The sequence below is a fragment of the Vipera berus genome (assembly GCF_964194415.1).
Source record: "Vipera berus genome assembly, chromosome: 9".
Taxonomy (NCBI): Eukaryota; Metazoa; Chordata; class Lepidosauria; order Squamata; family Viperidae; genus Vipera; species Vipera berus.
In genome coordinates this window covers 1,985,414-2,052,098 of record NC_138212.1, presented here as the reverse complement: position 1 = coordinate 2,052,098, position 66,685 = coordinate 1,985,414, and the positions used below count along the sequence as shown (strand labels likewise).

The 66,685-nt window shown below is 48.4% G+C and overlaps 5 protein-coding genes across 6 annotated transcripts; 4 read left to right on the top strand and 1 right to left on the bottom strand.

Moving 5' to 3' along the window:
* Positions 1 to 9,913: 9,913 nt before the first annotated feature.
* Positions 9,914 to 23,077, top strand: GIPR (gastric inhibitory polypeptide receptor; the record flags this gene model as incomplete). The annotated part of the gene is made up of 13 exons (XM_081334323.1): positions 9,914 to 9,970; positions 11,214 to 11,313; positions 12,846 to 12,953; positions 14,531 to 14,652; positions 15,373 to 15,476; positions 16,119 to 16,269; positions 16,648 to 16,807; positions 17,256 to 17,316; positions 19,479 to 19,548; positions 20,766 to 20,854; positions 21,418 to 21,556; positions 22,064 to 22,105; positions 22,814 to 23,077. 13 exons carry the CDS (start codon positions 9,914 to 9,916, stop codon positions 23,075 to 23,077), a joined length of 1,467 nt encoding a protein of 488 aa, XP_081190449.1.
* A 3,969-nt stretch (positions 23,078 to 27,046) lies between these two features.
* Positions 27,047 to 39,451, top strand: FBXO46 (F-box protein 46). The gene is given in 5 exon segments (XM_081335144.1): positions 27,047 to 27,136; positions 32,225 to 32,300; positions 34,643 to 36,731; positions 39,206 to 39,209; positions 39,211 to 39,451. Coding segments are annotated over 3 exon segments (2,064 nt in total). The 5' UTR covers positions 27,047 to 27,136; positions 32,225 to 32,300; positions 34,643 to 34,737; the 3' UTR covers positions 39,277 to 39,451.
* A 1,621-nt stretch (positions 39,452 to 41,072) lies between these two features.
* On the top strand, positions 41,073 to 46,330 carry QPCTL (glutaminyl-peptide cyclotransferase like; the record flags this gene model as incomplete). Its single annotated transcript, XM_081334781.1, has 7 exons — positions 41,073 to 41,300; positions 42,199 to 42,345; positions 42,822 to 43,109; positions 43,695 to 43,847; positions 44,099 to 44,198; positions 44,831 to 44,947; positions 45,717 to 46,330. The coding sequence occupies 7 exons, from the start codon at positions 41,073 to 41,075 to the stop codon at positions 45,860 to 45,862; spliced, it is 1,179 nt and encodes a 392-aa protein (XP_081190907.1). The 3' UTR covers positions 45,863 to 46,330.
* Positions 46,331 to 47,055: 725 nt separating this feature from the next.
* On the bottom strand, positions 47,056 to 61,122 carry CCDC61 (coiled-coil domain containing 61). 2 transcript variants are annotated; one of them, XM_081334779.1, is made up of 14 exons: positions 61,070 to 61,122; positions 59,622 to 59,821; positions 58,595 to 58,677; positions 57,354 to 57,514; positions 56,401 to 56,553; positions 55,404 to 55,623; positions 54,254 to 54,336; positions 53,107 to 53,279; positions 52,260 to 52,338; positions 51,343 to 51,473; positions 49,804 to 49,882; positions 49,166 to 49,232; positions 48,935 to 49,049; positions 47,056 to 48,064 (listed from the first exon to the last, which is right to left on the bottom strand). In XM_081334779.1, exons 2-14 carry the CDS (start codon positions 59,773 to 59,775, stop codon positions 47,967 to 47,969), a joined length of 1,596 nt encoding a protein of 531 aa, XP_081190905.1. In that variant the 5' UTR covers positions 59,776 to 59,821; positions 61,070 to 61,122; the 3' UTR covers positions 47,056 to 47,966. The 2 variants fall into 2 exon arrangements, with proteins under 2 accessions (XP_081190905.1, XP_081190906.1); XM_081334780.1 differs by having other exon boundaries at positions 48,977 to 49,049.
* Positions 61,123 to 65,819: 4,697 nt separating this feature from the next.
* On the top strand, positions 65,820 to 66,341 carry NANOS2 (nanos C2HC-type zinc finger 2; the record flags this gene model as incomplete). Its single annotated transcript, XM_081334322.1, has 1 exon — positions 65,820 to 66,341. One exon carries the CDS (start codon positions 65,820 to 65,822, stop codon positions 66,339 to 66,341), a length of 522 nt encoding a protein of 173 aa, XP_081190448.1.
* Between the last annotated feature and the right edge of the window lie 344 nt (positions 66,342 to 66,685).

Below are 66,685 nucleotides of genomic sequence, written 5' to 3'. Positions count from 1 at the left end.
GATGGATGAATAGATGGATAGATAGGATATGGACAGATATATAGATGGATGAATAAATAGATGGATAGGATATAGATGGACAGATACATGGACAGAGGATATAGATGGATGGATAGATAGGAAATGGATAGAGACACAGACATAGGATATAGATGGATGGTTAGGTGGATAAATATAGTTAGGGAAGACAGACAGCTATAGATGTTACCTTCCACTCCTGAATAAAATATGGGGTATAAATCTTACAAGGACTTCCCCAAATGTGTTGGATTTTCCAGGTGTGTGATCACAGCAAAGCGATATGTCTATGGAGATTCTCAGTCATCCAGATCATGATTGTCCCAAAGGTGCTATTTCAAGAGGCAACTGGATTTTCTTCGTTTTTCCTTGAAAACATTACGTTTCTCATCCAAGAAGCTTCTTGGGTGTGCAGCAAAAAATCTTGAAAGAAAAGTCCAGTTGCCTTTTGAAAAAGCACCTTTGGGACAGCAAAGCTATAAAAACAGGTTCATGCCCTTTTCTGAACTAAAAATTTGGGTCCACACAGAATCTGAACCCAATTTGTTTGGAGTTTGCTAGGTTCTGTCTTTCAACCGACAGCATGTACAATTAACATACAACAGTTGTTGTAGGTCTCCAGTGTGAAATTACATCACTGAGGACTAATAGTGCAAAGAAAGAGAAGTACTGTTGAACTTAAGTCCCTTTCATCAACAACCACACAGCTAAATGTCATTGTGTATTCCTAACCCATTCCTCCCCCCCCCCCATGGGAGATAATATGTGTTATTGCACAATACTGACATTTCACATCCAATTCTGTAAAAGGGCATGAAAAATATCAGCAATTTTGTCATTTTCCTTTTTAAAAAACAGCTATTTTATTAATGCATGTTGCTGCTTCATCTGCAATTTTGGTTGTCTCACTCAGGTTTCCTGCAGCATTCCGTGGGTTATTTTCTTTTCAAACTTTGTTCAGAATAACTGTTTTTGTGGGGAACGCTGAACCACAATTGAGTCATTCACCATTTAAATGAATATGACACCCACAGTAATGCTGGCAGAGGCTGGATTCATTGACTTGCTCTGTCATTTGTATGAAGTCACAGGTATTTAACTATAGTTTATTAAACAAGCGATGGCAGAGTATGTTCAATATGCTAAGCAATAAGCAAAGCGTATAGATTGTAATGAGTTCGCCTAACTCATTAAGCAAAGAGCAAAGAAGTCTCGTATGGCTTAATCGCATTGCTTGAGAGGAGCAATATTGAATTGATAGTACTGACTAAAGTAAAAACATTAGACTAATGTTTTCTGACTAATAGTAAGTGCTGACTACTAGTTACTAGCATAGTCAGTACCTGCTAGCAGTTAGAAGATGTGATGAAAACTCCTTAATTGTACAACACATGGATAGACTTCACCATTCAACTGGAAAATGGTGAGCATCCTAGACCAAGCTAAGTCCAAAAACATGAGAGGATTCCTCAGACAAATCAGCCATCAACAGACACATTGAGATAAGCACCATCTGCATCTACAGTCAAAGGTGAGAATCAAAATGCCAAAAAAGAAAACAAAAAGAGCAAAACATCTCCTCACCAGCAACCAACACCCTCATAAACAGAGATTAACATCAAGATTATCAGTAAATCAACATTCAAGCAGTAAACAAGACCACGGTCAAGGAGCTACCAATTCAGACAAACAATCAAACAAGCAATAAATAGTTCCTTAATCCAGGAATTATTAATGTTATTGTGTATTGCTGTGATGTTTTAAGGGCTTGTCGATCAGAAGGTCAGCAGTTTGGCGGGTCGAATCCCGAGTGCCGCGTAACAGAGTGAGCGCCTGTTACTCGTCCCAGCTTCTGCCATCCTAGCAGTTCGAAAGCACGTAAAAAATGCAAGTAGGAAAATAGGGACCACTACGGTGGGAAGGTAACAGCGTTCCTCCGTGCGCCTTTGGCGTCTAGTCATGCTGGCCACATGACCACGGAGACGTCCTCGGACAAGCGCTGGCTCTTCGGCTTTGAAACGGAGATGAGCACCGGCCCCTAGAGTCGGAAACGACTAGCACACATGCGCGGGGGAACCTTTACCTTTACCTTTTTTAAGCCACCGAAAGGCTTCTCCAGGGGAGATGAATAAATAAATAAATAAATAAACCACCAAGAACCACCAGCACTGACAGTATGTAAACCGAGAGCATATCCCAGTCCTTTGCAGCACTGATGGTGTCATCTAGTTGGGTCATGAAATGTCTGCAAGAAAACAAGCAACCTTAGAGTGCACCAATGACTCCATAGTCCTCCTTCTCCTTCTCCTTCTCCTTCTCCTTCTCCTCCTCCTTCTCCCTCTCCTTCTCCTCCTCCTCCTCCTCCTCCTAGCACTGATCAAGTTACCTAGTTGGGTCATGAAACGTCTGTGAGAAAACAACCAAGCTCAAAAAGCATCAAGGACGCCCAGTCCTCTTCCTCTTCCTCCTTTCCCCCTCCTCCTTCTTGCCCTCACCCACCCCTTCTCCTTCTCCTTCACTCCACAAACCCCACTCTCTTTTAGCACTGATGATGTTACCTAGCTGGGTCATGAAACGTCTGCAAGAAAGCAATCTCAGGGAGCACCAAGGACCCCCCCAGTGGATTGACAGTCTAGAGTAGAATTACTTGGTCAGCTGTCACAGGAGACGAGACCCAGATAAGAAACTGTTCACTGTAGGTCTGTTTTTCCCCCTTTGGGGCAGGCGTGGAGAAGAAAGTTACCGACTAGCTTTGATGCATCACCAGAAACATCTTCAGAACAGATGTTTAACCCCGCTATTACCTTTCTGTGGGTCTTTTCCCCCTGCCTTTGCCTTCTGATCTCATTGAGGATGGAGGATGGCTTTGCCTCTTATTGAGTCACGAGATGACGGCGAGATTTCAACACTTTGAAGAGTCGTGATGCTTCGCCTCCATCCTCCAGAGATATCAGAAGTAATTAGGTTGACTCAAGGGTCTCTGGAGCCCCAAACTCACAAATCACCGTTAAAGGCAGCAATTCCTAAGCTCTGGTGTTCCACAAACGATGGGGCTGGAAAGAGCCAATTGTAAATTCCAAGCACAGATGCTTTCGCTCAACCTGCACCAACCTGCATAAATACACATTGCTAGCAATCTAGTCCATTATCTAAATTTGTTTGCTTTTACTACAAACTGCTTTGCTCCAGTGATTTGAAAGCCAAGAGCTGTTGGGTGCTTTTGCTTAAAGATATTCTGAGCGCAAACACAGTCAGTGGACACACGTTGGCAAGGGAATATTGTAGGTTAAACCTGAGCACATGGGACGATAATCAGGCTAGCCAACAGATTGCAAATTGTGTCTCGGGTAACCCAAACTGGGGTTTACTCAACCAGAACCAAATCAACCCTTTTGTGGCTTAGTGTGACTGATGAACCAACGCTAATGCAAAGATCGTTTAGCTCTTGCAGGACTTGCGGGACTTGCAGTCCTGCAAGAGACGGCATCTTTTGTAAATTCAGAATGCTAACAGGATCTTTATCAGAAGGAACCTAAATGTCCTTGCTGATAAATAAAAGTCAGATTATCTACAAAAAACAACAACCTTCCCGCCCACTCCCCAATTTTTAAAAATTAATTATTCTTGAAAGGGTAGAATGAGATGTGTCAGAACCACTAATTGTAATCCATCATTTAGAAAAATCCAATTTATTATCCTCTGAAGTTCTTCCTGTCAGTAACTGAATTTGCTTACTTATTAAATTTATATGCCTCCCATCTCACTACCCAAACTGACTTTTTGCAGCTTACAATGCCATAAAAACTAATATAAAGGTAAAGGTAAAGGTTCCCCCGCACGTGCGTGCTAGTCGTTTCCGACTCTAGGGGCCGGTGCTCATCTCCGTTTCAAAGCCGAAGAGCCAGCGCTTGTCCGAGGACGTCTCCGTGGTCATGTGGCCGGCATGACTAGACGCCAAAGGCGCACGGAATGCTGTTACCTTCCCACCGTAGTGGTCCCTATTTTTCTACTTGCATTTTTACGTGCTTTCGAACTGCTAGGTTGGCAGAAGCTGGGACGAGTAACAGGCGCTCACTCTGCTACGCGGCACTCGGGATTCGACCCGACAAACCGCCGACCTTCTGATCGACAAGCTCAGCGTCCTAACCCACTGAGCCACCGCGTCCCTTAAAAAAAAACTAATATACAACCGTTAAAATTAATAACAATTAAAATGAAGACGAATATGGGGTCTTTGGTCCTCTCTGAGCTTGGTGGTTTTCTTGCAGACATTTCATGACCCAATTAGGCAACATCATCAGTGCTAGAAGGGGGGGGTATGTGGAGAAGAGGAGGGGGAGGAGGAGAAACAGAAGGATGACTGTGGGGTCCTTGGTTCTCTCTGAGCTTGGTGGTTTTCCTGCAGATGTTTCATGACCCAATTAGGTAATTTCACACTGGTGACAATCAAGCATCTGCAAAGCAAACCATCAAGCACAGAGAGCATTTATTTCTCCGTTTATCAAATTTATATGCTGCCCATGTCATGGTCGTCACCAACTCCTTATCAGGACTTCCACAATGACCAGCCTCAGCATTATTCACCACTATATCAAAGTCTTGAATTCATTATTGGGGTTGCCAGAGACAGAAAGCAAACACAAGTCTTCGGGCAGAGTAAGAAGACCAGCAGAGGCTCTAACGTAGGAAGCTTTTAATGAATTTAATTTCAACATCATCCTTTGGCAGGTGCCGTGGAGATGGCCGCAAAATGCTAAGGGCCAAACTGCCACCAAATGAAAAAAGTACACACTGATAATTCTACATTAAGTTCAGTTTATACCAGATGAGCACAGCCACTACTCACTACCGCAGTTGCTAGTTAATAATGTCCTCTTCCCAGTTTTGATATCTTAATTAACGCTTGGAGAAGAAGAGGGAATATGTTGCCTGGATTACAGCTTCAGCAAACAAAAGCGAAGTCCTTGATAATGGTGACAGGAGATTTTTCTGTAAGATATGAGCAGGGTGACAGCTTGGAAACTGACAGAGAATCTAGACTGTGTCTCTTTGGTGAGTAGGAACTGGAGGAGCATATGGGTGACGGATTCGATTTCCTGAAAATCTGATGTTCATTGGCAGGTTTAACATTAAATATCAGCAAGAGAGAGAAAAAAGCAAACTCTGATTAAAATGATAAAGCAGCCATAAAGATATAAACTTATCAATGGTTATTGATTTATTTGGACTAATAGTAGCTGCTTATCTTGATGGCTTTTATACCTTATATATCTCTACCTATGTTTTCCTTATTCTGGTGCCTGTTTTAATTATTGTCTTCTCTGGATTGGAAATTTCAGCATCTTATTTTTAGGGATCTGGCTACTGATAGTCCCTAGAAGATGGCAACTACTTCTTTCCTGAACATCTAGCACCTGCAATTTTCTTATACATACATAAAGGTAAAGGTAAAGGTTCCCCCGCACATGCATGCTAGTCGTTTCTGACTCTAGGGGCTGGAGGTCATCTCCGTTTCAAAGCCGAAGAGCCAGCACTTGTCCGAGGACGTCTCCGTGGTCATGTGGCCGGCATCACTAGACGCCAAAGGCACACGGAACGCTGTTACCTTCCCACCGTAGTGGTCCCTGTTTTTCTACTTGCATTTTTACGTGCTTTCGAACTGCTAGGTTGGCAGAAGCTGGGACGAGTAACAGGCGCTCACTCTCTTACGCAGCACTCAGGATTCAAACTGCCGACCTTCTGATCGACTAGCTCAGCGTCCTAACCCACTGAGCCACCGTGTCCCACTTATACATACATACATACATACATGTGTGTGTGTGTATATATACGTACACACACACACACACACACACACATATATATTTATATACCGCCCTTCTCCCGAAGGACTCAGGGCGGTGTATATATATATATATATACTGTTCAATCAGGAAACCCAGTTCTATAAGTCTCAGGTTTTTGTGTGCACCTTTTAAGTGGAACACAAAAACCTGTGATTGCTTCAGAACTTGTGAATGCTCCAACACTGGAAGTTTTTAAGAAGAGATTGGACAACCATTTGTCTGAAATGGGATAGGGTCTCCTGCCTGAGCAGGGGGTTGGACTAGAAGACCTCCAAGGTCCCTTCCAACTCTTCTCTTCGATTCGATTCGATTCTTCTATTCTATTCTAATTTCAATTAAGATTCTTCTATTCTATTATTATTTCAATTAAGATTCTATTCTATTCTATTATTACTTCAATTAAGATTCTATTCTATTTCTTTTTCTATTCTGTTCTAATTTTCATTGTACAAACAACTGACCCAAATCGGATTTTGACAAAGGAAAGGAAAGAAGGAAGGAAGGAATTTCTGCAAATCTTAAATAAACTATGCTCCGTAGAGCTCCCTCTTCCAGAGAAATTACTTTTGCAAGCCAAACAAACTTCACTATCGCTTCGATACCATGAAACACAATGAGGATTAATCTCATAGAACAATTGCTAGGTTCTCAAATACAAACATCCAATGTTTTCCTCCACTGGCTGGTTTCTTTGCGTTCTTCATCCTGTTCTTGACACGACAACCAGGGAACAGGTTGTCCTCCACCATCCCCCCCCCCACCTACTCCTGGTTTGCTACCCGAGGTGAGATCCTGCCCTTTTCGGATGACATCCAAAGCGGACACCCTCTCTAGGGGAATGATGTGAGGACACACACCGCTCCTCCGACTGCTTTTGCACTCGGCTCAGGCCACCCACTCTAAGCCTTGATAAGGCAAGGGAGCCGGCACTTCCACACAGCAGCCTGGAAGCCTCTGCTTCTCCAGCTCCTAAGACCAGCTGCAGGTAGGATTCTCCATGGGTTTTTTGTTGTTGTTGTTCTTGTTTTAGTCTGTGGTTGGTTCTCCTTCCAGCTCTGGGTTCAAGATCGCTTTTGGGGAGCAGATTTGCTTCAAGGCTGAGAGGAACTGGGCATGTCTAGTTTAAGGAAGAGAAGGACGAGGGGCAACATGATAGCGGTCTTCTAATATCTCAGGGGTTGTCCCAAAGAAGAGGGGGGGGTCACCCTATTTTCCAAAGCCCCTGAAGGCAGGACAGGAAGCAACGGATGGAAACTAATCAAGGAGAGAAGCAACCTGGAACTAAGGAGGAACTTCCTGACAGTGAGAACGATCAGTGGAACGGATGGCCTCCAGAAATTGTGGGTGCTCCATCACTGGAGGTTTCTATGGAGACTCTCAGTCATCCAGGCATGGTGGTCCCAAAGGTGTTTTTTTCTCCTTTTTCAGGAGGCAGCTGGAAACACAAGAAAATTCCAGTTGCCTCCTGAAAAAAAAGCACCTTTGGTCCACCATTCGAGGTTTCCAAGAAGAGACCGGACAACCATTTGTCCAGAATGGCATAGGGCCTCCAGCTTGAGCAAAGGGTTGGACTAGAAGACCTCCAAGCTCCCCTTCCAACTCTATTATCCTGAGATGAAATTGCTGTTCAGAAGCTTAGCAGTAGCTGCTTTGTCTGGCAGTGTGACGAATCTATACTGTATACGCAACTGTGTCTCTTGTGAAGTTGAATCTGTTGTTTTCAAACAGCTATCAAGCTAAGGGTGTTTTTTTTTGTTGTTGTTTCCTGCTCACTTGGCAATTTTCTTTTTGTCAAAGCCGAGCAAAGTAGACAAACAGAAAACTTGCTGAAAAGGTGCGAGAAGCAGTTTTGAAGTGGGTGTCGAACAGAAACATCAGCCCGTTTTTCATTTTACCTGGGGAAGTTTTCAGCTGACACCGTATCGATTGTCTGGTTGATGAGTTATAGATCTCTCTCCACACATTGTGTGAAGCCCAGGAGTGGTTTGTTTGTTTAAAATGGGAATTATGGGTTAAAATATTGGAGAAATGGCAACCCAAGCAGGTGGCTAAACAAGCCAGGTTATGTGAGGCTAACCATCATCTCTTGCAAAGGATACACCCAGCAGAGCTGGTGGAATTTTTAGACCCGATCTTTGATTCCAGAAATTGGAATTTCTCTCCTGTTAAATTCAATGAGACTTCCCCCATCTTGCACAACAGGGAAGCTCAGGGGAATGAAAAGTCCGGGCAGACAGTCTCTAAAATAACTTTTAAAATATAGGTATTCCTCGACCTATGACCACAACTGAGCCCAAAGTTTATGTTGATAAGTGCAACATTTGTTAAGGGGGTTTTGCCCACTTTTCTTGCCACACTTCTTAAGTGAATCACTGCAGCTGATAAGTCAGTAACCCATCGGTTAAGTGACTCAGGTTTCCCCAGATGGTCGCAAAAGGGGATCATGTGACCTTGAGGTGCCGCAACCGTCATAAATAGGAGCCAGTTGCCAAACCTCTGAATTTTGGTCCTGTGACCCCAGGGGATGCTGAGGCAGTTGTGTGAAAAACGGTCATAAGTCCCTTTTTTCCGGTGCCATTGTAACTCTGAATGGTCACTAAGTGAATTGATGTAAGTCCTACCTGTAGTGGGAACACTCTGATCAGTCAGTGAGCAAGATCCAGGTGTTTCGAAGGCAGCCTTTTAATTTATAGCTTGCAGGAAATGTTTGGTCTCTTCTGTGCAATGTTAACTTGGCTGTGATTGTTGCATAAATACTTGTACATGTATTCGTGATGTTACGTATCTTTTTAACATGCCGTGATTTGGCCTTGGACCGTAAATAAAGATATAAAATATAAATCAGGTTTAAAAGGACTTTCTTTACTTGAGAGCACGGTAGAGCCACATTCATATAGGTTTGATAACTGTTTGGCAAGTTGAAGGAACCTTTGAATGTGGGTGAACTAAGAGGATTTTTATATTCGTGTTTCTCAAACTTGCAACGTGAAGGTCTGTGGACTTCAACCTCCAGAATCTGCCTTCTATTAGTCCCTTCTCTGCTTAGTTTATGAAGAAGATACGTCCTGTCTGCTCCTAGTCTGAAAATTCAATAAAACCCTTTTCATTTGATTAAGAAAAGGGAGAAACGCAGAACGCAGGATCAATGAAATGGGTGTGCACTACAATTCACCCTGATAATCAGAAACAGCTCTTTGTGCTTTCTTAAGAAAAATAACCAGTTAAGCAGCTGCAGATCCAGCTGGCTACTCAATGTTATTCATGAATAGACTACAAGACTCTGACTTAATAATCTCATCAGACGACAGTTTGAGTCTGTGCAGTCTGCTAAAGCCACAAACTAGGTTAGCAACTTACACTATTCGCCTAGCACAGAAAAGCTACAAGGATATAAAACAGAGTTTCCCAACCTTAGCAACTTTAAGGTGTCCGGACTTCAACTCCCAGAATCCCCCAGCCAGCCATGCTACGTCACATGACCATGGGTAAGGGAGGCGGACACCGAACTTCAAATCTGGGTCATCAGTCCCTTTTTCGGACTCCATCATAACTCCACCTGGCCGCTGAGGATTACAAGAAGTCTTTGACTTCCAAAAACTCATTTAGCGACCGTCTGAAGTGACAACGGCACTGAGCAAAGTGCCTTGCGTCCATTTTGCGCACTTACAACTGTTGCAGCGTTCCCCATGGTCAGGTGACCAAAATGTGGATGCTCAACAACTGATTCGCATTTACAACGGCCGCAGTGTCCCCGGGGTCATGTGATCCCCTTTTGCGACCTTCTGACAAACAACGTCAGCGGGGGAAGCCGTATTCCCTTAGCAGCCATCTTACTAACATAACATCTGAAGTGATTCACTTAACAACTGTGGCAAGAAAGGTCGTAAAACGGAGGCAAAATTCACTTAACAGCTGCCTTGCTTAGCAGCGGGCTCAGTTGTAGTCGTACGTCAAGGACTACCTACACCAAACACATTTCTGGCCAACCTCTGTTTCTCCTTTCCCTCAGATGGGGGCTTACTGATCTGTAGAAACACACACACCCCGGTATGCAGACACCCCTCAAGCTGTTCCTCCTGTCGATCCAGCTCTACCGGACAATAGAGGTGAGGAGTTTGAAGATCTGCACCCCTCTTCATTAGAATTAATTAATTAGAACAATTAATCAGTGGAACGACCTGCCACCAGACATTGTGAGCGTTCCACCAATGGAGGTTTTTAAGAGACTGGACAGCCACTTGTCTGAAATGGGATGGGTAGGGTTTCCTGCTTGAGCGGGGGTGTGTGTCTAGAACAGGGCTCCCCAACTTGGGCAACTTTAAGACCTGTGGACTTCAACTCCCAGAATTCCCCAGCCACCTGGGGAATTCTGGGAGTTGAAGTCCACAGGTCTTAAAGTTGCCCAGGTTGGGGAGGCCAGGTCTAGAAGACCTCCAGAGTCCCTCCAAACTCTGTTATTCTGTATTCTGCATTCAGATCAAATGTGGGGAACCCTTTCTTGTTTCAGCACCTTGGATAGCAATTTATCAGTTTTTAAAAGGCACTTAGACAGTTTTCCCGCACCTACGACCATTGCAGCACCCCCCAAGGTCACATGATCAAAATTTAGACACCTGGCAACTGACTCATACTTAGGACGGTTGCAATGTCCTGGGGTCATGTGATCCCCTTTGTCGGCCTTCTGACCAGCAAAGCCCATGGTTATTCTGTTAATTCTGTTAAATTCTTTTGCTCTATAACTTTCAGGTCGACTTTTAACTTGACTCTCAACTCGACTTACTACCGTCATTGGCACCAGAATTTCCACTGTTAAGCAAGGCAGTTGCAAAGTGAGACGTGCCCGTTTTTGCCGCCTTTCTTCCCCACAGGGAAGGGAATCATTGCGGCTGGGAAATGATCACATGACCTTGGAGGCGAGGGGAAAATGCTGCAACGGTCGTAAGGACTGGTTGCAAGTCACTTTTTTCACGGCCGTTGTAACTGCAAATGGTCAGTAAACGAATTTTGCCAGGAAAAGCTCGGCTCTTTTCCGAGAAGCAAAATCATCCATTTAACAACTGCCTTGCTTAGCAAAGAAAATCCGCCCTTCAATTGCGGTCATAAGTTGAGGATTACCTATAATGGGGCCTGGATGGGGAGGGGGAGCAGGAGAAAAACAAGGTTGGGAGGGGGCCATGGAGTCAAAAAAGCTTGAGGAACTTTAAATGCCATTCCTGATAGAAATAAATAAAATGCAGCCCCCACCCCCTACCTCTGCTCTAAGTACATTCAGCTTTCCAACTTTGCAGCTTCATTCTCGACTTCCAATTTTGGGGTGAACTTACCCCTCTCCTCCCTCCTGTGCTGCAGGCTCACCCCACAGGGTCTTCCGTCCGAGGGATGTTGGAAGCCTGGCAGAGATACCACGAGGACTGCATCCGCCAGATGACCGAAGACCCTCCGCCGACAGGTGCAGGAATATGTAGATGCTTTTTCAGTCTTGTGACTCAGTGTCCACCTTAGGCTTCTCACAACGTAGCACTGTGTCTCAACCATGGCAACTTTAAGATGGGTGGACTCCAACTCCCAGAATTCCTGAGCCAGCATGGAACTCTGGGAGTTGAAGTCCACACATCTTAAAGTTCCATGCTGGCTGGGGTATTCTGGCTGTTGAACATCCAACCCATCTTAAACGTGCATGCAGCTGGAGAATTTGAAGTCCACCTATCTTAAAGTTGCATGGTGGCTGGGGAATTCTGGGTGTTGACGTCTGCCCATCTTAAAGTTCCTAAGGGTGAGAAACACTGCTATAGTTTCTCCCTTCTCAGTCTTCTGGAGCACTAATTTCAAGTTTCCTGTTCAAAAAATGCTCATTAAAACCCACAGCTCACCTTGCAGGTGAACATTTTTTTAATGCACTTTGCAAACATTGCCCGGTTGTGTCCCCACAGCAAAAGTGAACTCTTTTTTTTTTTTTTGCAGCTGCTTGCCTTGTTCAGGAAACAATAGAGGAGGCAGAGATATTTTCTGCATAGTAAATAACACAGTGGGGAGCATTTCAGCCTGTGGGTATAATTTGCAAAATGCTAATTGGCAGCAGGATTCACACCCAACCCAAACTGGATGTACGTTGCACCGGTGCAGCCAAAATGCCGAATTTTGTTCTGGTTTTCCAACAGTCAATTTGGAATGTTGACTTAACAGAGGTGGTTGTGGTCTTTAAAAAGTGTGAGGCAAATCTTGCAGTGTCTCACAAGCCCAAAAGATGGTGCAATGCACTTTTTGGATGTTTGGATGAGTAAATCTCCAAGCTTGCTGTAAATATTTTTGCTTCTTTCCATAACCAGTGGAATCTATTATGCAAAAAAACAAACACGCATGCCTAAGAAACTGTTTTTCTTGGCATAAATGCTATTGAGGAAGAATTGCACACTTTTTATTGTCAGATACAAATTGTGTCACATCCTTCTGCCTGGGGGCTAGGTATATTTGTTTTCCCAGAAATTTTTATGTAACTTTCAGGTAATAAAGTTCATGCCACGATGGGGCTTTTAAATCTGAGTTTGTTGTTGACGGCTCCGTTTTTCTTACTGTATATATTTCTACCCACTTTGTCAAAGTGCCTTATGTTGTGGTTTTTTTTTAAGTGCCTGCAATCCTGGCAGCCTGGAAACAGGTTAAGGAAAGAAATAATGCACCCCACATTATATCACTGTTCTCAGCCATGGCAACTTCAAGATGGGTGGACTTCAACCCCCAGAATTCCCCAGCCAGCCATCCTCAAGTTCATAAACAGACCGGCTGGGGAATTCTGGGAGATGAAGTCCACCCATCTTCAAGCTGTCAAGATTGGGAAATCCTGACTTTAAGAAATATTGATGAATGGGGGTTTTGGAGGCATGGTGTGACTGGGCAGCTGCATTTGGACATTCTCCATCCCTGATGTGGTGGTTGACTTCTCATTTGTTCATTCCCCTTTTCCTCCCCTCTGTTGTGTTGCAGGCCTGGTGTGCAACCGTACCTTTGATATGTACGTGTGTTGGGACGATGCCCTTCCCAATACGTCGGCCCAGGTTCCTTGTCCCTGGTACCTCCCATGGCATCAGCAAGGTGAGTGCTGTTTGAGACAGAGAATAGAATAGAATAGAATAGAATAGAATAGAATAGAATAGAATTACAAATAAGAATAGAATAGAATAGAATAGAATAGAATAGAATAGAATAGAATTACAAATAAGAATAGAATAGAATAGAATAGAATTACAAATAAGAATAGAATAGAATAGAATAGAATAGAATAGAATAGAATAGAATAGAATTACAAATAAGAATAGAATAGAATAACAGAATTTGGAAGAGACCTTGGAGGTCATCTAGTCCAACCCCCTGCTCAGGCAGGAGACCCTATGCCATTTCAGACAAATGGTTGTCCAGTCTCTTCTTGAAAACCTCTGGTGATGGAGCACCCACAACTTCTGGTGGCAAGCTGTTCCACTGGTTAATTGTCCTCACTGTTAGGAAATTTCTCCTTAGTTCCGGGTTGCTTCTCTCCTTGATTAGTTTCCATCTGTTGCTTCTTGTCCTGCCTTCTGGTGCTTTGGAGGATAGCTTGATCCCCTCTTCATTGGGGCAGCCCCCCAGATATTGGAACAGTGCTATCATGTCATATCTGGAATCAGCTTCCAGTTGAGCTCCGGATGGCTCCCGACCTTCGCTCATTTCGCCGCGACCTGAAGACTTGGTTGTTTGAACAGGCCGGCCTGGACTGAGGGATTGGATTTTAGAGTTTAAATTTTAAAAATTTTAAATTTTAGAATGTATTTATTACTTAGGGCTACTGATTTAATCTTATTTTAATTTTTATACCTTGTGTGTTGTTAGCGTTTTAATTGCCCTGTACACCGCCCCGAGTCCTTGGAGAGGGGCGGTATATAAATCTAATAAAATAAATAAATAAAATAAATATCAAGTATTGATTGACACATGAGAGAAATAGGTGGATCAGGCTGATTTCCCCATTGGCGTGTACCAGAATACACTCGAGTCCTTGAGTTACGGCTGCAAGACAGGACCAGAATTTTGACTGTTAAGCAATGTGGTTGTTAAAGGAGTCATCAGCGAACTGGATCTGGTTTTATAACTATTTTTACTATGGTCCTTAAGCGAATCACATCGTTAAGGGAATTGTGCAGTCATTAAGCAAATCTCCTTCCTTCATTGACTACTTGTTGGAAGTTTGCAATTGGTGATCAGGGTGACACTGCAACTGTCAGAAACAAACCAATAGTGGCAAAAAAAAAACCCACCACAAATTGTTGTGCTACAACTGGTCATAAGTGCAAGGCCGTTGTCGAGCACCCAAATTGCGATCACGTGATCACAATTTCAAAGATAAGTCACTTTTTTCTGAGGCCATTGTAACTTCAACCTGTCATTCAACAAACGGTCGTAAGTTGGTAACTACCTGTACCTGGCTAAAAAAAACCCCAACAACCCCGTTGGCTGGGCTGGTTGTGGATAATGGGAGCTGTAATCCAGGCTGTCTGGATCTCACATTGGGGCAGGCACCCCGAAGCCAGGCAGCTATGCAGCCGGGGATGCTTCATCTAAATATAAAATATGTTAGGAGAAAATAGTCAGCTGTTAACCAACTGACCATCTGATTCTGCTTTTTCTCTCCCCGGCAGTGCAAGATGGGTTTGTGTTCCAGAAATGCGGCGCAGATGGGCAGTGGGTGGTTGATGCCTCTGGAATGCCCTGGCGTGATCATTCCCAGTGCGTGGGTCCCAACAACGATCTCCCTTTCCAGGTAAAATCTATTAGACCAGGGATGCCCAACCGTGACAGTTTTAAGACCTGTGGACTTCAACTCCCAGAATTCCCCAGCCAGCCATGCTGGCTGGGGAATTCTGGGAGTTGAAGTCCACTGGTCTTCAAGTTAATAAGTTAGACACCCTCTCTGTTTGAGCAAAGACTGTAAATCTGGTGTGTTTGGAGCAGATTTCTAGATGTGCAGGTCATATCTCGTTACACATTAGCCCTCGACTTATGACAGTTCATTTAGTGACCATTCAAAGTTAGAACGGCACTGAAAAAAGTGACTCATGACTTTTTTTCACACTTAGGGCCACTGCAGCATCCCCACGGGTCATGGGATCAAATCCTAGTGATTGGCCCAAAGTCACCCAAGCTGGCTTTCATGCCAAAGGTAGGACTAGAACTCCCAAACTCCTGGTGATTGGCCCAAAGTCATCCAACCGCTTTTCGTGCCTAAAGCAGGACTAGAACTCACCATCTCTCTTGGCGATTGGTCCAAAGTCACCCGGCTGGCTTTCATGCCGAAGGCGGGACTGGAACTCACAATCTCCTGGTTCCCAGACCAGCACCTTAACCAACCACCAGACCAAACTGGCATCGGGAAGGAAACTCTGGTTTGAAAATCATTTAAGCAGGATCTGTTCCTTCACATCCTTCATACGGGGGTGCCGTTTTCAGACAGGAGCATCCCTGGATTTCTCTTTGCCTCCAGAAACATTTGTGGATCCTGGAACAATTTCGCCGGATGTACACAGCGGGATACTCCATCTCGCTCATCTCTCTCCTTGTGGCTTTGTCGCTGCTGGCAGCATTCAGGTATGGAGAAGCTGCATGCAAAGGCCCAGGCCGAAGGCTCTGAAAGCTTAGAATTGTTGGAAGAGAGGTCGGGATTGGGGGGCGGGAAAGGCTGAATGAATCCCCCAAAGCCGGTTTTGTCGATCGCCAAGATCATTCCTATAATCTGGATGTGGCAGGCAATATATGAGGAGAGCAGCGTTACTCTACGGTTGACACGAAACGGGTACTACCAGGGTAGATGTTTTTGACTCTTGGCGACTTTAAGATAGGTGGACTTCAACTCCCAGAATTCCCCAGCCGGCAGAGCTTAGACAGGGTCCAGCTTTGTTTTTCAGCTGGTAAAAAGAGATGGTGGGAGATCTGCACTTTCAGACTTGCAAGATTCTGTTACTGTAGCCTTACAGTAATGCAGGGGTCTCCAACCTTGGCAACTTTAAGACTTGTGGACTTCAACTCCCAGAATTCCTCAGCCAGCCAGCCATTAAACATGCTGGCTGAGGAATCCTGGGAGTTAAAGTCCACAAGTCATAAAAGAGCCAAATTTGAAGACCCCTGCACTTATGTACGTAGAATTAGCTCACGGGGTTGTGTTTCCTGTCTGGTCTCCTGGGGAGGCTGAACTCGATAGGACGGCGCTACGCATCGTGTCTCTTCCCCCAGGAAACTTCGCTGCCTGCGCAATTACGTCCACATGAACCTGTTCCTGTCCTACGTGCTGAGGGCCGTCTCCATCCTTCTCCGAGACACCCTCCTCTGGCGTCACTTCCCCAAGGACCTCCAGCTGGACCTCTCGGGCCTTCCACGGGGGCAGGTATCTCTTCCTACCAGCGAGGATCCTGGTGTAGGATAGGACAGAGACAGGAGGATGGAGGGATGAGGAGTTGGAGGGTTCTGGATTTGCATTTAATTTCTCTTCCTTCCTTCCTTCCCTCCCTCCCTCCCTTCTCTCTTCTTTTTTCTTTCTTTCTTTCTTTCTTTCTTCCCTCCTTCCTTCCTTATTTCTCTCCTTCTGTCTTTCTCTTTGTCTTTCTTCCTTCTTTCTATTCTTATCCTTCTTTCTTTCTTTCTTTCTTTCTTTCTTTCTTTCTTTCTTCCTTCTTCCTTCCTTCCTTCCTTCCTTCCTCCCTCCCTCCCTCCCTCCCTTCCTTCCTTCCTTCCTTCCTTCCTTCCTTCCTTCCTTCCTCTCCAGGCTGTAGCTGGCTGTCGGCTGGCACAAATCTTAACCCAATATTGTGTCTGCGCAAACTACTTTTGGCTACTAGTGGAAGGGGTCTACCTCCACAGCCTGCTGGGACCCTTGGCCCTCTTGGAAGAAGGTTACTTCCCTGTGTATCTACTCCTTGGATGGGGTGAGTCAGTTGGTTGGTATGACATTTCAGGAAGAGACTTAAGTGAAATTTTTAATTGGTATTATTTGGCTTCATACCCTGAGGTTTAATTTGCTGGCCCACCCAGAAACAGCGGACAGTTACCAATTAAAGAACCATGGGCATATGTCATCACGATAAACAATCCTGGCTAAGAAGAACCTTCCACAGCTACAGTAGTCCTTGACGTATGACCTCAATTGGGCCAAGAATTCTGGGAGTTGAAGTTTACAGGTCTTAAAGTTGCCAAGGTTGGACGCACCTGTCTTAGGTATTTCACGGAAGGAGAGTGATAAAAGGCGCCATCCCAGATAAGATCCAGCCAATAGTTCTACCTGTATGGCAGGCATAAGCTGCAGCTCCCTAGATTTCATTTCAATATAAGGAAGAACTTCCTGATGTGTGAATGTTTGTTTTTTTTTTCCTATAGGGGCACCCATCCTCTTCGTCATCCCTTGGGGGATCCTGAGATACCTCTATGAAAATAATGAGTAAGTTTAGGGTTAAACCTACTTTCTGCTGCATCTTATAAAATAATTATCCGAGCTACTAATAGATTAATACAAATAAATATCCACGATTAGGCTTACACATCAGTACAGCATTGACAGGAAAAAAATAACCTGGAACCTGCAGAGTGGTTACGGAGAACTTGCCAGCCATACTTTAAACCAAACTTGGCAACTTTAAGACCTTTCGACTTCAGCTGCCTGGAGGTTGCAGTCCAGAAGTCTTAAAGAAACCAAGGTTGGATAGCCCTCCTTTAGTCCAAAGGCGTCTTGCTCAAATTCTTATTTTTCTCTTTCAATCTGAATTGCTGCATCAGTCTAAGTTTTGCTATCATTATCATGGATAATCTCTGATGAATAGTTGTGATAGTAACCTGTTTACTGTATATCTAAATTTTCTACAGGTCTAAGCAATAGACCAGGGGTGTCAAACTCAATTTCATTGAGGGCCGTATCAGCATTGCGGTTGCCCCCAGGGGGCCGGGTGGGTGTGTCCTGGGTGGGTGTGGCCTACTGGGTGGGCGTGGCTAAAGTGCGTATGGCCTACTGGGTGGGCATGGCCAGCTCTACATCGTTCGCATCAAGGGTGCCTATGGGGGCCTGGGCAGGAGTGGGGCAGATCTGAGGGTCTCTGGCAGAAGGAGGGTCTCTGGGCCAGGGCCAGGGCCAAGGCAGTGGGGGCCGTTCCCTCACTGTTTCCAGGATGGCTTCACGGGCCACATGAAACCACTTCGCGGGCCGGATCTGGCCCCCGGGCCTTGTGTTTGACATGTCTGCAATAGACGTAGTTTTCCTTCCAAATAATTCTGTACAGTGCAGTCTCCAATGTACGATCACAGTTGAATTTGGAATTATGATTGTAAGCCTTGCCGGTCATTAAGCAAGTCACCACGTGGCTGAATCTGATTTTTATGCCCTGTTTTTATGGTGGTCATTAAACGAAAGCGGCAGTTGTTAAGCGAATCCATTGCCCGCAAGGGGTGGATTTAATAAAGACTAGTTTCTGGCAAAAAGGAAAACATGTACATTGCAGTCACATGACCGCAGGACACTGCAAGCAGGTGTAAATGTGTGCCAATTGCAATCTGAAATGCGATCAAGTGACCATCAGGGGTGGGTCATCAGAACTTTGAGTTGTTGCTAGGCAACCAGTCATAAGTAGAGGACTATCTGTAAAAAGCGTCAACTTGGGTTGGACTACATCTAATTTTGCAGGAATCCAGACTCAGTCACAAAACTGTGTGATCCCTGGGCGATTCACACATACACACACAAACATGGTTGTGATCTTTTGCCCGATGTTGCTTGGAGGAAAAGCAGAACGAACATCTTACGGGCAGTCCTTGAGTTATGGCCACCACTGAGCCCCAAAATTTCTGTCGTTGAGCAAGACATTTGTGAAGTGACTTTTGCCCCATTTTACGATATTTCTTGACGCAGTCCTTAAGTGGATCGCTGCAGTTAATAAGTCAGTAACCTGGTTGTTAAGTGGATCTGGCTTCCCCGTTGACTTTGCTCGTCATACGGTCGCAAAAGGGGGTCACGTGACCCTGGGACACCGCAACCGTCATAAATAGGAGACAGTTACCAAGCATTTGAATTTGGATCATGTGGCCAGGAGGACGCTGCAAAGGTCGTAAGTGTGAAAAACGGTCCTAAGTCACTTTTCTCACTGCCGGTGTAGCTTTGAACAGTCACTAAACAGACCGTTGTAAGTAGAGACCATCTGTATTATCAGTTTGGGATCTGATGCTATTCAACCCAGCAGGCTCATTACGGTAAAAATCCAGAGGTTCACCCAGTGAGTCAGTGACCTGTTACTGCCAGTTAATTAATGACTCTATTTAATCTGCTTAAATGCACATCCCAGAATAACCAATTCCTCTGAAGGAGAGAGGAAGGAGCCGAGTTTTATTTTTAGCTTAGCCGTGTGTGGTTTTCACGGAACAAAGTGCCTCTTTGGAATTGCCAAATTAAAGATTTCCCAGTAGACTTATAGCTGCCTGGAACTTCCTTCTATTTAAGTCCTGCCAGATTTACTAAAATACCCCATTTGGAAAAGAAGGTTATTCCGGTAAGATAAATGGTCTTCTTTCTTCTAAATTGTGGGTTCTTATTTTTATTTGATTTTTTTTAATTTTTAGGTGCTGGGAGAGAAACGACAACCTGGGTTACTGGTGGATTATCCGTTGCCCAATTTTGGTGTCGATTTTGGTAAGTCTCAAAGGAACACAAAGGCTGCCGTGTTCTTTGCAAGACCAGTTCCTGACCTGTAAAAATTTTAATACAGGTAATCCTCAGACTTACAACAGTTCACTTAGCGACTGTTCAAAGTGACAACAGCACTGAAAAAAAGGCAGTCACGGTCGTGTTTCCACACTTACGGCATGCTGCAGCATCCCCTTGGTTATGTGATCAAAATTCTTGGCAACTGACTCCTATTTATCTTGGGGTCACGTGATCCCCTTTTGCGACCTTTGGATAAGCAAAGTCAATGGGGAAGCCAGATTCACTTCACAACTGTGTTACCAACTTAACAACTGCAGTGACTCCCTTCAGACCTGTAGCAAGAAAGGTCATAAAATGGTGCAAAACTCATTTAACTGTCTCATTTAACAACATAAATGTTTGTCTCCAGTTGATCGTAAGTCAAGGACTACGGTACAACCTGCCAAGGAAACTTAAGCAGGCTTTCTGCGTGCCACCTGGTAAGCAGGTGACAAGGTGGTGGACAGGAAGGCAGGCACAAAAAAACAAACCCCTGAATTTATTGTACCTGTATATTGCTTTGTTTTCTGCATTCCTGTTGTTTTTTTACTAGGCTTTGAAATGAGCCTTTTAAATTCCAGCTTTTAATGATTCACCAACTGCATGTTTTTCCTTGGTAAAAAGTGAGATGCGGATCTAAGAAAAAATAATAATAACTTCAGCTGGCTTTTCCATCCAGATTTCTGGGCCCTGAAATATAAAAGAGGGTGTCGCAAATACTAGTAAATCTCAGGTGTCACCTCCTCGGCCTTACCTGGCTAACACAAAATATTTATTTTGTGCCATCTGTCAGAAACAGTGTAGAACAATATTTATCAGTCTTAGCAACTTCCAGTTGCTGGCTGGGGGATTCTGTCAGTTGAAGTCCACACATTTTAAAATTGTATGCTGGCTGGGGAACGCTGGGAACTGAAGTCCACACATCTCAAAATTGCCAAGTTAAGATACACTGGTCTAGAAAAAGCAAAAGTCCAGATGTGATGGGTGTCCATAGAATGCAGCTGCATTTTTGGCACTTTTTTTTTTTACTATGCCCTACAACATTTATAGTACTCTCTTTTAACCTATTTGGGCGCATCTGCCAAAGTGCTCTACTGGATGAATGCAGCAAAACTGTGGGATTTGTGAATGTCCACTTTATTTTTTTCCATCCTGTTTCCCAGGTTAACTTTGTGATTTTCATCCGGGTTCTTAAGATCCTGAACTCCAAGCTTCGTGCGCAGCAAATGCATTACACGGATTACAAGTGCAGGTAAGGGATTAACTTCCGGATAAGATGGAGCCATGATGGGGTGGGAATGCCAGAAGAATTTTTATTTATTTATGCATTTATTCCCTGTCTTTGTTATTTTTTAAAAAACAACTTCAAGTGGCATGCATATACCTATCTCCTCCTATTTTCTCTCCAACAACAGCCCTGTGAGGTGGGTTGGGCTGAGAAAGAGGGACTGGCTCAAAGTCACCCAGCTGGCTTTCATGACTAAAAGCGGGACTAGAACTCACTGTCTCCTGGTGATTGGCTCTAGGTCACTCATAATGTTTCCATGTCTAAGGCAGGACTAGAACTCACCGTCTCCTGGTGATTGATCCAAAGTCACCCAACTGGCTTTCATGCCTAAGACAGGACTAGAACTCTCCTAGTGATTGGCCCAAAGTCACCCAGCCGGCTTTCATGCCTAAGGCAGGATTAGAACTCACCGTCTCCTGGTTTTTACCCTTATGCCTTCACCACTAGACCAAACTGGATCCTGTCCCTGGGTTTGGCTGTGTGTGTGTGTGTGAACGTCGTCTACACGGTCTCTTTTCCTTGCGCAGGTTGGCCAAGTCGACTTTAACCCTCATCCCTCTGCTGGGCACCCACGGGGTGGCCTTTGCCCTGGTGACGGAGGAGCAGGCTCAGGGCACCTTGCGCTACGTCAAATTCTTCTTTGAGCTCTTCCTCAACTCCTTCCAGGTGAGGCAGCATTAGCTGTTGTGCATTTGGGAAGCAGCCTCAGATTTGTTCTATTAATAGCAAATGAATAGCAAATTACAGCAAGCACCAGGAAAACCCTAGACAACTTTAAGACTTGTGGACTTCAGCTCCCAGAATTCCTCAGCCACCATAGCTGGCTGAGGAATTCTGGGAGCTGAAGTCCACAAGTCTTAAAGTTGTCAAGGTTGCAGACCCTTGCCCTATTATTTTTTTTAAGGGCAAATTCTCCAGCATCGGGCAACCTCTAAATCTAAAGAAAAAAGGGGAAAAAAGAAAACCCACCCAATTTATTATTTCTAATACGAACAACATCTCCAGTCGGGCCAAGCTTCATCAAACCCAAGCTAATAAAGAAAATTGCCTGGCTTTTATGCGTTCATGGTGGTGGTGGGGGGGGAGTTGCTCCACCAAAGTGGGCGGTAATTGCTTGAAACCAGCCAAAGCAAGATAATTCCATCTTTTCCCCCCTTGTTTGTTCATTTTCAGGGTTTGTTGGTGAGCACGCTTTACTGTTTTCTCAATAAAGAGGTAAGGTCACTCCCCAGGTGACTCTCTTGGAAATGCAGGCTCGGGGCTGAGGCCTGGCTGCTCAGGGGTCTCGGAGGGCTGGGGGTTTAAAGAGGGAGGGTCCTCCCGGAGATAGTCCTGGCAAGGGAGAAGAAGCCAAATACAGGTAGTCTTCAATGTATGGCCACTATTGAGCCCAAACTTTCCATTGCCACAGCTGTTAAGCGAACCGGTACTATTCTTAAGTAAACTACTCGGTCATTAAGTGAATCTGGCTTCCCCCGTTGACACTGCCTGTCAGAAACCGGCTGGGCAGGTGACAAAAGATGATAGTCAAGTGACCGTGGAATGCTGCAACCATCATAAATGCATGGCAGTTGCCAAGGGCCTGAGTTTTGATCACGTGACCGTGGGGGATGCTGCGACAAACGGTCGTAAGTCACATTTTTCAGTGCCGTCATAACTTTGAACAGTCATTAAACAAGCAGTTGTGTAAGTTGAGGAGTACCTATACAGCAGTGGCAGCTTTCCAGTTCTAGACAGACTCATCAAATCCCAGAACTTGGGGGGGGCTCCCTCGAGGCCATCCAATCCAACCCCACTTCGGTTCAGGAATTTGAATGCAAGCAATTGGCTGTTTATCAAAGGGGGGGGGAGGAGAGGAGAATCCATTGTCCCTGCTGAAGCAACTTACCTATGGCACATGGTCTCTCTGCCTTCTTCCTCCAGGTCCAGTCCGAGATCCAGAGAAAGTGGCAGATGTGCTGGTTGGACATCGGCCTGCTTGAAAAACCGGGACGCCGCTTCGGCCTCTGGCATTCCTGGTGCAACCGAAAAAGCCAGACCAGGAAGCCCAGCAGTGCTCAAATTTACATCCAAGTAGGACACAAAATTGCCCCGAGTGACTTGGACCATGCAGCAGGGGCTTCGTTCCAGCATGCACCCACAAACTCCCACTGGTACATCCCCATCAGGATGAAAGCAGAGAATTAGCACAATGACCGCATCTTCAGAGACCGTGGCTGACACCAGCTCCCTTCCAGATGCAGGGAAAAGTGGCCGGCCATAGCAAAGATTAAGGAATTTTAAGGCAGACGGGAAGCAGATGCAGCTGTGAACATCTGGAGGAAGAGTGGAACAAAATTGTACTTGCAGGTGCAAAAAAGTCACCACTAGGTGATCACCACGAGAACTTTGGAAAGTATAAGTGGGTGGATTTTACTTTGCCTTTTTGGTGGGTTACTAAGGAAGCCGGCAAGACTTACACACAACTGCGGTGACAGACACAATCTGGAACAATTCTCACGGGTTAGAACTTTTGCGATCTTGCAATCTCACGATGACTTCATGCAGTCTCCATATTTTCTTGGCAACAGCACAGAAATGGTTTTCCATTGGCCCTTTTTTGAGATTTTTTTTTTAAAAAATCGCCCAGTCTGCCTATTTTCCAGGTTTTATATCTGCTTTTAGCAGGTGGAGACCAGTTTTTATTTCTGTTTATTTTATTTTATAAAATAAGATTTAATACAACTTTCAAATTTCTGTACCTTTACAGGAATAGGTAAGGAACCTCTACCGACTGACTGAATCCTTGAATTGATTGTAAAAGGACAGATTGTTTTTATTGGGATATCCAGGCTGTGTGAAGAGATAATGGGACGTCTAATTGCTGTGGTTTTCTTGCAGGCTCATGGATTATTGGTGCAATATTTTATTTATTGTTGTGAATTAAAAATGGTTGTCTCTGCAGCTCTTGTGGGCACAATGGAATTATTGCCTAGAAGATAACTCAAATGGAGATCCTGTGTTTTCCTGGATTGGGGCAGATTTGGGGTGGATGCTGGTTGGGGAATTCTGGGAGTTGAATTCCCGCACATCTTAATGTTGCTGAGGTTAAGAATCACTGCTCTACAGCTGACCGGTCCTTACAATGGTCCTGGAACATTCCCTCTGTGAGCTAGATTTATAGTTCTTTCAAAAGGGCTCGCTTTTGATAACTGGTTATCATCCAGTTTATAGAGCAAAATGTTGGTTAACTTTCTCAGATGCTTCATCTGAGGTTTAAGGTCACCTATCACAGTAGGATCAGGCGATTATAAACCACAGTAATTTATAAATTGTAGCTATTACAGCCAGTGGAACTGAGATTTTTCCATGGGAGGAACAGCGTCCATGTTGAGTTGGAAAATAAGAGTTGGAAGGGACCTTGGAGGTCTTCTAGTCCAACCCCCTACTCAAGCAGGAGACCCTATACCATTTCAGACAAATGGCTGTCCAGTCTCTTCTTAAAAACCTCCAGTGTTGGAGCATTCACCACTTCTGGAGGCAGGTTGTTCCACCGGTGAATTGTTCTAACTGTCAGGAAGTTTCTCCTTAGTTCCAGGTTGCTTCTCTCCTTGATTAGTTTCCAACCGTTGCTTCTTGTCCTGCCTTCAGGCGCTTTGGAGAAGAGCTTGACTTCCTCTTCTTTGGGGCAGCCCCTGAAATCATATTTTATTTGAAAATAAAATTTTGTGAGAAAAGATACTAGGTACCAAAAAAGCTTCAGACTTTGAATAAGAATTGTTAGTGGGGGGGAAAAAGTATTGCTAGATTCCTGATTTTAGATAGATAGATAGATAGATAGATAGATAGATAGATAGATAGATAGATAGATGATAGATAGATAGATGATAGATAGATAGATAGATAGATAGATAGATAGATAGATAGATAGATAGATAGATAGATAGATAACCTTTATTGTCATTTTTTACTGTGGGCACAAAATGAAATTTAGTTGCTGGCTCTCAAAGTGTACACATGCATCGCACACATTTAAACATACTATATACAACATATGTATAGACCTACAACTTTACATATACAAGTAACATTAATCACTGCCCATCTTGAACACATAACGGAAGGAGGAAGCTTTGAGAGTTCACAAGCTGAACCCTGTATGGAACAAAACTGTGACTGAATCCGGATGTTCTGCTTCAGATACCATGGAGCCCCCTCCTCCCAGGAGGTAACAAGGTAGGTAACCTTTTTTTTTAATCAGGGTAGACTTACATGGATCTCCTCTGACAATGACTAGGTACCAAAGTAATCCAAGGTTTTAGAAACAGAAAGAAGGTTAAGTTAAGATAAGCTCATGACTAACTCAAAAGACAATGCTGGATAAGAACAATAGAGGTCAAAATGAAATCATCTCCCTTTGTTTGGCGAGATCTGGAGGTTGCAACCAGCAGCACTCTCCCGTCTGGCTGTGGACCATGGATGCCATCCTTCAAAGCGGCTCAAAGGTTCCAGGTGATGATTTCAGCCAGATTAATGACTCAGGGCTCGTAAAGAGGCAATCGGGGTGTGTCTGGATTGCTGAGGAAGGACTTTGGAAGAGGAACAAGAGACGAGAAATACACACCTAGGGGAAAAAGCCCATTTTCAAAGTACTCTGCCTTCCTTTTGTGAAGGAGCACAGCGCCACACAACAATCCAAAAACAACAAGAAGGGAAAATATTACACAAAATAACCCATCCGCTTCTAAAGGGAGGGCCGTGACCAGGGACTGCGGTTAAAGCATCCGTCTAGGGGCGTTTTCTCTCCTTGGGTCCCATGCGTTTGACGGATTGTGTGTTGTCACACAGTAATTAATATAGATTCCAGGACAGATAGTCCTCAACTTACGACCACAATTGACCTCCAGGTTTATGTTGCTAAGCAAGACGGTTGTTACGTGAGGTTCGCACCATTTTACGACCTTTCTTGCCCCAGTCGTTAAGTGAGTCCCTGCAGTTGTTGAGTTAGTAACAAGGTTGTTAAGCAAATCTGTCTTTCCCATTGTCAGAAGGTAGCCAAAAGGGGATCGCACGACCCCAGGACACTACTGCGACTGTCATAAATTTGAGTCAGTTGCCAAACATCCCAATTCTGATCACGTGACCGTGGGGATGCTGCAACCCAGGGACGATTCTGCTCTGAAGACAAAAAACGACTTTCTCCTATCTGTGCTCCCTTCTTTTCTTCTGTTTATTTATTCTGATCAGGGAGAATATTTATTCTGATATGAGAATAATATCATTTTTTCTGGTGGGTGAGTATATTATTTATTCTAAACAGAATAAACAATATGCTTGCTCTTCAGAATAAAGGATGTTATTCTAATATTAGAATAAACTCTACAACTCTTAATTTATTTAGAATAAATTCTAATCTTGGAATAAACTCTTCACACAGAATCCTAAGGCCGCTTTAACACACAGGCAGCTGCACCATTCAGGGGAAGGCTGCATTTGCTACAGCTAGTCCTCAGATTACGCCAGTTTGTTTAGTGACGGTTCGAAGTTACAACAGCACTTTAAAAAGCGACCGTTTTTCACACTTAAGACTGTTGCAGCATCCCTAGGGCCACGTGATTTACATTTGGATGCTTGACAACTGACTCACATTTATGACGGTCGCAGTGACCCAGGTTCATGCAATCCCTTTTTGCGACCTTCTGACAAGCAAAGTCAATGGGGGGAAAGCCAGATTCACTTAACAAACATGGCAATAAAAATTGTCACACGGAACAAAGCTCACTTAACAAGTGTTTCACCTAACAACATAAATTTTGGGCTCAATTGCGGTCGTAACTTGCATATGCTCAGAGGCACAGAATGTTTAACCTAAGCGATGCAACTTCCAGAAAAGAATCCTGCATTATTGAGAAACTCCAGGAAAAAAAAAAGGAAAGATGGTCTCTATTCTTCTATTAGGATGGGGTGGTGGTGGAACCCTCCCCCTCCCCCCAAAAAAGCTTTCCTGCCCTTCTCATCCGCAGAGCTGCGCAAGAGGCGCCAAACGTAACTCCAGAACTCTAACTCCCAGAGCCCTTTGCGACTCGGAGTCCCGAGCGGAGGAGAGGACGCGAGCCCATTGGGCGTCTAAGTACGGAAATGGGCGGTTCGAGGAGGGGCGCCTGCGCAGAGGGGGAACCAGGAAGTTCCGAGGAGTCACTGCTGCTGCTTCTGCTGCAAAGCGAGAGAGAGAGAGTGGAGCTGGCGGGCGATCGCGCTGCGTGGAAGGTAAGAGGCGGGGAGGGTCGCCTGTTTGGGGGGTGCGGGGGTGCGCATGCATGGGAGGGTCAACGTAGAAGAAGAGGGAGGGGCTGCAGGAGACGGGGGAAATATTGATGGGGGGGTGGGGGTGGGGGTCGGGGTTAGGGTTGCCAACTTACCTGCCCCAGCCCTGCTCCTCTGCCCTTAAGCAGCAGCCCCAGGACGAAGCGCTGACAGCCGCCGAGGCTCCTGTGGGCAGAAAAGCGGATTGAAACCAAAGGGCGAAGGCTTCGTTTCTCCACGGCCAGATGGCTGCTGCTGGGAAAGGCACAGGAGCAGTGGCAACCTTCCTTGAGACAGGGATCCACCCTCCTCCTGCCTCGCCAGGTCCAGATCCCCTTGGGGCGGTGGAAAAGGTCTTCAGACTGAGTTTGGCAGAGTTTGGCAGAGCGGTTGGCAATTCCATGGGGAGGGGGAGGGAGGAGGTTAGAAAAGTTCTGAACTGCTGATTTTGCACAGACACCCCCCCCCACCTCCAGTCCTGGCATCGCAGCTTTCTGGCTGGAGCTTGCCGTAACTCAAGGACCATAAGCCACCGCCCTTGAAGAGCAGCATTGTGTTTTATGATCCGGCTTTTCATCTCGGTCTGGGCATCGCTGCTGTGTCTGGGGAGAACCCAAAGTTTAGGAGCTCTGCTTTTGGGGTTGGGAGCCCCACTAACATCTGTGGCCCGCGGTTTCGGGTCCCCCTGTTAAGTGGAGGTGTAATCCCAGGAGCTGATTTTCAAGATCTTGAAGTAGATGGTCTGCCCCATATGCTTGTTCCTGACCCAGACCTGGCAGAGGATTAATAGAAGGAGTCTTCCCGTTTGGGGGCAGGGGTGTTCTGGACTGTGCCCCTTCCTCCTTCCAAGGGAGGAAAATAATTTGTCGTCTATTCCCTCGTCTATCTATCATCTATTATTTGTATTGTCTATCATCTCTCTCTATCCATCCATTCCTATCTGTCTCTCTGTCTTCATCTATCCATCCATTTCTATCTATCTCATCTATCCATCCATCACTCTCCTATCTATCTCTCTGTCTGTCTGTCTATCTATCTATCTATCTATCTATCTATCTATCTATCTATCTATCATCTATCTATCTATCTGATCTTCTTCCTTTGATTGAGGACCACTATCCCTGCCACTAACATTATCCAGAGCGCCCTGATGGCTGATGAGATGCCCATCCCCCCCGCCCGTCCCCGCCCCCGCCGCCTTAAGGAGAACCATCTCCCAGGCTCCTATGAAAGACAAAGAGGTCACCGGTGTCTCAAAAAACAAAAAAACAATTTAGGTGTGCTTGCGAATGCTGTGCCTGGGAGCGCTGAGTTGCTGCCTGTGTCACTTTCACCTGGCTTGTGCAATCCGCCCCAATTTTACAGCCTTTCAGTGTGCTCTTATCTCTCACCATGTTCTGTGTTGGAGCGCTACCCAGGCTAATTATATGGTTGTGGATGTAAAGTTAATCATAAACATTGTGCTTGGCCAGAGGCCAGCCGCCACTGCGAAGAAGGGCCTGCCTTTTTAAAGAGCAGCAGCGCAGTGTTGCGTTGTTACATGGGAGATTTTTGCAAAAGAGACTGGACAACCATTTGCCTGAAATGGCAGAGGGTTTCCTGCCTGAGCAGGGGGTTGGACTAGATGACCTCCGAGGTCCCTTCCAACTCTGTTATTCTGTTTTGAATACAGGCAATCCTTGACTTACAACGGTTCATTTAGCGACCGTTCAAAGCTTCCACGGCACTGAAAAAAGTGAATTATGACAATTTTTCATACCTGTGACCGTTGCAGGATCCCCATGATTCAGACGCTTGGCAGTTGGTTCACACTTAACGACCGTTGCCGTGACCTTCTGACAAGCAAAATCAACGGGGAAGCCAGATTCACTTTAACAACCAGGTTACTAATTTAACAACTGCGGTGATTCACTCCACAAATGTGGCAAGAAAAGTCGTAAAAATGGGACAACATTCAGTTAACCAATGTCTCACTTAGCGACAGAAATTTTGGGCTCGGTTGTCGAGGATTACCTGGAGTTGTGGGTCTGCTGGTCCCTTCTCAGTCTTGCAGCCCCAAGGGCAGTGGGTGGGGGCTTTGTCCTTAATTGTCTATTATTTGTGAGAGCAGGCATTGACAAACCTGGACGGACTTTCTCGTGGGTCCAAGGTTGTGCAGAATCTGGATCAGGGGTAGGCAACCTTGGCTCTTTTAGGACTCGTGAACTTAATCTGGCTTCCCCCCTCCCCTCCTGTTGAGTTTGCTTGTCAGAAGGTCGCAAAAGGGGATCACGTGACTCCAAGATCCTGTAATGGTCGTAAGTGTGAGTCAGTTGCCAAGCGTCCGAGTTTTGATCACGTAACCGCACGGATGCTGTAGAGGTCGTAAGTGCGGAAATAATTGTAAGTCGGTTTTTTTAAGTGCTGTTGTAACTTTTGAATGGTCGCTAAGTGGAACTGTTGTAAGTCAAGGGCTACCTGTATAACAGATGTTTTCAGCACTTGTACCAGTCAAAGCTTTTGGGGTCAGTCTGTTTATTTAATTGATATGCCGTCCTGGACGAGGCTGTTGGTCTGTTTAAAACTGGCACATTTAAACATGTTTTTTGTTACTATTTTCCCAAATCAAAGAGAGTTGGACATGTTTGCGCGGCCCATAGAGATAGGGAGATCCCACCCTCCAGATGTGGCCTTGGTGCCCAGCTGAAATTCAAAAGGGCAGCCCAGACAGGATCAACCCGTTGCAAATATTCCCTGGCACTGTTTAAAAGCGAATTCTTGGTGAGTCCAGGATCTCGGGTTAATTATTAAATGAAGTTAAAACGCGCGTGTCCAGCTCTTTTGGAAATCTTTAATCAGAATAGAGCTGGAAGGGACCTTGGAGGTCATCTAGTCCTACACCCTGCTTGAGCAGGAGACCAGCCTAGACCATTTCAATCAATCCAACAATCAGAATAAAAGCTGGAAGGGACCTTGGAGGTCTTCTAATCCAGCCCCCTGCTGAAGCAGGACACCCTATACCAGGGGTCTTCAAACTTGGCCCTTTTATGACTTGTGGACTTCAACTCCCAGAATTCCTCAGCCAGCCATGCTGGCTGAGGAATTCTGGGAGTTGAAGTCCACAAGTCATAAAAGGGCCAAGTTTGAAGACTCCTGCCCTATACAATTTGAGACAAGGGGCTGTCCAGTCTCTTCTTAAAAACCTCCGGTGAAGGAGCACTCACGACTTCTGGTGGCAAGCTGTTCCACTGATTAATTGTTCTATCAGGAAATTCCCCCTTAATTCCAGGTTGCTTCTCTCCTTGGTGCCTTTCCATATGTTGTTTTGCCTTCTGGTGCTTTGGGAGTTGAAGTCCACAAGTCATAAAAGTCTCTGCCCCTGTGTTAGAGAGTGCCACCAGGATGGTGAGGTGGGGTGCGTTGTGCTTGGAGGGAAGCAACGCTACCTGGCATCAGGTGGGGGACGCAGCAGGGAGCTGATTCCCGATGGTTACAAGCAGTCCTCACCTTAATGGCCATCATTGGGGCCCGAATTTCCGTCACTAAGCAAGGCGAGTGAGTCGCGCTTGATTTTTACAACCAGGTCTTCATTCCGTTTCTCTGGCCGCCAAAATTCAACCAAGGGACTTTTTGCCAGGATTGTTCAGCGAATCACTGCAGTTGTTAAATGAGACCCACAAACCTGGGCCTCGAACCCTTTGCACACACACACCCCAGAATTCCCAGCCAGAATAAAGCCAGGCTAAATGATTTTGAAGGATCCTTGTGGCTAGAACTAATGTAGAACGAAGGAGAAACTTCCTAACAGGGAAGACAATTAACCAGTGGAACTGCTTGCCTCCAGAAATTGTGGGTTCTCCATCACTGGAGGTTTTTAAGAAGAGACTGGACAGCCACTTGTCTGAGATGGGGTAGGTTTTCCTGCTTGAGCAGCGGGGGTGGACTAGAAGACCTCCAAGGTCCCTTCCAACTTCGTTATTCTGTACAGGTAGTCCTCGCCTTACGAACCACAATTGAGCCCAAAAATGATGTCGCTAAGTGAGACATTTAAGTGAGCTATGCCCCCATTTTACGATTTGTTCTTGCCACTGTTTTTGAAAGTGAATCATTGCAGTTGTCAAGTTGTAATAGCCCGGAAGTTGTGAAGTTGTCCCGGGATCGCAGGACACTGTGACTGTTGTAAATATGAGTCGGGCCGAGGGTCCGAATTTTGATGCCATGTCCATGGGGAGGCTGCAAAGGTCGCAGGTCATCGCTCCCTTTTTTCCCCAGTGACGCTGTAAGTAACATCCGTCACTAAGTGAACGGATGTAAGTCGAGGACTTTCTGTATTCTGCTGGTCACAGCTGGTCCTCTTGCAATGCGTAGTGAGTCCTCGACTTTGGCCAGGTCGGATCCGAGAAAGTAAATTCGACTTTCAGGGTGAAAGGATGCTAAGAATTGCGCTACGCCCCTTCTTCCCCCCCCCTTCGTTCCTGGTTGCTGGTGGGAATTGCACCAGGATCCCTGGCTGGCTGCCAGGCAGGGGGGATTTAAAGGCAGGGGGGGGGAGAAACCAGGGGAGGAGAGGCTAAAACTCTGCTGTCATCCATATATGGGCATGCCCCAAACTCGGCTTTCTGATTGGCCGCTCAGCCTCATGCATATGTCTGTCAACAAATGGCTGAACTTGCTGATGGTGTGTGTGTGTTTGTGTGTGTGCGTGCGCGTGTGTTTTGGGGGAGGAAGAGTTACAGTCTGTTGCATTAAAGGCCCCTATTGATTGCAAAGTCAGGGGGGGGGGGAACCTGCCCTGGCCAGTGGAATGGGGTATCTGGCCCTTTAAGAGATCAGGTAGCGCGGGGGGTGGGGTGGGTGGGGGTGGTAGGGGCTGATCCATTCGGTCAGCAGGAGGAGGAGGTTCCTAGGTTGGGAGCAATATTCCCACTTACACCCCCCCACGCACTCATACACGCCCCCATTTTGGACCGTTCCCTCCCTCCCTCCTTGGCTTTGCAAAAAGGACCTGTGGATTTATTTATTATTATTATTATTATTTTTTTAAAAAAGCAGAAAACAATATTTTTTTTGCAGGCTTCCGAGCAAGGATGTAGGGTTCAGCGAAGGCCCGCTGTAGCTCCTCCCCCTTCCCTCGGCTTTGGGGTACCAGGTAAGAAGGTGTGTGTGTGGGGGGGAGAACTTGTGGGGAAGGAGGAACCGATGGTGCCATAGCTGGGAGGAGATGTTCAAGCCTGGAGGATGGGGTGGGGTGAAATTGTTGTTATGATTATTATAATTGAATGCTTTTTTGTGTTTGGCGGAGGGACAACCCGATGACTTAGTTGGGAAAGCTTGCAGAGATGCTGGTGAAGGGCTGGTGATTGCATGGGGAGGGGCCGTCTCAAGGATGGCTTTGCAAGGGGGAGGGGTGTCCAGGACGGCTCTTGCCTTGTCCCCTCCTGCACAACAATCGGGCGGTGTCTTTGCACAGTCAACAAGTGCACGTGTGACTTTTCTCGGGGAAGGGGCCTCCATCACAATGGCAACACGGCCCATGTGTCTGTGTGTGTGGGGAGGGTGGCATTCCAGCCTGCCCGTTCCCTCCATCCTCCCCCCACCCCCCAACAGGTCTTCAAGGGTAGATGGGGCCAATTTCCAAGGTGTCACCCACCTGCTGGGCCGCGCTCTGCTCTTTCTCCAAAGCATCCTTCGTTTTGAAGGGAGCTTCTACGTCTCAGGATCAGCTTAGGGGGGGGGGCGGGCTGAGAAGGGGCCCCTTTTATACGTGGGGGTGTAACATGCACCATTCCACAGAGCCGTAGCCGTGAGGTCCTGGCTGATTTCTGAAGTTGGCGGTTTCCTTGCAGACGTTTCCTGAGCTGGCTAGGCAACTTCATCAGTGCTCTGGAAGGGAGAGGGGTTTGCAGACTGGCGGTGGGGGTGATAGAGGAGAACCACGACAACAACAACTCTGGTGTCCTTGATGCTCTCAGAGCTTGGCGTTTTCCTTGCAGACGTTTCATAACCCAACTAGGTAGCAACATCAGCGCTACAGCTTGGCAGTGAAGCAGCTGCAAAAAAACAAAACAAAAAAACAACCCAACCCACCAAGCATTAAGGAGGGTTCAATCTTGCCTGGAATTCATTTCCTAAAATTTCCAGCCAGTACGCTTTTACCACGCATGTTCTTTAGTCCCAGAATTCCCCATCCAACATGCATGAAAGGATGCATGAAACTCATCTCTCAGAAGTCCCCGGCCAATATGCTGGAGAATTCTGGGATTCGCTGCCTACATTCCGTAAGGTTGCAAAGGTGGAGAAACTGTCTTACAACAGCCCTTTAAGATAGGCCAATAGGCTACCGTTTTGTTACTGATGGGAATCAGCCTGGCTGGCTTAGGAATTCTGGGAGTTGAAGTCCACAGGCCGTAAAGATGCCGTGGTTGCTGACCCCTGCTCTGCTCTCAGCTCTGATGTTCCTCTTGGATGGGTGGCATCATGTCAGCCGTCTGCTGCCGCGGGGGCCACCCACCTAGTCCTTTGCTTGCGCCTGGCATCTGTAACCTTGGCATGCTTCCTTTTCCTTTGAAGCTGTAGGAGTAAATTATGCAGAGCGCACCAAGCTTGGGCTGGCTGCTGGGAAACGGGCAGTGGGGGTGGAAAAGCTGTGTGGCCCCTTCTCAAGCTTGGACAATTAATTGTTGGATTCTTTCACAAATTTATAGGGCTGCCCATCTACCCAGAGGAACAAGAAGGAAAGCATAGTGCAATGACCGGGAAGTCGTTAAAATAACAAAACAAAACAAAAAAATCTGAAAAGGTTGAGGCTCCAGTAAAAAGGCCATCCATAAATCAAAGTCACTGAGTCCTCACTGCATTCCTTAAGATGGGCGTAAGGCAAGGACAGTGAAAGACACTAGAACTTGTGCGGGATTGGACAGCTCCAGGCCCTCTCTGGACCCCATTGCAATGTTTTCCTTTTGTCCTGGCACCATGAGGACTAGCTGCAGGTATCCACGGATTGTAAACATTCGTTTCGTGTCCATTCGACGCTGCAACGGCACTGAAAAAGGGACTTAGGACCGTTTCCCCCCACTTACGACCCTTGCAGCCTCCCCCCATGGTCACGTGATCAAAATGCAGAGGCTTGGCAACTGTCTTGTATTTATGACGGTTGCCGTGTCCCGGGGTCATGTGATCCCCTTTTGTGACCTGGCAAGTAAATTGACTTCACAACCAAGTGACTAAACAGCTGCCGGGATTCATTTAACAACTGTGGCAAGAAAAGTCATAGAATGGGGCAAAACTCACTCCATTGTCTTGCTTAGCAGTGTAAATTTTGGGCTCAATTGTGGTCGTACGTTGAGGACAACCTCCAGTGATTCCCCCCCCCCCCGGAAATGGAAAATAAATTCTGAGGTAGCAGAATGTTGCATGCCAGCCCGTCAGCAGTCTTAAATCTGCTGCCATTTCCACACCTGATGGACGTCTGTTTGGTTCGCTTTCCCGCAGGTCACTCCAAGGCCCTGGGAAGATCCTGCGGAACAGCTGATCATGCACTAGAGGGGAGGACCATCCTTCCCCCTCCTCTTGGCCATGAGAGCGTGATGGATCACAACGCCTTCTCCCACATCCAGCTGTGGTGTCCCCGCCCGTTTGGAACGTACTCCGAGAACAAGCCGTGCCGTGGCAACCAGGCGAAGAAAAGTTTTGGGGACTTTGCCTGCAAAGCCAAAGAAGAGGAGGGGGACAGTGGGGAGCTCTCTTCAGAGAACACCCCCCCAGCTCCGCCTCCACTGCCGCCTCCCCCAGCGGCCTCCTCCAATCCCGGCCAGGTGGAGGAGGGCAGAGTCCTCTTGGACACCTGGTATGTGATCAAGCCAGGAAACACCAAGGAGAAGATTGCATTCTTCGTGGCCCACCAGTGCAGCAGCGGCAACCGGGCCAGCGCCATGAAGGTCAAAGGAAACTGGGGGAGCGACAGCTCCAAGGCGAAGCGCCGGCGGAGGTCGCACGATCCCACCCGGAGTAAAGGCTGCCCGATCAAACCCAAGGACAGTGGCAGCACCGTCAGCAAGGAAGCCGAGGATGTTTGCCTTTGGCCCGAGTCCCACACTGACCCTGCCGGCGGGGACACCACCGACCTGCTGTCGGTGGCAGAGATGGTGGCCTTGGTGGAGCAGCGGACGGCGCGGGCAGAGCAGAATGTCTCCAGACCGAGTGCCCCGCCGTCTCCGATGATTTTTGTATCCACGGAGCAAGAGGAGAATGGGGAGAAGAAACCACCAACCTCTGGAGGAAACTCGGACTGCAGCCGCGTGGCTGAGGCCATTGCCCACTTTGAATCGCGGGAGCGCAGCGTCGTGTGTCAGAACGGCCTCCGCCGGGAGTCCTCCGAGTGCGTGGCCAACTCCCAACATAGCCCTGGCGAAGTGCGCATTGCCTTCCGTATTTCCAGCAGCCGAGACCCCCGTTCGCCCTCAGAGAGCGGCTCCGTTCCCCGGCCCAACTGCATGTTCATGAGCTGCGGAGGGTCGCCCACTGGCACCACGGCCCGGTCCAAAGATAAGATCACCTGTGACCTCTATCAGCTGATCAGCCCCTCTCGGGATACCCTTCCCAACAATGTGGATTTCCTGTTGGCGAGTGCCTCCCCCAAGGGGGGTGAAGGATCCGGCCGCGAGCCTGCAGACATGGAGATGACCTACCGCGAAACCCAGAATGCCTCCAGCAAACTGGACGCTATCCCTGAAGACGTCCGGGCTCCTGCCGAAAAGATGGGAGGCTCCCCTGCCGCTGCAGCCAGAGACTGTGTGTCCGGCTTCCATGTGGACGTGGTGGTTACGGGCGTCGTGGACCAGTGTGTCTTCTTTGGCAAGGACAGTACCAAGAACATGAAGGAAGAGACCGTTTGCTTGACGGTGGGCTCGCCAACCCAAGAAGGGTTGTGCGCCTCTTGCGATGACCCTCCGCCAGGACAGCTCTTTTTCCTCCACGCTCAGACGCCGCGGCAGGAAGACAGCCGAGACACGGACAGCGCGTTCCTGGACTCGTCCAGCGGCGGTGAGGGTGGGCTGGAGAGGGCCGACGGGTCCGGCCTGGAGCCTGCTGTCTCCGACACCTCCTTGTGTCGCCTGTATCGCCACGTCTCGCACGACTTCTTAGAGATCCGTTTCAAGATCCAGAGGTTGCTGGAGCCTCGCCAGTACATGCTCTTGCTCCCCGATCACATCATGGTGAAGATCTTCAGTTACCTGCCCACACAGGCGCTGGCGGCCTTAAAATGCTCCTGCCACTACTTCAAGTCCATCATCGAGACCTTCGGCGTGCAGGCCACGGACTCCAAGTGGAACCGGGACCCTTTGTATCGCGACGACCCCTGCAAGCAGTGCAAGAGACATTACGAGAAGGGCGACGTCTCCCTCTGCCGGTGGCACCCCAAACCTTACCATCACGACTTGCCTTACGGACGCTCCTACTGGATGTGCTGCCGCAGAACGGACAAAGACACCCCGGGCTGCCGTGTGGGACTGCACGACAACAACTGGGTGCAGCCGTGCGATATGCTGAGAGAAAGGGCAGCCCGGAGGGAGGACGGGAGGTGAGGGCCTTCGGGGTGGAGGGGAAGTGGAAAGACCCCCACCCTCCCCTCATCCTTTTCCCTCCTGTCTTAAAATTCTCCATGTATGTGCGAGAGACTGGGATGCGAGTGTGTTTTACAACAGCCCTGGGGTGTGTGTTGTGTGCGTGTGTGCGTGTCTTTTAAAGAATTGCTTGATCCCCTTGGCTCCTGTCCGCCTGCTCCAAATGAGCTGCAGAAGGAAATTGAAGAAAGGGGTGGGGGGGAAACCCCATGTATTTAAAAAAAAATATATATGTACAAAGAGTCACAAGGCCCCTTTTTAAAAATATGTAGCATTGATGAATGGGAGGGGCGTGTGTCAGCCAGTCACTGCAGCTCACCAGATTTGGGGAGATTGTCCCAATGGGCTCCTTTATCCTGTAAAACTGGGGTGTCCAAGCTTGGCGACTTGAAGACTTATGGACTTCAAGTCCTCCAGCCCAACATGGGGAATTCTGGGAGCTGAAGTCCACAAGTCTTAAAGTTGCCAAGGTTGAGGACCCTTGGCCTAGATTGAAAAAACTGGACCAGGTGCTTCTGCTCTCACCCTTGCAAGCCCCCTCCCTTAAATCAAAGACCCCTTCCCTTCTATAGCAATGCTCTGTGGTCCTCGGCTTTTTTCCCCCTATATTTTTTTTCTCTGTTTATCTGGCTCTTGGAGGCTAAAACTATTTATCCAGCTAACACCAAGTCCACTCAGCAACGTTTCTTCCTTCCTTGAATTGTGATCCGGTTGGCTTGGGGGAGGACTAGCAAGGAAAGGGGTCTTCCAAACTCAACCACTTTCTCGCCAACTGTAGGGAGAAAAAAGGCTGGCCAAATGTTTTCACTGGAAAATGCCAATATGTGCTCGACTGGCCTGAAAACCGACTGGTGTGGTTGGGCAGCTTAACAACCTGTGCTTGGTAATCAAGTCCTGGGATTGTCTTCTGTTCTTGGCTAACAATCCTGTAGATTCAGGGACATATAACCTCGTGATTTTCCTTCATTGGCCTCTTGTGTGGAGTTCTTCACAACCTGGTGTAAGCTAGTAGCAGTGGAGGAACCCAAAGGTCTAGAACGGGGGTCTTCAAACTTGGCAACTTTAAGACTTCTTGACTTGGCTGGCTGAGGAATTCTGGGAGTTGAAGTCCACAAGTCTTAATGTTGCCAAGTTTGAAGATCCTTGGTCTAGATTAATTACTGCTCAATTGGCCTCCCCCATCCTGGGGTCTGCCTTCCTTCCTTCCTTCCTTCCTTCCTTCCTTCCTTCCTTCCTTCCTTCCTTCCTTCCTTCCTTCCTTCCTTCCTTCCTTCCTTCCTTCCTTCCTTCCTTCCTTCCTGTTTCTTCACTTTCAGAAGCTCACTGTATTGTCTTAGGATTTGCTCCAGATCTAAAGGGTCTGGGTTACCATGAGTTCTTGATCATGAGATGACTCAATGGCGGTTGGGTTGCTTCTTGGTGGCCATCCTAAGGGCTACTCCCTAATTCAGCTTTTTTGAGACCCTCCAAATTTTGTAGACCCTCCAGTTTTTCCCAGTTGGCCATCTTCACGGGCAAGGAAAGGTCTGGGGATGGTGGGAAGGCAGGTTCTAAACCATAGGAGGACCCGACTGACGACTGCATAACCTGGTTGATACTTGGTTGGGAGACCAGAGAGAAGCCCAAGAGCTATGGGTTAGACTGGAAAGTCCAAAGGCCACCTTAGAAGACAGCAGCACACCTTTGCCATCTTTGTTCTTTAGTAGCCTTCTCATCCAAAGCCCAAGTTGAGTTGACCTTCACATCAAGAGATCTAAATTATGATTCCAACTTTTATAGGTCCACTCACCAGCTACCTCTTCCACACTATTCTAAGCCTTGCCTCCTAGAATAATTCTTTACCTCAGGAATTTTTTACCCACACCTAGGATGCTACCCCTACTAGGGTCTAATTTGACCCACCACTTCTCTCCTTCAGGCATGGAGGAAGAGGATGGCCAGCTGAGTGGGCCATCTTGGGCAGGGCAGAAAAAAACCTGGAGATTGATATTGAAGGCACAGTGTTTTGGGGTGAAAAGGGTTGTTTCTCAGCCTTAGCCATTTTAAGATGTGTGGACTTCAACTCCTAGAAATCCCCAGCCAACATGGCTGCCTGGGGAATTCTGGGAGTTGATATCCACACATCTTAAAGTTGCCATAATGTTCCACTTGAATATAATTTCCCTTCCCGCCTTTTCTTCACCCCCAACCCTAGTTGCTTCTCTCTTATTTAACATGGGCAGAGTGGGTGATGCTCACGCTAAAACAATTTTGCTTCTGTGCATTTTCACTTGTAAGAATTTTTACAAGCCATGTTCTTGTGATCCGGTCTGTTTTGCTCCCAATCTCAGCCCTTTCCTTTCTTCTCTGCACCGGAATTCTCACAACTTGGCTGTCCACCTGTCCACCCTCCAATATTTTGTAATTTCTAACTATTTTATCTTTTCTCCAGCTCCCTTATCCCTAAACAACAGGATTCGCGTTGTTTCCCTTTGGATCAGATGTTCATTTGCAGTGATTTGACGCCAACCTGCTGCTTCCTTGACGCTGGCCGATTGGTACTGCTCAGGGGTAGGAGGTGGGGTGTGTATGTGTGTCAGAGCAGGACACTTTTGCTACTCTTCACACTGGTATTTATAAGCCTGTTTGTCTGTGTAGATGTGTGGCATTTTCAAAATGAATGTCAAGTGGAGGGGGGAAAAAAATAAAAACAGGAAAGAAACGAAGTAAGACTTGCTTTCTCATTTCTGGAGGAATAACAGGATAACAGAGTTGCAAGGGGTCTTGGAGGGCATCTAGTCCAACCCTCTGGTCAGGCAGGAAAACCTATACCACAGGTCTGCAACCTGCGGCTCCGGAGCCACACGCGGCTCTTTCAGCCGTCTCCTGCGGCTCCCAGTCCTCTGCCATGTGCAGTCCAAAAAAAAAAAGTGGGACTAAAAAAGTTCAACCAATCAATTCAAATATGCAGGGTAGGTGCATATCTCGCCTTGGCTCCACTCTTCAGTCCAACCCTGTTCTGTGCATGTGCGCACACATTTTTTGCGGCTCCCAGTTTTTCCTTTTATGAGGGTACCGGTTCCAAGTGGCTCTTTCAGTGTTTCAGGTTGCTGACCCCTGCCCTATACCATTTCAGACAGATGGCTGTCCAGTCTCTTCTTGAAAACCTCCAGGGATGGAAGAGCCACATGATTGAGTTCAGACAACCCATCTGCATAAAGCAAGGTTTGCATTTTGCATGAACATGGCTTGTGAGAACCTGGAAAAGCATTCAAGATAACACAGATCAGGAGTAAAGCAGCCATACCAGAGCGTGCACTTAAGGCAAGCAACCTCCAATTTAAGACCCAGAAAATCCATATTTGCAGAAGCTGGATTGCAACATAAGTTAACTATTGCAACTGTTTAGGTTATAATTGTGGATGCAATATATGGGGGGGGGGAGGAAATTGTGTCCCTTCCATGTTTACACAACACAGGTCTTACGTAACTCGGGGACTGGTATTTTTCACTCTTTTTTGCCCCAAAAAGATTTTGTAGCAGAGAGAGAAAAAGCATTTAGCTGCAACCAGTCATTGCCAAAGGAAGATAAATCCTTCTGAGGTAGGTAAAATGAGGACCCAGATTGTTGGGGGCCATAAGCTGACTTTGTAATAATGCCGCTTGGGGGAGGGGGGGCGAAAGCCCTAATAAGCAGGCATATACATAGAATGAAGGCTACTGCTAAGCTTGTAAGCCGCCCTGAGTCTTCGGAGAAGGGCGGGATATAAATGGAAATAAAATAAAATAAATAAATAAATTTTGTTTGTAATTGGAGGATTCTGAAAACTTTTCTCTGCCTGACTGGAATTCAAATAGTTGTCATCTCTTTTTAAAGTATGATGATGATGATGATGATGCTTGATACGGCATTTTTATCCATCTTCCCCCCCCCCCTCCCCGCTTCCTTCCTTCCTTCCGGAGCGATGGGACCTGTAGTCCCAGTGCTTTTTTTGTAAAAGAAAAAGGTGCCGGAACTCACACATGTCATACAACCCGCCTTGCCTACCCTACAAGGTTCCATCCCAAAAAGGTGCCGGAACTCCGTTCTGAGCGGTCTATGAGAAAAAAAAAGCCCCGGGGAGTCCTCTCCACTCCAGAAAGAGCAAAGCCGCCCCGCCCGTCCGAATCGGCCGTGGCTCTGCCCGCGTGTCCTTCACCAGGAAGGGGGCGGTCTCCAGAGGCACGCCCCTTTTCTCCGCCGCCCGGGATTGGGCGAGCGCGGGCGGGCGCGGCCAGGGGAGGGGCTCCGGGCCGGCTGAGTGGGCGGGGCTCCGGCCATGCGGAAAGGGGCGCGCAGGAGCCGGGCGGGCGGCCAGGAGGGGCGCGGGGCGGCGGCGGACCCGGGGACTCTCCCCGCGGCCCCCCGGCGGCGCCCGATCCGGCGCTTCCTCCGGCGCTGGGCGCTCCCGCTGGGGTTGGCGGCGGCGGCGGGCTGCGCGCTGGCGCTCTGCCTCCTCTGGAGCGGGCAGCCGGGGGCCGGGCAGGCAGCGGAGCCGGGCAGCCAGGTAGGTCGGGGCGAGCCGAGGGGGTCCCGGCCCAGCTGAAGGCCCCTCCGGCCACTTCGCCCTCCCCCCCGCCTTCCTGGCATCCAGCAGTGCCCGGGGAACCACATCACCCAGAAGGCACAGCCAGCGTGCCGGGGTTTGCGGTGCCAGGTTGAGGAAGGCCGGCTCCCGGTCTGCACGCACGGAGAAAACGGAATGGCAAGCCGGGATCTGATCTCAGCTGGTGGGGTCCAGGATGCCGGGTTGGGCAGCCCCCCAGGAGAGCGACCCTGGGCGGCGGGGGAGAACCCAGCCGAGCGGTGGTCGGTGGGCTTCGCTTCCCCGCTTTGCCAAGGACAAGCCCCCCCCCGCCCCCGTTAAGATTCAGAGTCCCGTTTCTCAGCTGCCCAGGAAGCTGGAAGACCGACCCTAGTTAGAAGAGCTGGGAGACCCCCATCGGGGCCAGAGTGAGGCCATCCGATGCCTTAAAGCACAACCCGAGGACGGTGCCCCACCCCCACCCCCACCCCCCAGGCCCTGCCATGGCTTGGCCAACAAGACCTTAAGGTGCAAACTTTTCAACTTTTAGCCCTTCAGGGTACCAAAGAAAATGCAGGCGGGGCATTTCCGACAATGCAGATGAAAGTCCAACAGGGTTAGGACCAAGGACCCTTGCTGGGGGAGGGGGAGATAAAAGTCAACCAAAGTCCAGTGGGGTAGTGAAAGTGGGATATCTTGAAAGTTCACTAGCATGCTGACTGGGGAATTCTGGGAGTTGAAGTCCACCCGTCTGAAGATTGCCAAGGTTGCAAAACGCTGCTTTGGAGGAATAAAAAAAAATCCACACAGCTGCTTTGAAAGCCCCCCCACCCCCACCCCCAAAGCTATAAATAAAGACAGGCTGCTCTTCTTCTCACAGCTGATCCACAAACACCGAAGTTTGTCCAGCAGCCAGTTGAAACACCTGGCTTCCCAGCTGGATTTGCAACGCCTTTGGAAGACTTACCTGCAGCCCATGCTGGTGGAAAGGTATCCAGGCAGCCCTGGTAACATCCGAACCCGGCAGGTGAGTTTGGGTCCCCCGGCTGTGTGAAACTTCGCAGCTGGATTCCATCCTTGAAATGTTGTTGCGTGCATACGGCTTTTGCTAGCTCCTGAAAGACACATTTTACAGTATTTTACAGCATTTACAACTAGTCTTTGTCTTAACAACTGTTCGTTTAGTGACTGCTCAAAGTTACAACAGCACTGAAAAAAGGACTGTTTTTCACACTTATGACCGTTGCAGCATCCCCCAAGGTCACATGATCAAAATTCAGAGGCTTGGCAACTGACTTGTACTTACTACAGTTGCAGCGTGGGGGGGGGGGACAGGGGTCATGTGATCCCTTAGCAACTGTCTTGCTTATCAGCGTAAGTGTTGGGCTCAATTGTGGTCGTAATTCGAGGATGACTTGTACTGTCGTACCCAGAGAGGACTAGAAACCTGTGCAAGCGATTTAGCTGGTCCTCATGCTTTTTTTCCCCCCGATTTCTCTCGAGTTCATTGTGGAACGGCTAAAAGCGCTGGAGGCTTCTTGGCAGGTGGATCTGGATGCTTTCGAGGACCGGACCCCACACGGCACGGTCAGCTTTGCCAACGTGGTGGCCACGCTTGACCCCTTGGCCACCTGGCGCCTGGTCTTTGCCTGCCACTACGACTCCAAATATTTTCCCCAAGACAAGCACGGACGGGCCTTCGTGGGGGCCACCGATTCGGCCGTGCCCTGTGCCATCCTGCTGGAGCTGGTGACCGCGCTGGACAGCCGGCTTCTGAAGGCCAAAGAGCAGGTGAGGCGGTCAAGGGGCAAGCTGGGAACAACAGTGTCCGTTCGCTTCTTCCTCAGGGAGGGGAGGAGGGAGTAAAGACTAAGGGTTAGAGCTGGCAGAGTGCCGTTGTCATCCTTCCCATCTGTTTGGGTGGGACACTTTTCAAGGCAGAAATATTTTTCCAAAGAGATCATGGTTCCCTCTGGCTTCCCTAACCTGCAAAGGCTTATTTTAAATTCGCATGTAAAAAAGGAAGTTTTGAATTGTGCAAGAGAAAATCGGCAAAACGAACAAACTGCAATTCCCTGAGAAAACTGCAGGCAAATACTTTCCACTGATAGCAGTAATATAAGAGATGGATTTGGATGAATTCCCAGCCTTGGCAACTTTGAAGACCTTCCTTTGGACTTCCAACTCCCAGAATTCCTCAGCCAGTATGGGGGAAACAGCATGGCTGGCTGGGGAATTCTGGGAGTTGAAGTCCACGGATCTTCCAAGTTGCCACGGTTGAGACGCTTACGTGGCTGGGGTCTTCCCTTCCCGTTATCCCTTTGGCGACTTTGCAGCCACAACACACAAGCTCACCCACCTCCTTTGTGGTTTCAGGCTTCGAAAATAACGCTGCAGCTGCTCTTTTTTGACGGGGAGGAGGCTTTCCACGAGTGGAGTGAGACAGATTCCCTCTATGGGGCCCGTCACCTAGCTGAGCACATGGGCCGGACCCCCCATCGCCAGGGCATCACGCAGCTCCAGGCGATAGTGAGTCTCTCTGGGAGCGGGAACTTCTGACGTAAGCCACGATGACGTCACCAGGCAGGGGAACTCTTTTGTCACCTGTGTGGGATGACATCATCACGCAGGGGACACCTTTGGGGCTTCCACCAGTTGCCTCTAATCTGGTTGGCACGCTGCCTGGGGAATTCTGGGAGCGGAAGTCCACCCGTCTTAAAGTTGCCAAGGTTGAGAAACGCTGCTAAAGAAGATCAAACTCTCCTCTTTCTTTCTTGCAGTCTCTCTTCGTTTTGCTGGATCTGCTGGGCGCCCCTCGGCCCTCCTTTCAAAGCCACTTCCTGGCAACCTCTGGTTGGTTCAAGAGGCTTATTAGCATCGGTAAGATCCAGAAGCCAAATCAGCAGACGTTTGCCAGGCTGGGAGGCAGCATCGGTGGAGGGGGAGAACGAAATTCGCAAGGGAGAACAGCAGGAACTCAACAATTCATCTACCGACTTACAAGCATTCGTTTAGCCACCGTTTGAAACGTAAACCGCACTGGGGGGGAAAAACGAAATCAAAACCACACTGAAAAAAGCGACTCACAAACCGGTGCTCGCACTTTAGAACCGTCGCAGCACCCACACACAGCCATGTGATCCAAATTTGGGTGCTTGGCAACTGGTGTATTTACAACAGCTGCAGGATCCTGGGGTCAAGTGATCGTCATTTGGGACCATCCCCAAGCAGCTTCTGACGAGCAATGGCGGGGGGGGCAGGGGGGGAAAGACAGACTGGCTTAACAACCAGGCGGTTTGTGGCAAAAAAATGTGCAGGACTCAGCTAAAAACTCCCTTGCTTAGGAATTGAAAATTTTGGTTCTAGTTGCGATTGTTAAATTGAGGACAAGCTGTACTGAAATTGGCAGGAACGCAATCCTGGCTATATGGCCAGAATACCCTCTATCGACAAGCAGACACGGGGGCTGGGATACCCCCCCACACACCTAATCTCTGCCTTGCATTCTGTAGAAAAGCGGATGCACCATCTTGGACTGCTCCAATCCCACTCCCAGGAACAGCTGTATTTCCACAGAGACACCCCCTACGGCTCTGTCGAAGATGACCACGCGCCCTTCCTCAGGAAAGGTACGTACCCCCACACACACACACACCCCTTTGACACCCCTGTTCTGAAACCAGGCCTCGTTCTCTCGTCCCAACAAGGTCCTCCTTTGGTAATAAATTTTTATTTTATTCAAACAGTTCAAAAACAAAATCCAAAGGGGAAAAAAATTGCAAAGGTAAAAGAAAACTAGACAAAAACATTACAGGTTAGTCCTCGACTTACAACGGTTTCATTTAGTGGCCAAAGTCACAACAGCACTGGAAAAAGTGACTTATGACCATTTTTCAGTTAACTACCTTTGCAGCATCCCCATGTGATCACGTGATCAAAATTCAGCCGCTTGACAACTAACTCATATTTATGACGGTCACAGTGTCCCGGGGGGAGGGGTGTCATGTGATCCCCTTTTGTGTCCTTCTGACAAGCAAAGTCATTGGGGCAAGCCAGATTCACTAAGCAACCGGGTTACTAACTTATCGGCTGCGGTGATTCACTTAGCAACTGTGGCAAGATCGTAACATGGGGTGAAACTCACTTAACAAATGTCTCACTTAACAACAGAAATTTTGGGCTCAGTTGTGGTCGTAAGTCAAGGACTACCTGTACAAAGAAAAAAAAGATGTGGAACGAAAGGGCAAAAAACCAAAAAACACACATTTTACCCTACTAGGTCAACACGGAGAAATATATTCCAACGAAGCTAGAAGCGACTTTCTTAAAAATCAAGTTTATGCATGCAATGGAAGGCAGCTGTGGGCTAAGGTGTGTGTTTGTGTGTCTTTGTGACAGGTGTCCCCGTCCTCCATCTCATTGCCACCCCCTTCCCCAGGGTCTGGCACACCCTGGAGGACACCGAGGAGAACCTGGATCGCCCCACTGTTGAGAACTTGAGTAAGATCCTGGCTGTGTTCCTGGCGGAATACCTGTGGCTCTAGCGCAGATGCTGGACGTGGACGTGGCTGGGATGAAAACAATGGAGCTGGCTTTTGGGAGATGATTGCCGTGCTGTGGAAGATGGGGCAGGAGATGCACGAATTCTCCTTGGAACTCTGGAAGTTGGTCCACCACGAAGGCTGTGTGATGCGCGGAGGGCTCCCGCTGGCGGGAACCGCCAGGCCAAAATGGTTGAGCGAGGAGATCAAGAATCGGCTTTCCTGCCACTTGGAAGGTCTGGGATGTCTTAAAAGAGCTGAGAAAGATTCGGACAAGGGTGGGCTTCTTTTGCCAAAAATTGGCCTTCTGCTTGCTCCAGATTTTCTCTTGAAACCAAGCACGGCTTAAAAGTAGTCGGTGGAAAGGCCCACCGCTTGATCCCCTGGAGTAGGGAAAAGGGGGGGCAGCTAGGTCTCCTACCTCCCACCCCTTTTTCTTTCTCTGTTCTGAGAAAAGCAGAGCTTTTTTTTTTTTAAAAAAGCAGGAATTTATTTTTAATCTCACAGGAAATCTCCGTGTGGTGCACACTCCCTTCTTTCAAAATGGAAAGAATCCTTGAATTTGGCGATTTAAACACGGAGGAGCCGGTGGTAATAGAACAAGATGCCATTTATGAGCAATTCCTATTGGAAGCGCCTTACAAGTAAAAAGCTAGTGCATCAGGAAATTTTTGAACTTAAAGTCTATCTGTGTTCAGCCTTGACAACTTTTAAGACTGGTGGACTTCAACTCCTAGAATTTGTCAGCCAGCCATGCTGGCTGAGGAATTCTGGGAGTTGAAGTCCTCTTAAAAGTTACCAAGGTTTGCACGCCCCTGCCTTAGCCCTTTCCTTGCCATGCAAGCTTTCTGTCGTACTTACACACTTGTGTGTTTTTCCAAGCAACATTCCTCTTTTCATGTGATCTGCTGTGGTATAACTTGTTTTTCCACTGTGGGACTTTTATTAACACACTCCTGCCTTCTTTCCAGCTGATTCCTGGGTTGATTTAAGCCCATCGGGGGTTTTTTGGTGGAAAAAAAACCCCTCTTCCAATAAAAGTTGTCTCTTTTGGGGTTTTTTGTGAATTGTCCAAATTTCCTAAGCACTAGGGACGATTTGGTGGATGAAACGAAACTAAATCACCACGCTGTGATCTGCTGGAATTCCGACATTTGGCAAAATGAGGGCTGAAGGTCATTCAATACGGCTTGGACTTTCAAGAAAGCATTTTTTAATAAATCTATAAAGCAGGATTTCATAGGAGAAAGAAACGGCAAACTGATCCCAAGACAGGGGTCCCCAACCTGCCACCCAGCCAAGAAGGAAGTTCTCTGGGGGTTGGAAGTCCGTACATGTTCGCTGGGGAATTCTGGGAATTGAGGTCCACAATCTTTCGAAGTTCATTAGCATGTTGGCTGGGGAATTCTGGGAGTCGAAATCAAAACATCATTGTGTTCCTCAGCATGACGGCTGGGGAATTCTGGGAGTTGAAATCCCCACATCTTAGGAGTAGCCCGGTTTCAGAAACACGGCTCTTTTAAGCCACGCAGAGTGAAAATCTCCTGCAATGAAGGTATGACACATCCCAGCGGGCCGCTGCCTATTTGCGCAAGTTGAGCCGTGCACACATGCACGTGCCTGCCAGCCCAACTCTCACGCAGCCCAGTTCCCCTCTTTCCTTCCCTCCAGCCGGGCCGCCAAGCCACAAAGGTTGATCTCCATTGCCTTAGGATGAAGAGACAGGATGGGAACTTGCAAGGAAGAAGAATAGCAAAATGCAGCAGGGGCCAATCGGGCTGCACGGCTGGCTGGCGAATTCTGGGCGTCCAAGTCCCCTTAGAAACACTGGCCCCAAAAGGGATTTGCCAGAGAAAAACCTTCTTAGGAAAGTTGGTCTTAAAAACCTTTAATGAAATCATTCTTAGGAAGGCTTTCAAAGCAGACATTTTGCACAACAGCCACCCCCGCCCACCCCCTTCCTCTCTGCCCTCCCGCTTGAGGCAGTCACCGTGGAAGGGCGAGGTGCAAGCAGGTCGCCAGAGTGGAGGGAAAGGACCTCGTCTAGATTTGGATCGGGTCTCGCTGGCGAGGAATCGCGCAGGCTCGGCTCCATCGCTCCCGGGCGCTACGTCTGGGTCTCCAGCTTATTCATGTACTCCTGCAGCGCCTGCAGGCGGGCGTCAATCTCAGAGAGATCCGCTGAGGGCTCCTCGTACAGGTTCTCTGTCAGATGGGACAGGAGGCAGGATCGTTCCCCAAACCATTCACGAGGCCAGCCGCCAGGAATACAAAAGGGCTTTTTCCTCAAAGGTGTCAGGCTCCAAAAATCTAAGAAATACCCCTCGAATTTCTTCAGCGTGGTTTCCCCTATTCTTCCTCACTTGGATGGCAATGACCATCCAGAGGACACCTGCCAGCTCCTGTGCCTAGAGCAGGGGTAGGCAACCTCGGCTCTTTTATGACTCGTGGACTTCAACACCCAGAATTCCTGAGCCAGCACGGCTTAGCTTGGAAACCTCTCTTTTTTCCCTCAGCGTGGCTGGCTCAGGAATTCTGGGAGTTGAAGTCATAAAGCGGCCTAGGCCAGGGATAGGCAACCTCGGCTCTTTTATGACTCATGGACTTCAACTCCCAGAATTCCTGAGCCAGCCAGTTTGGTCCAGTAAAGCACCAGGCTGTGAGTTCTAGTTCTGCCTTAGGCGTAAAAACCAGCTGGGTGACTTTGGGCCCATCACCAGGAGATGGTGAGTTCTAGTCCCACCTTAGGCACAAAAGCCAGGTGGGCGTCTTTGGGCCAATCACCAGGAAGTTGGGAGTTCTAGTCCCGCCTTAGGCACAAAAGCCAGGTGGGCGACTTTGGGCCAATCACCAGGAAGTTGGGAGTTCTAGTCCCGCCTTAGGCACGAAAGCCAGGTGGGCGACTTTGGGCCAGTCCTTCTCTCTCAGCCCAACTCACCTCAGAGGGCTGTTGGGAAAATAGGAGGAGGAAGATGTGTTAAATAAGTTTGTCGCCTTGAATTATTTGTAAAAATGAAGGGGAGATATAAATAAATAAAAATAAAACAGTAGCTTGACCCAGGGATGCCCACCCACCTGAGTTTTCCAAGATGTCCTCCGAGACGCCAGCAGTTTTACCTTTACCCCCAGCTTTGCCTGTATTCGGGGTGCTTGACAAACGTTTCTTGTGAGCGTTGTCCGCACGGGGACCCTGAACGGAGAACAAGAACCGCTGGGGTCACACGGTCTGTGCAGGACCCTCTGGCAGGGCGTTCCCTGAGCCCAAAGCCAGCTTCGGAAAGAGGAACCTTGGGGGGAATCACTCACCACCGTGGGGCCGTTCCAAGATGAAGAGCTGAAGGCTTTCCTGTTCCTGCCTAGTCGCTTCCTGCCTCTAAAAGGAAAATGGCACAATCCATCAGATGGGGTAACACCCGCGGTGAAATTGTAGACGTGTCATACCTTCATTGCAGGAGATTTTCACTCTACGTGGCTTAAAGAGCCGTGTTTCTGAAACCTGGCTACTCCTAAGATGTGGAGATTTCAACTCTCAGAATTCCCCAGCCGGCATGTTAGTGAATTTTAAAAGGTGTAGATTTTTAACTCCCAGAATTCCCCAGCCAGCATGCTGAGGAACATGATGATGTTTTGATTTCAACTCCCAGAATTCCCCAGCCAACACGCTAATGAACTTCGAAAGATGTGAACTTCAATTCCCAGTGAACACGTACGGACTTCCAACTCCCAGAGAACTTCCCTCTTGGCTGGCTGGGGAATTCTGGGGGTTGACGTCCACCCAGCTTAACGTCGCCAAGGTCGAGAAACATTGCTATTCTATACACAAGAACCGGCGAGGGAAAAGTTAAGGCTGTAACTTTAGTAAACACTTTGCCAGAATCAGCTTCGCAGACCCCCGTGTCCTCCCCCCCCATTGCAAGAAGCCCCATCTTCCCTCTGTACCTTACCTGGGTGCAACAGGTTCCGAATAATCTTCCATCTCACTCCCGGAGCTGGCCGAAGTCCGTTTGCTGCGGAAGCTTTCCACTGGAAAAAAAAGAGTGGCGTTTGGGGCAAGGACCCCCAAATCCCCCTCCAGGGGTGATTCTGCACTCGTGAGTCACCCAGGTCCCGCTGTGGTTGTTAAGTTGAAGAATATTCCCCATTTTCCCACCCCCCAGCATTCATTAAGTGAATGCCATAGTTGTTAAACAAAGTAGTGGCTCAAGATAGGCATGGTTTTGCCAAAAATCAGAAGTAAATGTTGAGGGTTTGTTTGTTTTTTAATTGTTTAATTGCTTAATTAATTAATTGTTTAATTGTTTTTAATTGTTTGTTTTTTAATTGTTGGGGCAATTAAGCTGACTTTGTAATAATGCCGCTTGGGGTGTGTGTGAAAGCCCTAATAAGCAGGCATATACATAGAATGAAGGCTACTGCTAAGCTTGTAAGCTGCCCTGAGTCTTCGGAGAAGGGCGGGATATAAATGAAATAAAAATAAAAATAAATAAAATAAAAATTCGGTCAAGCGACTTTGGGATGCTGCAAATGGCTATAACGGCCGCTCTGTTGCTGAGCAGATAACCCGGGGGGGGGGGGCAGTCAACCACTGAACCATTGAATCTGAGTTGTCAGTACCCTCCTAGCTGGCTCCGTCAGAACAGTCGCCAAGCAATCATAATTTGAGGACTGCCTGTAACTGGATAGCTTCTACGAGTGCCCGACGTGTCCTGCTTATTCAAACAGTCACTGGCAGACTGGGGACCTTGGAGTCCTAGTGGACAATCCCTTCAAACATAAAGGGGGGTGCGGAAGCAGCAAAAAAAGCTAACATAAAGGCATGGAATCAAAACCATGTGAAGTATCAGTACCACTTTATAAAACCCTAGTGAGGCCACACCTGGAATACTGCAGCCAATTTTGGTCACCGTATCACAAAAAGGATGTTGAGACTTTGGAAAAAGCGCAGAGAAGAGCAACTAAGAGGGTTAAAGGCCAGGAGACTAAAACATGTGAAGAATGGTTGCAGGATTTGAGGTATGGCTAGTCGAGAAAAGGAGGACTGGGGGGGGGGGGACATGATAGCCCTATTCCAGTATCTGAGGGGCTGCCCCAAAGAGGAGGGGGTCAAGCTATTCTCCAAAGCGCCTGAAGGCTAGACAAGAAACAACGGATGGAAACTCATCAAGGACAGAAGCAACCTGGAATTAAGGAGAAATTGGGACTATTAACCAGTGGAATGACTTGTCACCAAAAGTTGTGGGTGCTCCGTCGCTGGAGGTTTTTAAGAAGAGGCTGGAGATCCATTTGTCTCAAATTGTGTAGGGTCTCCTCCTTGAGCAGGGGGTTAGACTAGAAGACCTCCAAGGTCCCTTCCAGCTCTATTCTGATTCTGATTCTCTGCCGTTCCCCTCTCGAGTACGGAGAGTTCAAGGGCCTGATCTGGGCACCCACCAATCTTTGCACCCTGGTGCCGCCGCAGAATAAAGGCAAAGCACCTGGCATACCTGAAGAGCTGCGGCCGCGTGGCTTGCTAAGGCTGCTCCCGCCAGGGATGACCGAGTGGCCCCTGAGCTGAGTGTGGTGGTACCAGCCACTGGGTGGGGTGTCTCCTAAGGCCCGATGGAGATTCCGCTGGCTGGAAAGGAAGAGCGGAAATGGAATCATCGCCTTTTCGGCTCCAGGTGGCTCAGTGGGTTAGGACGCTGAGCTTGTTGATCAGAAGGTTGGCAGTTTGGCGAGTCAAATCCCGAGTGCCGCGTAACAGAGTGAGCGCCTGTCACTCGTCCCAGCTTCTGCCAACCTAGCAGTTCGAAAGCACGTAAAAATGCAAGTAGAAAAATAGGGACCGCCACGGTGGGAAGGTAACAGCGTTCTGTGTGCCTTTGGCGTCTAGTCATGCCGGCCACATGACCACGGAGACGTCCTCGGACAAGCGCTGGCTCTTCGGCTTTGAAACGGAGATGAGCACCGGCCCCTAGAGTCGGAAACGACTAGCACGCACGTGCGGGGGAACCTTTACCTTTTATCAGACAAGGCATAGAGCCGGCCGGCATGATTATCTGAATGTCCTTGTTTTTAATCGACATGTTTTAATATTATTATGCTCTCTCAAAACCTCCCAGAGTCACAGGTGTAGCTGGGAGGTGTAGAAATTTGACAAATAAAGTAATATATGGCTAGGCACCCCCCGGCATTTTTTTTTAAAATTGCCAAACATCACCACTGACCCAAAAGATGGTCCACTGCTGCCCTGACCAAGCTAACCCCCCCCAACAGCTGATTTGTGCGCCAGCCGTTCATTTGAGGCTTGCAATCGTTTTTAAATCAGCAACGTGGCCCTTGGCCTCCTGGTTTAGTGGTCATTTAGGCCATGTCTGGGCAGCAATCCGCTTCCTGGATTGGAGAAGGGGAGTCCACTCACTTTTTCTGTTCGATCTCCTTTTGCTTCCGCTCCTTGGCCTTCACGAAGGCTGTGGGATCAAAGCGAGGGGCCCGGATACCTGCCGTTGGAAAAGAGGGAGAGCGACGGACTTGTAAGGAATTTATTTTGGCTATAGGAGTGAATTTCCCAAGGGAACCTTTTTTCTTTTTTTTAAACAGCCTGAGCTAAAAAAAAATGTCCCTACAAGACTTAAGTGCTTATTGGAAAGTGGGACTGGCTACTTCCTAGCACAGAGGTGTCCAAAGATGGATTAGACAGACAGCAAACCTCACTCCCTTCTAGACTGGTGATATAACCTAGTTAGGTCGTGAAACCTAGTTAGGTCGTGGCAAGGAAGCCACCCAGCTCAGAGAGCTCCCAGGACCCCGCAGTCCTCTTCCTCCTCCTCCCCTCCACAAACCCCATTCCCTTTTAGCCCTGATGATGTTACCTAGTTGGATTAAGGAAACCACCCAGCTCAGAGAGCACCGAGGACCTCTCATTTCAACCCTGAGCTACGAAGCTTCTCTTCCTACATCTATTAGCAGAGTGTTGGTCAATTTACAGTAAATCAGCAGGGAGGTTCAGCCCCCAAATGCTTTAATAAAGCATTTGCCAGCAAGTTCAGAAATTCCCTTTTTCAGCAAAGAATAAAAAGAGCTTCTAGTCCCTATCGTTAAAGAAAGCAGCTTGGAGTAAGAGCAGAATATCTTGGAAGCAAAACCAAGAGGAAATTCACACTGGCGACAGGACTGCACTTCTGGCCATTCCCTCCCCAGATCGAGCGGCAATCAGCAATGTTTATTTATAGATTAATCGCAAAGGCAACCAATTTTCTTTGCCCCACCTGTCGGAGAAGGAGACTGCCTGGAGAGGCGTCCCTGGCTCCCGCTGCGCCCGTCTCTGGATGAGGACCGCTGCCGGCTGCTTCGCCAGGGCACGCTGCGGTCCTGTGAATTGGACCGTTCCTCCGAGGCGGAGCGACGGCCATCTCGCTTTGTGACGCCAGTCCGATTCAGGCTGGGATGAGACAAATGGCGGAGAGGGGTTTCAGAGAGAAGATCCAGTGGGGGCAACATACCCGGGGAAAGGGGAGACGGGAAGTGCTCAAGTTAGGAAAAAGTGGGCACCCTCTTTGCCCAAATGGCAAGCACTGGGATTTCGGTTTAGGTCGCTGCGGTTGTAAATTGAGTCACGTGACCTGATCTGACTTTAGGACCACTGTTACAATGGTCGTAAAGCGAGGCGTCATGACCACTAATGGTTAATTGCTTGTTAGGTGAACCGATGCTAGCCAATGGGCGTATCTTTGCCAGAAACCAGCCACAAAAGCGGGAAACGGGCAAAAGACATCGCAAATCCCTGTTGTCAACGCTGCAAAACATCGACGTTCTTGCTTTGACCACAGATGGAAATGCAGCCATTTTCCCTCGATTGCTTTCAGAGTTAGTTGATGCTGGAAGGGGGTGTGTGGCTGAGAGTCCAGCTAGTCGTAAGCGTAGCCACTCAGCTGTGGGAACCCAAGGTCATCAGGCCCAGAGTTGATAAAGAGTTTTGGCGGGCTTTGGGGAGGAAGCCCGAGCTTCAAGCTAATTGGGGAATGTGATTTATGACTGTTAATTGGAGGAGAGAACTGCACTTTGTGACTTTGTATCGAGGGGAGGGGAATTAGTTTTTGGTTTCAGACTATGTAGTGCCGATACTTTGTTTCTCGAAATATTCTTTAAGGTAAACAAGTTCTTTTGAAGGGTTTCCTCAGTCGGAGCCATGACATTTCTCTTATGACTGAGGTCGTAAATGTGATCCCGTTGCCGAGGGCCCAAAACGGGATCCTGTGACCGGGGGGGGGGGGGGAAGAGAGAGAAATGGCTGGATGTGGCAGTCACAGCTCTGAGGAAGAGTTGCAAGTGACCTTTTTTTTTTTGAGTCCATGGCTAGCTTTGATCGGTTGTTAAGTGAGGACCACCTGCCTGGGATTGGCTGAGGGAACCCACCCCTTTTTGTACAAAGCCAGCTCGTTGGTCAGGCTCTTCACCCGGATCCGGAGGCTTCTCTCGGTCGCCTTCACTTCCGCAAGCTGTGGGATCAGAAAGAGGGAGCCAAGGCAGAGTTGTGTTGGATACAACACAAACGACAATCAATTCTACAGGTTGCTAAAGCCAGGAGCTGCTAAAAATAGGGGTTTTCCCCCGCTTCCAATACATTTGTAGCCCCTCCGAGGTTTGGGGCTCGCCTCTCTGCCCTCTGCAGGCCCCCAACTCTGCCAGTGGATCAGGCTGGGGTTTACTTTAGGCCTCAACTTGCAACCGTCCGCTCAGTGACTGTTCAGAGTTATGATGGCACTACACAGTGGCTTGTACTCTTTTTTCACACTTGCAACTGTTTGAGCATCCCCACGGTCATGTGATCAAGATTCAGAGGCTTGGCAATTGGCTCATATTTATGTCGGTTGCAGCGTCCACTTTTGCAGGGGGGGGGAGTCAAGGGGGGAAGCCAGATTCAATTAACCACCGGGTTACCACCTTAACAACTGCAGTGATTCGCTTAACGTCCATGGCAAGGAAGGTCATAAAAAAGGACCAAAACACACTTAAGAACTGTCTCGCTTAACGACAGAAATTTGGGGCTTACCTGTGGTTGTTATGTCAAGCACCACCTGTAACTCAAGGTGGCGAACATACCTACTGCGCTCTCCTCCTAGTTTCCCTACAACACCACCCCTGTAAGGTGGGTTGGGCTGAGAGAGAGTCACCCAGAGTCACCCAGCCGGCTTTCGTGACTGAAGCGGGACTAGAACTCACCGTCTCCCGCTTTCTAGTCTGGTGCCTTAACCACTAGATCAGAGGCCCCCAACCTTTGGGGCACCAGGGTCCACCGGTTCCGTGGAGAGAGGTTTTTCCACGGACCGGAGGGCGCGTGGTTTTGTGCGCTGCCTGCATCCCGCGGATGGGGCTTTGCTTGTTTGCGCGGCCCGGTTGTTGGCAGGCCGCGGCCCAGTACCGGTCCATGGCCCGGGGGTTGCACTAGATCACAACCCCACCGCAACCTGAGACAGTGGTGAAAATACACAATCCTCAGAACTTGGACCCCTGGTGATAAATAGCATTTCCCCCCCCCCGAGGGGCTCCCAGGCCTTCTGCCCACCTCGTCCGCCAGCTGGCGGCTCTCCTGCAGGCGCCTGGCGGCCAGGCGCTGGTGCTTGGCCCGCTCCTTGCTCAGCTGCTCCTCCAGAGTCTGCACCACTTTCTTCAAGATCTTCACCTCCTTCAAGCCGCTGCCCGTGGCGCTCGCCGGCTGGAGCTCCTCCCGGCAGTTCAGCAGCAGCGACTCCATCAGCTGCTTCTCCTCCAGCGCGCGCTGCAGCCTGCGGGGGGGGGGGGGAGTTGGCAGGGGGCGAGAGAGGCCGGCTTGCAAGACACCCCCCCCAAACTCCAGCCATCCGCCGCCCAAGGGAAGCTTTTGCGCAACGACAGGCAGCCCTCCACTTACGGCCACAACGCAGCCCCAAATTTCAAGCGAGACATTTGTGACGTGGATTTTGTCCCGTTTTACAACCTTGGAGCAAATCGCTGCCATTGTTAAGTCGGTAACAACATGGCTGTTAAGTGAATCTGGCTCCCCCTGCCCCCCGTGGACTTTGCCTGTCAGGAGGTCCAAAAAGGGGATCGTGTGACTCCGGGGACGCTGCCACCGTCATAAATATGAGTCAGTTGCTAAGAGTCTGAGTTCTGGTTACGCGACCGTGGGGATGCCGCAACGGTCGTTAAGTGTGAAAAACGGTCACAACTCACGTATTTTAGGGCAATGCTAACTTCGAACAGTCACTGGCTGAAAGGCTGTAATGGGAGGACTAACAATACTAGCAATTCACTTAACAGCCGTGGCAAGCCAGGTTGTGAAATGGCGCAAAACTCAACAACTGCCTCGCTTAACACGGGAAATTTTAAGTTCAAATCTGGCTGTTAAGACGACTGCCTGTCCAAGTTTTAATTGAATTTAATTGCTCTCAGCAATTTAACTCCTGGCTCTTAAATGCTCAGGCCTCCAGCCCCCCCACGGATTCCGAGGACAGTCCCTGGATCCCTGCCCCATCTCTGGATCCAAATCCTGCCCCCCCACCCCCCTTTTTGCTCTCACTCACTCCTCCCGAAGACGACGGATCTCGAGGTCCCGGAAGTCCTTGCCTGGCTTAGCCTTCAACATAGCCAATTCTTCTTTAAGTTCCCGAATCACTTTCTGTAGAACGACCGGATCCGGCTTTCCGACGTAGGGCAGGGGTAGTGGGTAATGGATCCTGTCAGGAATCAAGACAACAGGCCGCAAGTCAAAAATTACGGAAGACGGGAACAAAAATGAGAGTCAAAACAGCTCATCCGCTCCTCAACACCCCACGGGAGATCCCAAATCCAGCCGCCATCTTGAATTTCTGACAATATCTTGTGGGCCACTATGGCAATGCGATGACCTGTGGACTTCAACTCCCAGAATTCATGGCTGGCTCAGGAATTCTGGGAGTTGAAGTCCACAGGTCGTCAAGTTGTCATATAGGCAAGTCCCCGACTGACCAGTTCATTTAGTGACTGTTCAAAGTCACAATGGTCCTGGGGGAAAAAAAGACTTATGACCGTTTTCACACTTAGGACCTTTGCGGCATCCCCGTGATTAAAATTCAGATTGCTTGCCAACCGGTTCATACTTGCAACCGTGGCCATGTCCCAAGGTCACGTGATCCACCTTCTGACAAGCAAAATCGATGGGGGAAGCCAGAGTCGCTTAACAACCGGGTCAGCTGCAGTGATTCACTTAACAACTGTGGCAAGAAACGTCATAAAATGGGGCAAAGCTCACTTAACAAATGCCTCACTTAACGACCCAAATTTTGGACTCAACTGTGGTCGAGGATTACCTGTAATTACCCACTCCTGGCAGCGAAGCCACAACTGGCTGGAGTTCCCCTGAATTTTGACTTGAGTGTCCCCCAAATTTTCCACCCTCACCCCCGAATACCTAAGTCAGCAACACGGAGGAGCCTTGAAATACCGATTAGTCAAGCTCTTGGCCCCAATTCTGGGTCTCCCCCCCCCCCGAACCTGCCTGTCAAATTCCACCGAGTAAATCAGGATGAGGTAACGCTTGGAGTTCAAGGGGGAGGCTTTGGAGGCCGAGGGGTGTCGGGGTCCCACGCCAATCTTCCTGTTCCGCAGCGCCTCCAGGTCTGCGTAGGTGAGGAGATCCAGCGTTACAGACTCGCTGCTCTGTTTAAGGGGGCAAAGAAAGAGACAGCCCCAGATTGTACCCAGAATCGTTCACACAAACAGCTTTTGGACTCCGAAGACTCGTGACTAAGCCATGGAAGAGCCTCTTCGCAGGTCAGGGTTGAAGTGAGGGGTCCTTGCTGCTCTCTGAGCTTGCAGACGTTTCATGACCCAACTAAGGAACACCTTCAGTGCTAGGGGGGGGGGAGTTGTGAAGGGCAGGAGGAGGAGGACTGTGGGTCTTTCGTGCTGACTTTGATTCTTTTCTTGCAGATGTTTCACTACCTAACTAGGTAGAATTATCAGTGCTATAAGAGGGGGGGGTTATGGGGGGGAGCAGGAGGAGGAGGAGACTGTGGGGTCCTCTCTGAGCTCGGTGATTTCCTTGCAGACATTTCATGACCCAACTTGGTAACGTCATCGGTGCTAGCAGTAGCATTGATGTTGTTACCTAGTTTGGGTCAGGAAATGTTTGCAAAAAAATCATGCAAGCTCAGAGAGTCTCAAAGACCCTTCATTCGTTACTAAATCAACAGAGGCAGTCCTCGACTTACAACAGTTCATTTAGTGACCATTTGAAGTTTCAATAGCACTGAAAAAAGCGACTTCCGTTCACTTTTCAGATGACCGTTGAAGCCTCCCCCGCGGTCACCTGATCAAAATTCGGACGCTTGGCAACTGACTCACATTTACGACAGTCGCAGCGTCCCGAGGGGATGTCACGTGATCCCCTTTGGCAACCTTCCGACAAGCAAAATCAACTGGGGAAGCTGGATTCGTTTAACAACCGTGTGACTCACTTAACAACTTCAGGGATTCGCTTAACAACTGTGGCCAAAAAAGTCGTCAAATGGGTCAAAATTCACTTCCCAAACGTTTAACTTGGACACAGAGATCCTGGGCTCAGTCGCGATCGTACGTCGAGCACCGCCGGTACTTGTGTAAGAAACCAAACCGAGGACTGGCCAGTCCCGGCCTTGGATCAATTTCCGGGCCAAGCCGGAATCTGAATTTAGGCACAAACGATGGTGGCCACACACACACACACACACAGACACAGGAAGCCGATCTGTGCCTCACCTGGGCCAGGGCCGACTCCAGCATGCTGCAGAAGATCCCAAATTGCTTGAAATTCCCCGTCTTGTGGGTGAGGTCTTCGATAACTGCGGGAGGGGAGGACGGGAAATGAGAAATCTGAGTTTCTGCAGAGATGGCTGCCTTTCACGAACGGGAGGCTGGCAGTCCGACCTTCGCTCATTTCGCCGGGACCTGAAAACTTGGCTCTTCGATCTATTTGGTCCAGACTGTGGGGTTGTTAATTTAACTGGGTTTTAGATTTACTCTTGGGGCTTGAATTTAATTTGTTTTGTTTTTATTTTTGTATTCATGGTTTTAACTGCCCTGTAAACCGCCCTGAGTCCTATGGGAATAGGGCGGTATACAAATCCAATAAAATAAATAAATAAATAACTCCAGGGTCCTGGCAAGGACGGGCCTGCCACCCCCAGGTCAGAAAGATCCCGGAGGGGAGGATTACAGGTGGTTCTTGATTTACAACAGTTCATTTAGTGACCATTCAAAGTTACAACGGCACAGAAAAAAAGAGATCTGGGACCCTTTCCCCCCACTTACGACCGTTGTTCGCATCCCCAGGATCACGTGATCAAAAATCAGATGCTTGGCAGCTGACTCACATTTATGACGGTCGCAGTGTTCTGGGGGAGGTCGCGCGATCCCCTTTTGCGACAGTCTTATAAGCAAAGGGTCACTTAATGACCGCCTGATTTACTTAACAACTGCACCGAATCGCTTAGCAATGGTGGCAGAAAAAGGATTGCAAAACAGGGCAAAACTCACTTAACAGCGGGCCTTAACCAGGAAAATTTTGGGCTGAACTGTGGTCCTAAACTGAGGACAGCAGTGGTGGTTTTCCTTAACTTCCAAAGGGCTTAGGAGGGTAGGGGTCTTTCCTGACCATCGTGCTCCAAAATGACCAGGCAAATTTACCTCCCCAAAAGGACTTGGGGGGGGCCCTTCCTCCCAGAGGCTCTTCCCCACCGTCACCCCACTGTCCCCCTCCCTCGCCTGATGCCCCCCCGAGACTCACAAGGAGCGTCAAACTCCCCCCGCCACTGGTCGGTGGTGAGCCGGTCCTCCACCTCCACTTCTAGCAGGCTGCCTTCCGTCGTCATCCGAACGACGTGCTCCACTCCGCGGAAAACATAGTCGACTTGCAGGCCGCAGTCGCTCCGCTTGGCCATGGCGGGACCGAAGACTCACCGCCACTTCTCAAAACGAGCCTGTCGCCTGGCACAGGAGAGGGGGGATGTTTCTACCGACAGGCAAAAGGGGGCAAGAACCTTCCGACGTGCGTCACGGGGTCTCCCTCTGGCCTCCAGGAGGAGGTCTTGAAGAAGAGACTGGACAACGATTTGTCTGAAATGGGACAGGGTCTCCTGCTTGAGCACGGGGCCGGACTAGAAGACCTCCAAGGAATTGATGGCCGACCCAGGTGGGAGTCAGGCTGTGTGGGATGATGAGCTATGTAGTCCAGATGCCCAGCCAGCCAGTCTGCATTTGCCTGCTTTCTCATCGCCCCCCTCCCTAAACTAGCCACCCCCTTACTGAATCCCCTTACACACACACGCGCGCGTAGAGGTGAAAGGTAGAGCTTCTTGGATGAATCCAACATTTGGGTTCGCACAATGGGGTTAGCCAGGCTACTGAACTGACCCACTTTCTTGGTTTGCCCAGGGATATTGAAACCCACCTAGCGGGCAAAGGTTTGGCTGGGGGGGATGAAGGAGGGAGCCCCAATCCAGCCTCCATCCGTCTCCACCAGCCAAACCTTCGCCCACTAAGTGGGCTTCAATATCCCTGGGCAAACCAAGAATGTGGGTCAGTTCAGTAGCCTGGCTAACCCCATTGTGGGAACCCAAATGTTGGATTCATCCAAGAAGCTCTGCCTTTCACCTCTACGTGTGTGTGTGTGTGTGTGTGTGTGTGTGTGTGTGTGTGTGTGTGTGTGTAAGGGGATTCAGTAAGGGGGTGGCTAGTTTAGGGAGGGGGGCGATGAGAAAGCAGGCAAATGCAGACTGGCTGGCTGGGCATCTGGACTACCTAGCCCATCATCCCACACAGCCTGACTCCCACCTGGGTCGGCCATCAGTTCCCATCATCCACCCCCCCACACACACACCTTCAGCAAGGACCATCTGGCGTCCAGGTACCCGGGCAGCCGGACCCCAAGGAAGACTTGGGTGTGGGTCGGACTACACTCCCCATCCTCCCCAGCCACAAGCGCTGGACGGGAGGCGCCTGCCGGAACAGCCTGGCGTCTTCGGCGAGGGTCCCAAACAAACCGCCCCCCCCCGCGCCGACCCAGCACAAGAGGCTGCCTGGGGATGATGGGGTGTGTAGTCCTCAACATCCCGCGAGCGCCCGGCCGGGCAAGATTGAAGGCAACGGAGGAAGGAAAACGGGGGGAGGCAGCCCGAGGAAGGATGGGGAGTCCGGGGGGGTGCAAGACGAGCCCCCCCCCCGAAAACAAGTTACCTGCGCGCCGGCCCACCTCAACTGCCGCCTCGGAGAAGAGGCTCCGCCCTCGCCCCTCCATTGGTGTCTGAGTCAACCGATGACGCGCCCTCATTGGCTCCGGGCAACGTCAATCATCCTCCCCCGTTCGTGTGATGCCTCGCTGCCCGTCAATCAAAAGAATAGGGCCCGCCCGCTTGCGAAGCCCCGCCGTTTGTTCGGTTCGTTTCTTGAAGAGCCGCCCTATCGGCAAGGCGGGAGGCGGCAACTCCTCCCTGATTCGCCCCTTGAGAACCCCGCCCAGAACCCGCCCTTTTGCGCGCCTATTGGAGACTCAGCCGGTCAATCTTGGGGTCGGCATTCCTGCAGCAGGAGCGGAGAAAGGATTGGAAAAAACTATGCCGCTTTAGCGACACCTAGCGGCTGTTCGGGGCGAAGCGCAGCGACCGCGCTGAAAATGCGGCGTTTCAGATAGAGAGTTGGCGGGTTCGAGACTCGCTTGCGCCGACTGTAACGCACGCAAAGGGCACGTGTTGCAAAAACCGAAAGCAAAATTGCTTTCTTGCCTTAGTTAATGCACGATTTTTTTTTTACTATGAATGCCCTTACCCTCCAGTTTCCAAATAGTTTCTTAATTGGCATGTGGAGTTCCATGTATTGGTTGGTATTTCATAGACTAGCAATTTTAAGAATTCTACATTGCAAGATGGGGGACCCTTCTGATTTCGGGGGACAAATTCCATAATGGGAATTTTCTTATGCATACAGTCAAATGTAGTGAATGGCCAATCAATAAATGTAAGTATTCTGTTAATATTTAAGTAAATAATTCAGCATACAAGAGAGATGAAGCCTTTAAGAGGCAGCTTGGTACATTTCTCCTTTGCAAGATTTAATATTTCCTGTCTGGATTTCCAGAAATTGCTTGTTTCTATTCCAAGCCTTGCAAGGTATCAAAAGAAGATTGCTTCAGCTCACAAACTTGACTATTAAAAAATAAAGAGCCAGAAGTTGCAGGAGTTTCAATAAAGTCAGATTCTTGAAGAAAATGAGAGCATCCATGATCATGAGGATGCTGCAAAGGTTGTAACTGTGAAAAGCGGTCATAAGACACATTTTTCAGTGCCAGTATAAAATAATAATAATAATAACAATAACAATAATAATAATAATAATAATAATAATAATAATAATAATAATAATGAGATATCTGTTTGATACCTAGGATGCTGGCAGCAACCCGTGTCAACCATTAGTGCCAGTCAATTTGAGTGTTCAGTTGACTGAGTTTCATGTATAATAATAATAATAATAAAGTTTAATAATAATAAAGTAATAAAATAATAAAGGTACAGAATCACAGAGTTGGAAGGGACCTTGGAGGTCATCTAGTCCAACCCCCTGCTCAAGCAGGAAAGCCTATACCATTTCAGACAAATGGCTGGGCATTCTCTTCTTAAAAACTTCCAGTGTTGGAGCACTGGAGGCAGGTTGTTCCACTAGTTACCGGTAATTGTCCTCAGTGTTAGGAAATTCCTCCTTAGTTCCAGGTTGCTTCTCTCCTTGATTAGTTTCCATCCGTTGCTTCTTGTCCTGCCTTCAGGCGCTTTGGAGAATAGCTTGACTGCCTCTTCTTTGGGGCAGCCCCTGAGATATTGGAACACTGCTATCATGTCACCCCTCACCCTTCTCTTCGTTAGACTAAACATACCCAATTCCAGCAATCGTTCCCTATATGTTTTAGCCTCCAGCCCCCCAATCATCTTTGATGCTCTTCTCTGCACTCAGGATTTCAACATCTTTTTTACATCGTGGTGACCAAAACTGGATGCAGGATTCCAAGTGTAGCCTTCCCAGGCACTTTGAACTAAATGCACTGTTGTAAGTTGTGGACTCTCTATAATTTGATTGGGAAGAAGAGAGTGAAGATGGCTTTTCAGAGTCTTTCTTTAATGGTACAAGTAGAATAGAATAGAGCTGGAAGTGATCTTAGAGGTCTTCTAGTCCAGCCCCCTGCTCAAGCAGGAGAACCTATACCAGGGGTAGGCAACCTTGGCTCTTTGATGACTCGTGGACTTCAACTCCCAGAATTCCTGAGCCAGCCATGCTGAGGGGAAAGGGAGAGGTTTCCAAGCTGAGCCATGCTGGCTCAGGAATTCTGGGAGTTGAAGTCCACAAGTCATGAAAGGGCCATGGTTCCCCCATGCTGGCTCAGGAATTCTGGGAGTTGAAGTCCACGAGCCAAGGTTGCCTACCCCTGACCTATACCATCTCAGACAAGTGACAGTCTCTTCTTAAAAACTTCTAGTGATGGAGCGCCCACGAATTCTGGTGGCCAGCTGTTCCACTGGTTAATTGTCCTCACTGTTAGGAAGTTTCTCCTTAATTCCAGGTTGCTTCTCTCCTTGATCAGTTTCCAAACATTGTTTCTTGTTCTGCCCTCTGCTGCTTTGGAGAATAGTTTGACCCCCTCTTCTTTGTAGCAGCCCCTCAAATACTGGAATGCTGTTATCCACACCCCCCCCCCTGTTTCTTATTTTCTTTAGACAAGCCAAACCCAAGTCCTGGAGCTGTTCTTCATATGTTTTAGTCTCTAGGCCTTGGATCAGCTTCGTTGCTCTTCTCTGAACTTTTGCTTCAGTTTGCTTCTTTGAAGTAGTTGTTGCTTCCGTTTGACAAGATCAAAGTCTCTGGGTGAGGAACACTCAAGAAAACTGTTTAGAAAAAAAACCCAGTGTGTTTCTCTTCGGTTTTTTGGGAACCTGAGAATTAGGTTCTGTGCATTGACCATCAGTCCTAGAGGTTTCTCGAAGCCAACTTTGGCCCATCCAGGCTAGAAGGGAAAGCTTGCTGTATGTCCACATGCTTCCTCGAGTTGGTGGATGGTCTTCATAGGATTAACCAATTTTAATCTCACTTTTAGCTCCCTTGGGGGCGTCTGGGCTAACCTGGCAACCAGCTGAAAGAGGAGCCTGGTTAAAGAGAGTGTGAAATAGTGTCCAAGAGCTAAGATCAATAAAGTATAGTATGATGGACTATTACAGTATTTTCCAACCTTGACAACCTGCAGATGTGTGGACTTCGACTCCCAGAATTTCACCCATTCCTGCTTGTCCAGGAACTCTACTTAGGCTTCAGAGTGGACTCAGAGACAGTTGATCAGTTGAGATTTAGCAATGGGACGTCACAAGCTTGTGCTTTGTGTCCCATTCCCCTCTCTCCCTCGTGGGAACAAAGATGAGTGGTGGTGATGGATCAGAACAAGGGGCCTAGCCACGCCATACGTATTCTTGTGGACATTCAGAAGAGGACTTTCCTTATCTCTTGATGTTCCGCCAAGCTCTCTGGCGTGGAGTGGCTTTGATCAGCTTCTCAGCTGAAGCCTCCTGTGCCCATACCTGGACAAGAACAGGTTAGCCTTCTGGCAGATGTACCTCTCTGGGCAGCTTTGATCTGCCAAGCACAAGGTGGAGGCCTTAGATGGGGAAAATGTCCACCCATTCATCCCAGAACTGGAAGAGGCTCTCAGGATAAGATCTGCACATCTCCCTGAAGTTCTACCACCTCTGGCAGCTTTTAGCTTGTTCCCCTGGATGCAGTTCAAAGTCGACTTTTTGCTGGAGGTCCATCTCGAGCGGGTTCTTTACCTGTTTCCATGCGTATCTCAAGACTTAGATGTCATGTGGACGGTGGGATTCTAAGGACTGCCTTTTATGGACTCACCTCCAGAGAGGCCTTTACAATTTTTTGCTTCTGACCTTCAGGAACAGGTGAAATCTTTTTCCAGGCCCTTTAAGGCCCACCGATCTGTGTTTCATCCATCTTTTGTGGTTGACTGATGCACCATCATCACGTCCTGATCACCATAAGCCAGCTAAGAAAAACTATGGCTTTTGAACACGGTAGGTGCATCCATGTCAGCCACGTGCTTTCCTAAATACAACTGTAGGCGTGGCAGATATTGGCCTCTGGCCTCTTATGAGGTCTTTGCAGAGTCCTTGATGCAATCTGAGCTTGGTAGTTTTCTTGCAGATGTTTCATGATCCAACTAAGTAACATCTTCAGTGCTAGAAGGAAAAGGGGGTTGAGGAGTGGAGGAGAAGGAAAAGTAGGGGGGAGGAGGAGGACTGTGGGGTCCTGGTTGCTCTCTAAGTTTGGTGGTTTTCTTGCAGACATGACCCAACCAGTTAACATCATGGGTGCACTGCTAGCCAGCAATTCCTCTTAAAATAAAAATATCCATGAATCTGACCCCCTTTTTTGCTTTATGAAACTTGACAGGGGAAACCTCATCAATTTCCAGCCACAGTTGGCAAATGGTTCTCCGCCATACCATCCTTGGCGCATTATCTAAAACAGAAATGGAAGCCAAATTTTACATTGGAGCCAAGGGCAATTTGCAGCTTTTGTGCCCAGGGTTGGCCAATGCCTAAGCTCACATTGCAATCAAAAAAAGGGGGTGGGGGTGGGGGGTGGGAGAAGGAAAAGGGATGAACTTTTTCCTTGGCAGGTCAAGGGATCTTTGCAGAAGACCTTTCAGTGTCTCCATGTGGTCAGGTTCAATTCCAGAAAGGTAAAGGGAGGGAAGATCCAGATGGAGACATTTAAGGAGTTGTTTTCCCAGGCCATTTAAATTTCAGACTCCACCTCTTCAGAACAGTTATTAACATTGTTTAAATTGCAGTTTAATATCTCTCTCTGTGTGTATGTGAGTGTGTCCCGTGCTCATTCAGAGAGGTGTGCCTGGCTGGGACTGATTCCACTGGTCACCATGCTCTCCACTTCATCCCAGTCTTCTCCAGCGTGTGTTCCGAGGCCCAAGGGCACCCAAGGGCGCTTTTTTGACCAGTGGAAGGATTATTTGAACCTTTCCAAAGTCGTGATGGAGATTGTTGAGGAACGGAAGAAGCCTCCTCCTCCTCCTCCTCCTCCTCAGAAAGACCGCTTGAAACTCATCATTCTGCATCGGGGGAAGGGCAGCGACAACAGCAAGACCCGCAGTTCCAAGAAGGGCACCTGCAAAAGAGACCCCCAGCCCGTTCCACCCACCCAGCAAGGGGTTTGCAACTTCTGCAAGCACAATGGGGAGTCCAAGAAGGTCTATTCTTCTCACGCCTTGAAGAGAGCTGATGGTGTGGTGGTCTGCCCCATTCTACGCAATTACACCTGCCCGCTTTGTGGGGCCACCGCCGACAAGGCCCACACGCTGAAGTACTGTCCCCACAATAAGGCGAAGCAATGCTTGTACCGCAGAAGCGGGCGCAACTCGGCCGGACGCCTGATCAAGAGATAAAAGTGTGACACCCACAAGGGGAGCCCGCCCTCCCCAATCTGTGCCGTGGAAAAGCGGAAGAGAGAGAGAGAGAGAGAGAGAGGGAAAAAAAGAAAGAAAAGTTAAACGCCGGGAGAGTGGATGGAGAGAAGGAAAGGCACCACCTAAGATTTGGAAGGAAAGAAAGATACCAAGCAGTAAATTGGGTTTCCCCCATTTGCAGTTCTTCAAAAATCATAGTTGCAAAAGAGGTGACTTTGCATGACTTTATTTTATATATATATATATATATATATATATGATGGATGAGACCAAACTTTGTTTTGAAAAAAGAGGAAGATTTGTCTATTTCAACTGCACCAGAA

Coding starts and splice junctions, on each gene's coding strand:
- CCDC61 (XM_081334779.1), bottom strand. CDS start 59,775: ATGGCCAAGCGGAGCGACTGCGGCCTGCAAGTCGACTATGTTTTCCGC. Junction 58,678..59,621: donor GGGGGAGTTTGACGCTCCTT/GTGAGTCTCGGG, acceptor CCCCTCCCGCAG/TTATCGAAGACCTCACCCAC. Junction 53,280..54,253: donor CTGGCTTTGTACAAAAAGGG/GTGGGTTCCCTC, acceptor GTCTCATCCCAG/CCTGAATCGGACTGGCGTCA.